A 72,089-nucleotide genomic window follows, 5' to 3' on the forward strand; every position below is an offset into this window, starting at 1 on the left:
AGAGTCAAAAAGGGCGAAACCAATATATTTCTGCATAATTATAAAAGATTCCACATTGTCCAAACTTTTCCCCTTAAATTAAGATTGACAACATTCACCAACCATGCTTCCAAAAGAGTTTATCGCGATTACATCAATAGCCCAAAAGACTCAACTCTATCTAGCCTAGTACCCCAAAGGTGCAAAAGCTAAGCTAGCTTCGAGGAGATCTACCGTCACAGACTTCTAACTCTATCCTTGCGACCTAGTGAGCAACGAGGCAACACTCGACTCGGGGGAAGGTGGTCTCCCTGAGCCAGCAGTGTCCAAACTGGAGGCAGGCTCCTCTCCTCCCTCGATGTCGACATCCTCGTTGGCCTCCATGTCTTGGATCTCCTGGTGGTGCATATCCAGGTGCTGGTTAGCCTCTGCAAGCTACTGCTGGGTGTTGATCAACTGATCCTCGAGAACCTCGATGGTGTTCTCCCTCGTTCCCACTAGTTCCTCAAGATCTTGGATCTCATTTGACAGTTGCTCCACCTGTAAGTCCTTTTCCACCATCTCAGTGGACAAGTCAACCACAAGTTCCTCTCTATTATCCAAGGTAATTTTGGTTGCCTCCAACAATGCCATCAGATGGGACATTGCCTCTCCACGCATCACTTGCAGACAATACAGGGCATTCATGCACCACACCGTTAAGTGAGCAGTCTGACCTGGGTAGATAGCCCAGATGTCCTTGGCATGCTCCACTCGGTCCTTCCACATTGGTTCGTCCTCCTTTTCAGTGGGGAATAAGCCAATGGGGTGAGTGGACAGCTCCAAGGGGTGGAATCCGCAGAAAGTGGTCAATCTGTGAAGAGCGATCGCCTCGATAGTATCCTCAGCCCAGTATCCAAAAAATTCAGAGTCCAGCGAACGCCAGCCTGGCTGCAGGGGATGAGGCTCCAGGGTCATCCTCACCCTACAGCGGGGCACTCGGTGCTTCTCGAACTGCTGCACCGCGTACTGGGGAGGTGTCATGTAACCAGCTCCTTGAAGTACCTCCCATAAAATACGGGGGAAACCCTCTCGTGCAAGCCCGTCAGTGTGGGACTGTGCATTCCCTTCATCCGAGGATCCGTGAGAAGTCATCTGTGTACGGTTAAGCGTAAGTAAAAGAAAAAGAATTATAAAAAGACAAGGGATCACAACTCAGCCTCTCTATGACTATGACAATGGTACTGGATACCTAGTTTGCCATCATTTTGTATTAAAGTTCCTACCCAATTATCCATTAGTTTAATTAAGGATGCATGCATGCTCATCATGAACGACCTCACATCAACTTAGAGGGAATAGGGAAGAACTCACATCCCTTATAGCAGCCGGTAGGGCTTACGATATTAGCCACCAAGATACCCTCTATCTTCCCAAGGCTTCATGTCCTAGGTCTATCTTGATCGTCTTACGATCTATCCAACATTTGTTTCTACCAAGTTTTATTTTGAAAAAAAGGATGGTATTTATAGTTTATTGATTCCTCTGTGGTGGTATGAGCTCCGATACCAGCTGTGGCGGAACTGCCCGAATTATTCCAACTTAAGTGCCTAAGTCCCTCCTTAGAGGCTAGACCACACTTAAATGGGAATAACCCGTCAATCCCTCGGATCTAGTCCGACGAGGCCACTGACAGGATCAAGTACCACAATCTCACTCGATGGTGAGTCACAGAGCAAATACAATAAAGCATAAAACCATACATTAAGGAGTATTAAACTTATTACATGATCATCGGAGTCTTAGCAAAAGTAGTCATCATTGTTCGAAGTGCAGTGGAATAAAACTAACGATAAATAAATAGAGAGATGGGGAAGCCTGTCCCATCACTCCTCATGCTCCTCCTCGGCCGAGGCAAGATCCCACTCAACAGTCCAACCCGGTGGCAAGATGGACGGCCAAGTCACTCCAGCAACCATGTCCTCCAGAGAACCTGTAAAATTATGCCACAAACAAGGCTGAGTATACTAAATACTCAGCTAGACTTCCCCGGTGTGAGGAGTCTACTCCTCTACCTCTAGACATGCAGCTGTTTGGCTGAGGGGTTTGGTTGCCAAAAGCACTAGCTGAGTTTATAAATCAAGTTTTAGCTTTGTCAAGTTTTAGTGTGACTCTCTTAAGACTAAATGTGTACTATCTACTCATTCATGGTATCAAGCACATTTATCAATCAGCATCTTTTGCCACATCATCACATTTCCACTTGTTACTCAATGCAGTACAATGGATCGAGCAGTCTCATTAGCTACGAGAAGCAGACAATTCGAATCGATTTTTTATCCTTGCAAGGTAAACCTAAACACACGACGTGGCGAGGCACTCCATCCCCACACACATCAACCGTCCCCATCGATTACCTGGCAACAGATAAGGGCTCACCGCCTTGGCGTACAATGCCTCACTGACCCCGACTGCCGTCGTGCAGTGACCGCACTTGTACCCACCATAACCGGAATAGGAGACCTCGTCTCAGGTCGCGTGAGGGGATATGTCTGCGGGCAAGTTCAATCAGATACTAGGCTTACCGATTTACCATATTTCTTGGCATATGTTTAGTACATTCAAACGCTTGACACAGGTATCCGCACGTTAATCCTTATTCCCATTTCATCTCGTAGACCACGCATCCCCATTGATCCGTGTCCACAGACCCATTTATCAATATGATATGAAAGTGGGTACAATCAATGTCCTGACCTCGCGCGAGTGCTAGAAAAATCACTCGACTTCTACCGAGATCCTCATTAATAAAGCAGCTACTCGACCTAGCATACTAGTATTCATCTCAATAGGATTCCTGAGATCATGCAACTAGGGTTTCAATCAACTCCTACACTTAAGTGCACAATACAAGCCTACAAACATTAGGTAAAGTAAAATATCATATAGAACAGGTTATGCATAAAACCGGGGCTTGCCTTCCAAAGCTGGGGCAGGCAGATCCTCTAGGGCAGGCTCTGGTGCTGGATCTGGGGCTACCTCCTGAGCAGCTCCTTGCTCCGGCACGAGGACGTACTCTCCGTCAGCGAGGTTGTAATCTATCGAATGCAATGAATAAGAATATGCATGCCATGACTATGCATGATTTAGTAAACATTATGCTAAGTGAAAGAAAACTAAGTTAGTTTAGTAACTTAGGGTTTCTTGGTCATACGTGGCTCTTAGTGGTGTATGCTTATCAATTTAGGTTTGGGTTTTGTTAGGGATAAGCATAGTGGACTGTATTTCCCTTAGATATTTTAGTGGGCAATAAAAGGGGTTTTGCTGGTTGGGTTAGGGTGACATTAATCTCCATTATTAATTTCCCTTTTCTTTTTCTATATATAAATTCTAGTGTGGGTTTGAACTACAACAGTGATTCAACTTTCTCCAAAAAATTCTGTAAAAATTACAGTGGGTTACTAGTTGTCACTATAATCTGTCCTACAAATTTGAGGTGGATAGTGATTCAGATACTACTTGTGCAAAATTAACAAGGATAAGTTTTAAAAGGGCACTTTACACTATAGCTGTGATTTAATTGAGGTTTCTGTACCAAATTGTATTTTTGTCCAAATACCTAGGTGATATTAGGCCTCTGTGTTAAAAATCACAGAAGAAGGCCTACTGGATATTTAGTTGTGGATTTCTAAAGTTTTATGTCAAAAAGGCACTTACTACTATCTTGTTATTTGAGAAATATCAAACAACGGATTTCATATTTTTCCTATGTTCTTAATAACAAAACATTGGGTATCCTAAGGGTCGGGGTGTTTTCTCCTTGGGGTTGTTTTTCTAGGGTTTTTCTAAGTTTTCCTTGTTTTCTTAAAATAAAAGGTATCCCATTTATTTTGTACTAAACAAGGGTATAATAAATTTTTCTAGTGAACTATACTGAATAAGTAAACTAACAAAAATGTGGGTGCTCCCTGGTTCTTTATTTAAATTACTTTTAATATTTTATCTAACTTTTGGCTCAAAATGATTTAAATGGTAAACTCTACCTTAACTTGGTGTACAGAGGGGTTTATTATTTTTGTACATGTTAGGAAGTGATCAAGTTCTTCCTTGATTTTTCTTAACCTCAGTCTAACAGTGTAACTATTTTTCCTTCTATTATTTAGATTTTTTGGCCAAATCAATATTTAAATCCAAACCTTAAATTCTTTTGCAATACTAAGGGGGTTTTGTATTTTTCCTAAGTAGTTCACATTATTTAGAATCAGGCAAAATTTGTTTGACCAAGTTTGGTTGAATAAAACTGAAGTTATGAATTTTACAAGCTCTGTTTGCATTTAAATTAGAAATATTAAAAAGGTTTCCTGGAAAACCAGTTTACACCGAGGACCCTGGGTTCATTCTAAATCAATCCACTCATTTCTACCCCTACGCCACTATTCCCCTGAGTCACTGACAGTTCAAAAACCCCCCTGACTTCTATTTCTTCTTCCCCGAGGTCCCTCCCCCTATGCAAACAGTACCCGCGGGAAAGAAAAGGGCGGCGTGGCTTATCGGCGGTGAGAGAGGTCCGGCGAGGGGCAGGGTTGGGTTCTGGAGGTCCTGGCGGTCACAGCGGTGTACGGCTCGACCGCGGTGGTGGCCGGAATCGGCCGGTCCACGTGGACAGGCGGGTGATCTCGTCGGCGGCGGGTGTTCCGGCTGAACCACGGCGATCTAGTTCAATTAAACGGCATGATGAGCTCCACGGGATGACTTAGAGGCTATGTGCGCAAGGAATCGAAGAATGGGGCAGAGATTTACCCGGTCTACGTTCACCGGCGATCGGGTGAAATCCGGCGATCGTGGACTGACTTCTCCAGCGAAGCAAAGTCCGATTCCTTGCTTGGGGAGCTTCACCGAGGCATGCACGGTCTCTTCCGAGGGTCGGGCATGGCTGGGAAGGGCTCTGTTGGCCGGTCTACGGTGGCAGGGGCTCGGGTGGCCGCGGGCATGCCGTGCGCGAGGCAAACGCCGGTGGTTTCGGGCTCCAGTGAGGTCGAGCGTGCGCAGAGGAGTACGGTCGACGCCTAAGGGGGCTTTATAGGCGCGGGCGCGAGCAGGGGACACGGGCATGGCTCAGCGAGGCGCGGGGCGCGCGGGGTCGGGCGCGGGCGTGCTCTGGCGCGCTCAGAGCGCGTCGAACACGTGGAAGTGTTCTTCTGCCCGTGTTCAACAGCTCGCCGAGATCACTAGCGTGCGAATCTTGGCAAAAATCCGGCGCAGGCCTCTTCCTGGCACCTAGGGCTGTCTCTTATGTGTGAGTCCCCATGGCAGATATGCCCTAGGTAGGGAGATATGCGGACGCCAAATCTGGCTTGTCCCTCTGCCCACCTCGCTACAAAAGCCATGCCAAATCATGTCAAACGTCTAGGGCTCGTTTTCAACTTTTTCCAGTGGGTGCCTTAGGTGGTATGCCACATTTTTGGTATACAACTTAGGTGGTTTTGGTGCCATCTACTAAGTGAACACGGTTGATCTTTAGATTACGTGTAGAATTTGACTTAGAGAGAATTAGAGAGCTCTAGCTCTCTCTCCACTTAAGGAATGGATTTGGGTTTCTTTAAGGGATCTTTTTGCAATGTTTCCTCTCTGTATTTTGTAGATTAATATGTTACTTAAACTTTGGCCAAAGGTTAAATCATGATTTGCACATTTGTTTAACCTTTCCCCCTTCAACCAAGGTTTTAGAAGTTAAGGGCTCAAGAGGGGTCTAGGGTTTAATCCTCTTTTGCCCAAGGTGATAATTGTACAAAGGCTTGGGTAATGCTTTTGGTCATTCACACTCTTGGTTAAAACATGGTCCCCAAGGTTTTTATGCTCTTCTTCTCAAGTTTCTTCCACATGTGATCACAGTCATTAGTGCAAGATGTGCCATGGCCATGGTAACACCTGGGGTGTTACAATTTTTGAGTTTGAAAATCACGTGTATAATGAATGATTAATTTCATATGTATGTGATGATCTATTTTAATTAGTGTATGCTACATTTCACATTTGTGTATCTTAATTTGGTTATGTCTGTTGAGAATTAACTTAAATATTACTAGAGTGAAGGATTAAGGTATAGGTACGTAGGCCACACACTTGTAACAAAAATTCTAGTGAATAATCCTACGGTTATCTTTGCTCATAAACTTTAGATTTTTTTAGTCAAGCTACATGTGTTCATATGTTCATAAGCATATTTCTTATTTACTAGCAAATAATAGAGTTTCTATTAACATTGAAATAATATAGATTGTGACCATGTCCACCATAATCTAAATAGTATAGTTAAAATTGGTTCTCTTAAATATTAAGGTTATGTGATTTTTAAATAATATTGTAACGTCGGCTATAATTTCCTTTTAGAAAGAAGGAAATAAAAATAAACCCCCATACTATCTGGTAGAAATAATTGATTAGCTAATTAAACTAAATCCATAGAGTTTGGTTTAGCGCTATATCGATAGTAATGAATTTGTATAGTACACACTTCCATAGTCAAATTTGCCACATAGATCTCTCCAGTGAATTATGCAAGCAAAATAAATAGTATGTCGTAGCAAATATGATGATCGTTGATGTGCTTTATTTTATATTATAGTTACAAATTAAGTTTTCTTTTTGGAATGTTTTCTTTTACAAGTATAATTTGTAAAACGTATGTTTCATTGTTTGTTGATTGGTGTATGTTTATGTAATGGTGCGTGTTTATTTATTGGTGAATGATCTTTTTTGTATGTACGATATGTGAATCGATATTAGAAGCTGACTGTGTGGTAGAGGATCTGAATCTGTTTGAGAACGACCCGCAGGAAACTTTTGAGCAAGGCAAGTGGATTCTCCCTCTGCATATTATTTTTGTACCCACTCATTGCATATAATAATGTTTACTTTTTGATATACTGCATAATTTGATGGGTTTTACCTAATTAAGGATTTCCTAGATTTACCAACTGTATTCCTTGTTTAACCTGGGAAATTGTTAAGCTTTGCAAATTTATGCTACCGCCCAACTTAATGATCTTAATGTCACTCATGAATTGATATTAATGTTCCAAATTGGCAATTATGACATTAACCCGATGGTTAAAACAATATTACTTCTTTTTAATTGGAACATGGAGTGACCACCCAGGATAACAGTGCAACCACGAGTGCTATCATGGCTCTGGCTTTGGTAATTAGCTTTATATGCTTAGTGCCTGGCAACCTTACCTGAAATATGGGCAAGAGGGGGAGCGGTAGGTGCTGGCAGCCCACGTTAACATGGGCACGTATTCTTGGCTAAGGTACCTCACCCAGGGGGCCACCACCATCGTCTTTAGAAACCTTAGCGGGTTGCTTCGTATTAAGTGTATTTTGTGAAAGCCTCATAATGGATCCTAGCTATTCACCTCGGCAGTGTTTAAGGGTCCGATCAACCCGGGCTAGATGGGATACATGGCTTGTGGGTAAAGTTGTACCACCTCTGCAGAGTGTAAAACTGATATATCAGCCGTGCTCCCGGTTATGAGCGACCTGGACTCCTCACATGATAATTGAACTTGAAGATGGAATTAAATTGAGATCCGATGATCTGCCAATAATTTGCTTAAGTGGTTTCACTTAAGTGTTTTTGTTATATTCATATTCCTTTTGTTTAAATGGGATATTTGGGATTCACACTTATTAGTAAGACATGTGTTGTTAATAAAATGTTGACCAACTAAAATGCTTACTGCTCAACCTTAGCCTCACCTTGTGTTGTTAATATACCTACATTATTTTCCCCCACTTGCTGAGCCCCGACCATAAGTGAGCTCACCCTTGCTAATATTTTAATCAGAGGGTGATGCTGGAGACATTGATGGAGATTTTATCAACGATGAATTCTAAGTCTAACGATGCGTCGGTCATCTTCCTGTGGGAGATTGCCCCTGTTATCTAAATTTCGCTTTACTTTGATGTGATACTTGTTAAAGATACAATGATGTAGATGATGTAATAAAGTATTATACTCTCTCTTTACGCCTTTATTGCATTGTCTTTTGATATATTACACTTGTGACGTCAACATATGTGTGGAAATGCAGGGCCTCCCCGGGCTTGCTACAACATTACTCGCATCCATGTCAGGGTGATGGATGCAGGGGACAGGGGATTCAGGACTCTGTCTGCTCACGAGTTCCCGACACCACTGTCCACCTACGCTGCCTCGGTTAGCGATGCTGCCCGTCGGACCCAGTGGTCGCTCAGCCACACCTACCGGCAGCAGCTGCATAACACGAGGTTCAGGCATCTTCCTCAGCGTCTGTGTGGAGGAAGTCAGACCAGCATCGTCCCAGGTGAAGCTGGTGAGGATCGCCTCAACACCCTAGCTGGTGTAGTGGCCAGTCTCAACACCGACCTGGACAGTGCCACCCTGGATCTCTCTAGGGTGCACTTGGAGCTAGAGAATGCCCACGCCAGGATTACAGCCCTGGAAGCCCAACTACAAGGACTGGATCCGCCCGAAGCTCAGGTCCCCGCCATGGCATTGTCTCCTCCCCGCAAGAGGCTGCGCTATGGAGAGCCTGGATCCGTCACTAGGCTGCTTTAGATGTTTTGAGATATGATGTAATAAGTTATGCTTCGCGTTAGACGATGATACTCTTTTTAAGTTATCCTATTAATAAATACCAACCATGTGATGGTGATTGATTGAAATGTTTGATTTGGATCTTTGTTTGAGTGCAATGGTCTTATGTTATGATGGCCATAAGAACATATAAAAATTTTAAAACATAAGGTATTTCCCCTCTAGAATCTTTTCTACTCCTCACTTTTCTAAGGACTTCACCTCCTAACCAATCAGATGGTGAACGCTCGTCAAGGACCCAACAACAACCAGAACCAGCGTGGTCAACAAGTACCACCACCACCACCGAATCCCAATATGGAGCAGTTCATCGCCCCCCAGATGCAGATTCTGCAAGGAATCACTGCGGTTGTTCAACAAATTCAGCAGAATCAACAACATCAGCAGCAGCAGCAGTATGCACCCCCGGCCAGAGATAAACACCGGGATTTTATGAGTCATCACCCGCCAACATTTTCTCATGCGGTTGATCCTCTGGATGCCGATGACTGGCTCAAGGTCATTGGAAAGAAGCTTGACATCACCCAGTGCAACGACTGGGAGAAGGTCTTGTACGCCTCAGGAAGACTCGAGGGTTCCGCATCCGACTGGTGGGATGCCTTCACAGCGGCACACCCCAACGCGGATACAATAACTTGGCAGGAGTTTCAGGAGAACTTCCACGCTCATCACATCCCCTCAGGAATCATGAAGTTGAAGAAGAAATAATTCCTTTCCCTTACTCAAGGGAATATGTCGATTAGTGAGTATCGTGATCGCTTCACTCAGCTTTCACGCTACGCACCAGAAGAAGTGGACACGGATGAGAAGCGCCAAGAGCGTTTCTTGGAAGGACTAATTGGACCACTGAATTATCAACTTCAGAGCCATACTTTCCCCAATTTCCAGACCCTGTTGAACAAGGCAATCGGCCTTGAAAGCAAAAGAAAGGAATTATCTGACCATAAAAGGAAGTTTCAAGGTGAGTCTAGCAGGAACACCCGCCCGAACAACGCTCAAGGTTCGCAGTTCCGCTCTGGAAATCAAGGCGGAAACAATTATCAAGTGCAACACTCTGGACAGCAAGGCCAGAGAAATAATCAAAATCAGAACCAACAAAGGAGCAACTCTCAGACCAACCAGAGGTCTGGTGGGAGTTCACAGAATCGTCAAGGTGGCGCCAGTAACACGCAGGCCAGAAGCAACGCACCAATCCAACCCAATGACTGTTTCAAGTGCGGTGAGCTAGGCCACTATGCTAACAACTGCCCAAGGCGCAACTAGCAGACACCATAGAAAAGCAATAATCAGAGAAATGATTAGAACACCCCCGCTCGTGGATCTGCTCAGAACAAGACACCGCAGAACCAGAGCAGAGGAAGGGTCAATCACGTCATCGCAGAATCAGTACCTGAGGATGCCGACATAGTGTATGGTATGTTCCTTGTTAACTCCATACCTGCATAAGTTTTATTTGACTCTAGAGCATCACATTCGTTTATAACTGAGTCATTTGTGGAAAAACACAACATACCTAAGTACCCCCTGAAGAAGATGTTACACATTAGTTCAGCGGGAGGTGACATGAAGGCCACACACTCATGCCCCCATGTTAATCTCAAGATTCAAGGAATAAATTTTTTAGTCAACCCAGTGGTCCTAGGATCCAACGGTATTGATGTGATTCTTGGATGCAACTGGTTGAAAAGTTGTGATGGAGTGATACAGTGTGCCAATGGAACAATTATGTTGACAAGTCCTCAAGGTGAAAGAATCCAAGTTAACATAGACAAGTCAACAGATGAAAAAGGGAAGACAGTGATCAATCACTTGGAAGAAAAGCCCTTGGAAAATATCAAAGTAGTGTGTGAATACCCAGACGTATTTCCGGAGGAATTACCAGGTATGCCACCTGACCGTGATATAGTGTTTTCTATTGAATTATTACCCGGAACCGCACCTATCTCGAAAAGACCTTATAGAATGGATGTCAAGGATTTAGTAGAACTGAAGAAACAAATAGAAGAATTACTAGAAAAAGGTTTCATTCGCCCAAGTTCATCCCCTTGGGGAGCCCCAGTGCTATTTGTGAACAAGAAGGATGGTTCAAGGAGAATGTGCGTTGATTATAGAAGTTTGAATGAAGTAACCATCAAGAATAAATACCCATTACCTCGGATTGAAGATTTATTTGATCAGATGAAGGGAGCTAAGATATTCTTGAAGATAGATCTGAGATCGGGATATCATCAGTTAAAGATTCGAGCAGAAGATGTACCGAAGACAGCCTTTACGACAAGATATGGATTATATGAGTTTTTGGTCATGACGTTTGGACTGACTAATGCACCAACATACTTTATGAACTTGATGAATAAAGTATTCATGGAATATCTGGATCAGTTTGTGGTCGTATTCATTGACGACATACTGATATACTCTCTGAATGAAGAAACACATGAAGATCATCTAAGGCTAGTCCTACAAAAGCTTCGTGACAACCAATTGTACGCAAAGTTCTCGAAGTGTGAGTTTTGGTTGAAGAAAGTTGCTTTCCCAGGACATATCGTTACCGATGGTGGAATTAAAGTGGACCCAGGAAAGATAAGTGAGATACTGGATTGGAAGCAACCAAAGGATGCGTCTAAGATTAGAAGTTTTCTTGGATTGGCGGGATACTATAGAAGATTTATTGAAGGTTTTTCCAAGTTAGTGAAACCTCTTACCTCTCTACTGGAGAAAGGTAAAGAGTTCAAGTGGGATGAAGCTTGTCAGAATTGTTTTGAAGAACTCAAGAAAAGGTTAACCACTGCACCAATATTGGTAATGCCAGACATTCACACGGGATTTGATGTGTATTGCGATGCATCACACCTTGGACTTGGATGTGTGCTAATGCAAGAAGGAAAAGTGATAGCTTATGCCTCAAGGCAGTTGAGAAAGCATGAGAAGAATTATCCTACACATGATTTGGAACTAGCTGCCATAGTGCATGCTTTGAAGATTTGGAGGCACTATATGATTGGAAACAAGTGCAAAATCTTCACGGATCACAAAAGCCTGAAATACATATTCACTCAGAAAGAACTCAACCTCAGACATAGAAGATGGCTTGAGTTGATTAAGGACTATGATTTGGAAATACAATATCACCCCGGAAAAGCAAATGTAGTAGCTGATGCTTTGAGCCGTAAGGGTCAAGTGAACAACATCACTACTCATTTGATGTCACAAGAATTGTGCTGGGAAATGGAACAACTTAACCTTGGTATGCTTAATAATGTAGAAGTAACAGTTATGAAAGTTGAATCTACTTTGGAAGAAGAGATTCGTAAAGGACAAGAGTTCGATGAGAAAATTAAGGAAATTAAAACTTTGATTGGGATGGGTAAAGCCCCAGATTTCACGGAAGATGATCAAGGCACAGTATGGTTTAAGAAGAGAATATGTGTACCAGAAATTGAACATTTGCGCCAACTTATTTTGAGAGAAGCTTATGATTCAGCTTACTCTATTCACCCTGGTAGTACAAAGATGTACTAGGATCTTAAGGAAAATTATTGGTGGTATGGATTGAAAAGAGATGTTGATACTCATGTTGCATTATGTGATGTGTGTCAGCGAGTTAAAGCTGAACACCAAAGACCAGCAGGATTACTACAACCTCTCAAGTTACCTGAATGGAAATGGGAAGAAATCGGTATGGATTTCATAGTTGGACTACCCCGTACTCGAGATGGCTATGATTCAATATGGGTCATAGTAGACAGGTTGACAAAGTGGCACACTTTATACCTGTGAAGACAACTTACTCAGGAGCCCAGTTAGCAGAGTTATACATGTCGAGGATTGTTTGTCTGCATGGAATACCGAAGAAGATCGTATCAGATCGAGGAACCCAATTTACCTCGCGCTTTTGGAAAAGACTTCATGAGTCCATGGATACCAAGCTAAATTTTAGTTCAGCTTATCATCTGCAAACGGATGGGCAAACGGAAAGAACAAACCAAGTGTTGGAAGATATGCTAAGAGCTTGCGCTCTAAAGCATGGTAGAAGCTGGGATAAGAGTCTGCCTTATGCAGAATTTTCATATAACAACAGTTATCAGGCAAGTCTAAAAATGGCACCATTTGAAGCACTTTATGGACGAAAGTGTAGAACACCGCTTTATTGGAATCAGACCGGAGAAAGTCAAGTATTTGGTCCCGAAATTCTCCAAGAAGCGGAAAAACAAGTGCAGATTATTAAAGAAAACTTGAAGACATCACAGTCAAGACAGAAAAGCTATGCTGATAATAGAAGAAGAGAGTTGATGTTCGAAGTATGAGACTTCGTATACCTTAAAGTTTCACCGATAAAAGGAATGAAAAGATTTAAGGTTAAAGGAAAATTATCTCCTCGCTATATTGGCCCATTCAAGATTTTGGAAAGAAAAGGTGAAGTAGCCTACCAATTAGAGCTACCCGATAGTTTATCGGATGTGCATGACGTATTTCACGTATCACAACTCAAGAAGTGCTTAAGAGTACCGGAGGAACAGTTACCAATGGAGGAACTGAATGTCAATGATGATTTGACTTATTCAGAGTACCCTGTCAGAATTCTAGAAACATCTCGCAGAATTACACGGAGTAAAGTCAAGGTTTAGTGGAGTCATCATTCGGAAGATGAGGCCACTTGGGAAAGAGAAGATGAACTCAGAGCAGAATTCCCCAAGTTATTCTCGGAAGTTCCTTAATCTCGAGAACAAGATTCTTTTAAGAGGGGTAGGTTTGTAACACCTCAAAACCATCAACAAAAAATAATGCATTTAAATTAGTAGAGAGTATAGTAAAGAAAATTTTGAATCAAGTGTTTGGTGCATTCATTTGTGGAGCATGATTTTTTTTTGTTGCTAATGATTGCTGAAGATTCTATTCATAATATTTATTTATTTTTCCGAAACTCAATTTATTTATAAAATAGACCTTGGTCTAAAAACAAATAATATTAGTATTTTACTATTGGTGAATTTATTATAGTTTTTGTAATATTTAAATATAATTATGTATATGTTTTTTTCTTAAAAAAGAAATTCAAAAAAAACAAAAAAAGAAACGCACGCACGCACTCACTAGACGCATGGCCGCTCGTCCCATAGGCCCTCACGTATCGCAATACTAGCGCTCTCCTCTCTTGTATGGCTGGAAGGTGGACCCCATCCTCCAGACACTGTTCATCTTCTAACTCAGTCGTCACTGCTTCATTCTTTTGGAAAAGAATACAGCAGACGTGTCGCCCGAGCTGCACGCCAGCACACACCTGCACTCGGTCGTTTCCCCTTGCCTCCATCCACTACAGCCGTTGTCGTTGTTCTCCATCAAATCACCATTTATGGGCGTCAGTTTCTATACTTCAATGGATATTGAACGCAGTCGTGAATCCCTCCTTGCTAAGCCTATAAATCCATGCGTGCAATCGTTCCTCTTTCCCCTCCCATACATGCTTCTCTTCCCAGCGCTCGCCTCCTCCTCGCCGTGACTGCACGTGCTTGCGTTCCCGCGTCGTTGCGACGTGTCGGATCCGGCTCACTCCGCACCAGTGACCTGCCATCGCCGGAGGGCTGCCCCGAGCTTTCCCATCGCCGACGAGGTTGCCTGCTCGTCCACGTCGTCTCCCCTCCGCTTTCCTCTGCTTAGCGCTGCCCCGGTTCGCACGTCCCCAGCCGTGATCCCATCTACACAAGTAACAACAAGATGAACGCGATTGAATCTATCCCTTGATACTGCGTAAAAATTATTTAGACAAATTTTTTCAGCTCAAAAGAAGAGAAAATAAGCCCACGTGATTTTATGTACTATCATGACCTAATTTTTGTATCGTTATGAAATTTTAGTTATATATTTTTTAGTTTGAAAATCACGTGTATAATGAACGATTAATTTCATATGTCTGTTGAGAATTAACTTAAATATTACTAGAGTGAAGGATTAAGGGATAGGTACGTAGGCCACACACTTGTAACAAAAATACTAGTGAATAATCCTACGGTTATCTTTGCTCATAAACTTTAGTTTTTTTAGTCAAGCTACATGTGTTCATATGTTCATAAGCATATTTCTTATTTACTAGCAAATAATAGAGTTTCTATTAACATTGAAATAATATAGATTGTGACCATGTCCACCATAATCTAAATAGTATAGTTAAAATTAGATCTCTTAAATTTTAAGGTTATGCGATTTTTAAATAATATTGTAACGTCGGCTATAATTTCCTTTTAGAAAGAAGGAAATAAAAATAAACCCCCATACTATCTGGTAGAAATAATTGATTAGCTAATTAAACTAAATCCATAGAGTTTGGTTTAGCGCTATATCGATATTAATGAATTTGTATAGTACACACTTCCATAGACAAATTTGCCACATAGATCTCTCTAGTGAATTATGCAAGCAAAATAAATAGTATGTCGTAGCAAATATGATGATCATTGATGTGCTTTATTTTATATTATAGTTACAAATTAAGTTTTCTTTTTGGAATGTTTTTCTTTTACAAGTATAATTTGTAAAACGTATGTTTCATTGTTTGTTGATTGGTGTATGTTTATGTAATGGTGCGTGTTTATTTATTGGTGAATGGTCTCTTTTGTATGTACGATATGCGAATTGATATTAGAAGCTGACTGTGTGGTAGAGGATCTGAATCTGTTTGAGGACGACCCGCAGGAAACTTTTGAGCAAGGCAAGTGGATTCTCCCTCTACATATTGTTTTTGTACCCACTCATTGCATATAATAATGTTTATTTTTGATATACTGCATAATTTGATCGGTTTTACCTAATTAAGGATTTCCTAGATTTACCAACTGTATTACTTGTTTAACCTGGGAAATTGTTAAGCTTTGCAAATTTATGCTACCGCCCAACTTAATGATCTTAATGTCACTCATGAATTGGTATTAATGTTCCAAATTGGCAATTATGACATTAACCCGATGGTTAAAACAATATTACTTCTTATTAATTGGAACATGGAGTGACCACCCAGGATAACAGTGCAACCACGAGTGCTATCATGGCTCTGGCTTTGGTAATTAGCTTTATATGCTTAGTGCCTGGCAACCTTACCTGAAATATGGGCAAGAGGGGGAGCGGTAGGTGCTGGCAGCCCACGTTAACATGGGGACGTATTCTTGGCTAAGGTACCTCACCCAGGGGGCCACCACCATCGTCTTTAGAAACCTTAGCGGGTTGCTTCGTATTAAGTGTATTTTGTGAAAGCCTCATAATGGATCCCTAGCCATTCACCTCGGCAGTGTTTAAGGGTCCGATCAACCCGGGCTAGACGGGATACATGGCTTGTGGGTAAAGTTATACCATCTCTGCAGAGTGTAAAACTGATATATCAGCCGTGCTCCCGGTTATGAGCGACCTGGACTCCTCACATGATAATTGAACTTGAATATGGAATTAAATTGAGATCCGATGATCTACCAATAATTTGCTTAAGTGGTTTCACTTAAGTGTTTTTGTTATATTCATATTCCTTTTGTTTAAATGGGATATTTGGGATTCACACTTATTAGTAAGACAGGTGTTGTTAATAAAATGTTGACCAACTAAAATGCTTACTGCTCAACCTTAGTCTCACCTTGTTATACCTGCATTAATTTTCCCCCACTTGCTGAGCCCCGACCATAAGTGAGCTCACCCTTGCTAATATTTTGATTAGAGGGTGATGCTGGAGACATTGATGGAGATTTTATCGACAACGAATTCTAAGTCTAACGATGCGCCGGTCATCTTCCTGTGGGAGATTGCCCCTGTTATCTAAATTTCGCTTTACTTTGATGTGATACTTGTTAAAGATACAATGATGCAGATGATGTAATAAAGTATTATACTCTCTCTTTACGCCTTTATTTCATTGTCTTTTGATATATTACACTTGTGACGTCAACATATGTGTGGAAATGGATCCTGGCACACATATGCTATGCGCTCGGTTCTACCCCTTGGAACCGGGTGTGACAGCCGGGCCGTGGCCTCTCCCTTGCCCTCAGCTTCAAGGATGTTCATCATCCGTGCTAGGGAGGAGGGCGAGCCGAGTTGGTGTCCTGCCTTCCGCATGGGCTGGCGACACGCTTCTTCCTCCGGCATTCGGGGGAGAAGGGCGTCCACCAGCCTTACGGAGGAGGCGAACTGCCACCTGCTGCCTGGTCGGGGTGTGGTTGTTCATCCACCGCACGGGTGACGGTCGCGCCATACGCGGGTCGGCCATGTCCATGGCCCTTCCTGCGCCGCTGGCCGCACCGGGGGTCACACAACACGTTGTACACCGCAGGGGGGGGTGTCCGTGTTCTCGGATGGTCTTGTCCTCCCTCCCGTAGCGAGGACGAGAGTGAGGACCTCCTTGTGCGCGCTGGGGCGGCCGCCATTAGCCGGTGCGGCGGCGGCGTGCAGGTGGCCGTTGTTGTCGGTGCTGAGGTGGTGGCCGCCTGCGAGCCGCTTGGAGTTTGTTATCTCGCAGCCCCTCTGGTGTGGAGGTAGTTCATTCCTACGGGAATGGAGCTGGAGTCCCGTCTGTAATGGTATTTGCCTGAGAGCAAAATGTAACTGCTTCAAGTACTAAGACATCTGCCGCAGGTCAGGAAAATCGCCGAGGGCGCTGCCGACGTCTAAGTCTAGGTAGCATAGTAACCCTAAGTATGTGTGTTTGTTCTCTGTGGCTGCTGAGGCCTAAACATTTGTGTATTTGAGTATAAAGTCGTGCTTCTTTCCTCTTATTTCGAGCATTAGGACTTGTTCGTCGGTAGCAGAATCACTTATCCGAGCGTGAGCTACCTTTCACGGAAGGTGATGAGTGAGATATCCGTATCCTGGAGGCGTAGGAGTCCCTCGGCTCAGTCGGCCTTGCCGTTCAAGGTCTCTCTCGCTTGTTTTAGGATTCCGTTATTGATATAGTCGAAAGGCACGCAAGTCGTTTTGGTATAAAAACTTTTCCGAGGACAATTTTGACGCAGAGGGGGTTCCCTCCTTCTAGACCCGAGGCGACCGCTCGGGTCGGGACCCTTGCGAAGGGCCTGGCCGTGGCCGCCGGGTCTGCCCGGTCCACCCAAGCCATGGCCTCACAGCAGCGTGCCCGGGTCGAAGGTATGTTTTGCCTGCTTTGTGACTTTGTTTTAGCTTCATTCTCCTCCTCGTGTCTGAAGAATATTGTCCAGCTGTCTTCAGGGTTCGAGACGGCTCTTAACGAGTCCGTCAAGAACTACAAGGCGCTTGCCCAGGCGGCCAAGCAGAAGGAGATCGATCGCGTGGCCATGTCCAAGGCCATCTCGGCCTTTTGCCGGACCTTCGGCCTCGGCGACGTCCCCTCGGGTAGCTCCCCCAGAGTCGCCTGCGGTCCTTGGGTGGCCATGTGCGCAGCAGATTGCGTGGGGCACTGCACCACGACGTTAGGTGGGCCTTCGCCGTCCTCGCTTCCCACTACGACGTGGATTTGGAGCGGGTCAGCGAGGGCTACTGCTTACCCGATGAAGAGGAGGCCGCCCTATCCAAGGTCCAAAGGCTTGACGTGGCTGCCGAGGGCCCAGGCACGGTGTTGGCTTCCTTCTTCGAGGTGGAGGTCCTCCCGCCTACGTCACCGTCCGAGGCTGGGCTAGATTCTACTGCGGGCGGGAACGATGCCGAGGGTGCTGCTCCTCCCCCTGCGGACACCTGAGCCTATGGGGAAAAGTTTGTTTTAAGTATGTGAATGTTTCCTGCGGCCGCTGAGGCCTAAACATTTTTAGTGTTAGAGTATAATGATGCGTTTTCTTTCTTCTTGTTTCGAGCGTTTGGACTTGTTCGGTAGCAGAATCACTTATCCGAGCGTGAGTTACTTTTCGTGGAAGGTGATGAGTGAGGTATCCGTATCCCAGAGGCGTAGGAGTCCCTCGGCTCGGTCGGCCTTGCCGTTCAAGGTTTCTCTAGCTTTTTTTTAGGATTCCGTTATTGATATAGTCGAAAGGCACGAGAGTCGTTTTGGTGGAAAATGTTTCTAAGGAAAATTTTGACGCAGAGGGGGTTCCCCCCTTCTAGCCCCCAAGGGAGGTTCGGTTTTTGCTAAGGCAAGGCCGATCCTCCCTTGACGGTTATACTTTTTATTTATATATGTAAAGGGATCGAGATACATGAAAGACCTGGAACACTTTAAGGGTAAAAGCGACGTAGTTGTTCGATGTTCCAAGCGTTGCTGTAGACCTCGCCTTGATCGTTGGCCAGCTTGTATGTGCCGGGCTTCAAAATTTTGGCGATGATGAACGTCCCTTCCCAGGGAGGAGTAAGCTTGTGGCGCCCTCGGGCGTCTTGTCGTAGCCGAAGCACCAAATCTCCCACTTGGAAGCCTCGAGGCCGAATCCTTCGGGCGTGGTAGCATCGCAGAGACAGCTGACACCGCGCCGAGTGTAGTAAGGCTACGTCCCGAGCCTCTTCCAGCTGGTCCAATGAATCTTCTTGGCTGGTCTGGTTGTTTTGGTCGTCGTATGCCTTTGTCCTCGGGGAACCGTATTCTAAGTCCGTCGGTAGGACGACCTCGGCCCCATAGACTAGAAAGAACGGCGAGAAACCCGTGGCGTGGCTCGGCGTCGTCCTCAGACTCCAAACCACCGAGGGTAGTTCTTTTATCCACCGCTTGCCAAACTTGTTGAGGTCGTTATAGATCCTCGGTTTTAGTCCCAGCAAAATCATGCCATTAGCGCGCTCCACCTGCCCGTTTGTCATTGGGTGAGCTACGGCGGCCCAGTCCACATGGATGTGGTGGCCTTCGCAGAAGTCTAGGAACTTTTTCCGAGTGAATTGCGTGCCATTGTCGGTGATGATGGAATTTGGGACCCCAAAGCGATGGATGATGTTTGTAAAGAACACCACCGCCTGCTTAGACCCGATGCTGGTTAAGGGTCAGACTTCGATCCACTTGGAGAATTTGTTGATGGCGACCAGCAGGTGCGTGAAGCCCCCGGGTGCCTTCTGCAAGGGACCGACGAGGTCCAGACCCCACACGACGAACGACTAAGTGCTAGGTTTTGTCTGGAGGGCCTGAGCGGACAGGTGCGTCTGTCTTGCGTAGAATTGACACCCTCTGCAAGAGCGTACAATCCTAATGGCGTCGGCCACTGCGGTAGGCCAGTAGAAACCTTATCGGAAAGCGTTTCCCACGAGGGCTTGAGGTGTTGCATGGTGACCGCAAGCCCCTGAGTGTATTTCCTGTAACAGCTCTTGTCCTTGGGCGATGGATATGCATCGTTGGAGAATGCCTGAGGGGTTGCGGTGGTACAACTCTTTTTCATCACCCAGTCGCTGAGCATCGGCCTTGTCGAGGGGCAGCTCTCATCGGAGGAGATATTCCAGTTACGGGGTCTGCCAGTTTAGGTTTGGTGTGACCCCACCCTGCTCTATCTCGACGCGTAGGGCCTCATCCTCGGCGGCCGAGGGTACCTCAGACTGGACCGAGGCCTCCTCGGGCTCGGGTGCGTCGTTAAGTTTGACGGATGGCTGATATATGTCCCTGGAGAAGACATTCGGGGGAACCGTCGTTCGTCCCAAGGCTATTTTAGCCAGCTCATCCGCGGTCTCGTTGTATCGTCGAGCAACATGGTTGAGTTCCAGCCCATAGAACTTATCTTCCAAGCACCGAACTTCGTCGCAGTAGGCCTCCATCTTCCGATCACGGCAGTGAGAGTTCATCATGACTTGGTCAATAACGAGCTGTGAGTCACCACGAGCGTCGAGGCGCCGAACCCCTAGCTCGACGGCGATACACAATCCATTAACCAAGGCCTCGTACTCGGCCACGTTGTTTGACGCCGAAAAATGGAGGCGTAGTGCGTAGCGCACATGTTTCCCGAGGGGTGAGATGAAGAGCAAGCCAGCACCTACTCCGGTTTTCATAAGCGACCCATCGAAGTACATGGTCCAAAGTTCGGTCTGGATTGGAGCCGTCGGCAATTGGGTGTCGACCCATTCAGCCAGGAAGTCGGCCAAGACATGGGATTTTATGGCCTTCCGAGGAGCGAATGAAAGTGTTTCCCCCATGAGTTCCACTACCCATTTTGCTATCCTACCCTAGGCCTCTCGGCACTGGATGATCTCTCCCAGGGGGGAGGATGACACCACAGTCACCGGGTGAGACTCGAAGTAGTGTCGCAACTTTCGCCGCGTTAGAATTACTGTGTACAGTAGCTTCTGGATTTGCGGATAGCGGATTTTGGTCTCGGATAGCACCTCGCTGATGAAGTAGACCGACCTCTGGATGAGCAGTGCATGCCCCTCTTCTCGTCTCTTGACTACGACCGCAGCACTGACCACCTGAGTGGTTGCGGCTACATAAATCAAGAGGGCTTCTCCCGCAGCGGGGGGCACCAAGATGGGCGCATTAGTAAGAAGTGCCTTTAAGTTTCCAAGGGTTTCTTCGGCCTCGGGAGTCCAAGTGAAGCGCTCGGCCATCCATAAGAGGCGGTACAAGGGCAATCCTTTCTCGCCAAGGCGCAAGATGATGCGGCTCAGAGCCGCAAGGCATCCCATGACCCTTTGTACTCCTTTCAAATCTTTGATGGGTCCCATGTTGGTGATGGCCACGATTTTCTCTGGGTTGGCCTCAATGCCTCGTTCGGAGACGATGAACCCTAGGAGCATGCCCCGGGGGACTCCGAAGACACACTTCTCGGGATTGAGTTTTACGCCCTTCGCTCTTAGGCACCTGAATGTCACTTCAAGGTCAGAGAGGAGGTCGGAGGCTTTCCTTGTTTTGACAACGATGTCATCGATGTAAGCCTCGACCGTTCTGCCGATGTGTTCTCTGAACACATGGTTCATGCACCTTTGGTATGTTGCACCTGCATTCCTCAAGCCAAATGGCATAGTAGTATAACAATACATGCCAAAATGTGTGATGAAAGAAGTTGCGAGCTGGTCGGATTCTTTCATCTTGATTTGGTGATAGCCTGAATAGGCATCAAGGAAAGATAGGGTTTCGCACCCAGCGGTGGAGTCCACAATTTGATCGATGCGGGGCAGAGGGTAGGGAACTTTTGGACATGCTTTGTTTAACCCAGTGTAGTCTACACACATCCTCCATATCCCACCTTTTTTCCTTACAAGTACAGGGTTAGCTAACCATTCTGGATGGAATACCTCTTTGATGAACCCTGCAGCCATTAGCTTGTGGACCTCCTCGCCTATGGCTCTGCGCTTTTCTTCATCAAAACGGCACAGGTGCTGTTTCACGGGTCGGGCACCGGCTCGGATGTCCAGTGAGTGCTCGACGACATCCCTCGGTATGTCTGGCATGTCTGAGGGACTCCACGCAAAAATTTCGGCGTTTGCGCGGAGAAAGTCGACGAGCACTGCTTCCTATTTGGGGTCGAGCTCGGAGCCGATCCTGACTTTCTTGCTGGCGTCGTTGCTGGGGTCGAGAGAGACAGACTTAACCGCCTCAGCTGGTTCGAAGTTGCCGGCGTGCCGCTTCGCGTCGGGCGCCTCTTTGGAGAGGCAATCCAGGTCGGCGATGAGGGCTTCGGACTCAGCGATGGCCTCGGCGTACTCCACACATTCCACGTGGCACTCATAAGCGTGGCGGTATGTGGATCCAACAGTGATGGTTCCCTTGGGGCCTAGCATCTTGAGCTTGAGGTACGTGTAGTTGGGGACGGCCATGAACTTGGCGTAGCACGGTCTTCCTAGCACCGCGTGATAGGTCCCTCGGAACCCGACCACCTCGAAAGTGAGGGTTTTCTTTCGGAAGTTGGAGGGAGTTTCGAAGCATACGGGCAAATCAAGTTGCCCAAGGGGCAGGACACGCTTGCCGAGGACAATCCCGTGAAAGGGTGCTGCACCGGCCCGGATCATGGACAGATCGACCCCTAAGAGCCCTAGGGTCTTAGCGTAGATGATGTTGAGGCTGCTGCCTCCGTCCATGAGGACCTTGGTAAGCCTAGAGTTGCCGATGACAGGGTCGATGACAAGCGGGTACCTTCCTGGGCTCGGTACGCAGTCGGGGTGGTCGCCTTGGTCGAAGGTAATGGGTTTGTCGGACCAGTCTAGGTAGACTGGCGTCGCTACCTTCACCGAGTAGACCTCCCAGCGCTCTTGCTTGCGGTGTCGAGCCGAAGCATTCGCCACTTGCCCGCCGTAGATCATGAAGCAGTTGTGGACCTTCGGGAACTCTTCTTCCTTGTCGCCCCCTTCTTGTTGTTGCCTTGGTCCTTGCCACCTTCTGCCGAGGGCCCAGCCTTATTGAAGTAACGCCGGAGCATGTCGCATTCTTCAAGGGTGTGCTTGATGGGACCCCTGTGATAGGGGCACGACTCGTTGAGCATCTTGTCGAACATGTTGGCCCCTCTGGGAGGTTTCCGAAGATTCTGGTGCACGGCAGCAGTGACGAGATCCGCGTCAACGGCGTCGCGTTTTGCTTGCGCCTTCTTCCTGGTCTTCTTCTTTCTGCCACGCTGGACGAACGCCTCGGGGACGTCTTCCTTCTGTCTTCCCTGAGGCTGCTTGTCCTTCCGAAAGATGGCTTCGACCGCCTCCTGACCAGAGGCGAACCTGGTGGCTATGTCTATCAATTCGCTCGCCTTGGTGGGAGTCTTGCATCCTAGTTTGCTTACCAGGTCCCGGCAAGTGGTGTCGGCGAGGAATGCACCGATGACGTCCGAGTCGGTGATGTTAGGTAAATCAGTGCACTGCTTTGAAAACCATCAGATGTACTCTCGCAGGGATTCCCCTGGCTGCTGGCGGCAGCTCCGGAGATCTTATGAGTTCCCAGGGCACACGTACGTACCTTGGAAATTTCCAGCAAAGGCCTTGACTAGGTCATCCCAGCCGAAGATCTGCGCAGGAGGCAGATGCTCCAACCAGGCCCAGGCAGCGTCGGAGAGGAAAAGGGGGAGGTTGCGGATGATGAGGTTGTCGTCGTCCGTCCCTCCCATTTGGCACGCCAGCCTATAATCCGTGAGCCACAACTCCGGCCTCGTCTCCCCTGAGTACATGGTAATGGTAGTCGGGGCTCGGAACCGGGCCGGGAACGGCGCCCGTCGGATGGCCCGGCTGAAGACCCGCGGACCTGGTGGTTCGGGCGAGGGGCTCCGATCCTCCTCACTGTCGTAGCGTCCCCCGCGCCTAGGGTGGTAGCCTCAGCGCACCTTCTCCTCGAGGCGGGCTCGACGGTCGCGTCGGTGTTGCTCGTCGCCGAGGCGATCCTGGGTGGCAGGTGTCTTGTCTCCTATGCGCTCGGTGTGGATCGAGGCCTCGCACATGCTTCAGGACGACGCTGCGTGATGCTCCGAGGGGCCTCCTCGCCTCCGAGAGGCAGAGCTCTCGGCTCGTCGGACAGCGGCGTTTTCCAGGAGATCCTTGAGTTCGCCCTGGATACGTTGCCCCTCGGTGGTGGATGGCTCCGGCGTTGTTAGAAGTAACATCGCTGCTGCAGCTAGATTCTGGCCGGCCCCGCTGAAGGCCGGGGGCAGCCCTGCCCTGGCATCGCCAATGATACGACGCTGGACGTCCTGGGCCCGATGACGCGCTCCTCCGGTGAGTGCTCGGCCTGCCCACTCCTGCTCGATGTTTTGTCAAAGCTGCACAAGTCGCCCCGTTTCTTCGTCGAGCTTGGCCTGCATCTCGTGGAGTTGCTCGAGCTGTGTGCTCTGACCCCCCGCAGGGACTCAGACCATAGCTAGCTCCCGCGGGATCTCAACGCGAGACGCAGGCACAGGGGCGTCGTCATTTTCTTGCATGCCGAGGTGGTTGTCTTCATCGTGATCCTCCTGATCGATGTGGAAGCACTCGCAAGTTGGGTCGTAACCCTCGTCGTCAAGGCTGTGGTCATCGTCGGAGCAGCCAGAGAGGCAATAGTCACATGCGGACATGAAGTCTCGCATGGCACTGGGATCACGGAGTCCGGAGAAATCCCAACTGAAGTCGGGGTCGTCCTCTTCCTCGGAACCCGCGGGTCCGGAGGTTGAGGTGGCTGTCAACAGGTTCCAAGTTGACCACATATGATACCCTGGAAGGTCAGGATATGCCCTTGCGAATGCGTTCGCCGAAGTGGGGTCGCTTGGTGGATCAAAGCTGAATCTAAAAGGAACAGGATGGGAAACGGATGGTACCTCCTGATTGATGGACGGTGGTGAAGTCGCATCGGGGATGGAATGTGTCGTTATCTCAGGTGCGAGACTAATGTCCGACAAGTCCCTCTTAAGGATGCCGGCGTCATCAGTCCGCTTGGGGTTGGCACGTTGCTGGGAAGCGACACCCGTCGTTGTCTTAGGTGTGAGGACAACACCCGACATGTCCCCCGCAGGGGTGCCGGCGTCATCGGCTCGCTCTGGTCCGACAACCGACGAGGTGCCGCCTCCTTCCTGGCCACGGTTGCTCTGTCTTCTCCTTCTCCGGTGAGGAGGGTGGCGGGGCAAACCCGGGTGTTCCTCTTCTGCCACGGGGGGAAGTTGTCGTCGAGTTCGCCTCCGCCGGGCGAGGTGACGACCGTCGTTGTTGCCGTGCTGCGGGGGGAGGAGTACCATGTCGTAGCTGCCATCGCGGGACATGAACTCGAGACTCCCAAAGCGGAGCACCGTCCCGGGCAGTAGAGGCTGCAGAAAATTGTCCATCTGGAACTCAACGGGAAAGTATTGCCAACACGCAGCAGGCCCCTACCTGGCGCGCCAACTGTCGGCGTCTTGGACCCGCGAGGACCCTCAACTAACTAGTGAATTTGACGCTGCGTGTCCCTGCCCAGATGGGTTGATGCAAGATGAAACACAAGAGGGGGGATGAGGCTTATATTATCTTTCACCGGGGTGCTCGTAGTAGGGGTTACAAGCGTCGCGAGAGAGAGAGGGTTCGGCCTTGGAGTGAGCCGTCTAGGTTAGGCCTCCTTCGCCTCCGCCCTCCCCCCTCCCCTGGGAAGGCCCTGGACATCCCCTTTTATAGATACAAGGAGATGATCCAGCTGTACATATGGGGGTGTAGCTATGTGCTAACGTGGTAGGCGGAGAAGTGCTTGAGCCCTGTAGAAGCATAGCTGACGGTGCGGCCCGGGGTCCTGCAGACGTTTCTTTGCCTTCGTAGGGAGTTGAGAACAATCGACGTCATGGACGCATGGAGGGAACCATCATTACCTGTTGCCGGAGTAATCTAGATGGGACACCGATCTTGTTCCTTCGTAGCCTGAGGCAGCTAGCTAGGGGTAGGGTAATGATGTATCCCTGTGGCGTAGTCGGTCTGAGGCCAAGGTTGGGCGAGGCGGAGACTTCTCCTGAGGCCGAGACTGAGGTCGAGCAAGGCGGAGACCTCCTCCTGAGGCCGAGGCTGAGGCCGAGGCTGAGGCCGAGGCCTGAGGTCGGGCGAGGCGGAGACCTTCTCCCGAGGCCGAGGCTGAGGCCGAGGCCTGAGGTCGGGTGAGGCGGAGCTCCCTGTTGCGCTCGAGGCTGAACTCAGGGGAGGTCGTGACTTACTGTTGTTAGTTTTACCCTGGTGGTTGGCACAGTAGTTGGAACGGGGTGAATAGTGTTGTTTCCCTGTCAGAATGATCAGTAAAGGGGGTGAAGTGACTGCGGTCATTTCGACCTTGCCAACTGAGGCGCGTGTGTCAGGATAAGATGTTAGGTGATCCCCGCATTAAATGTACATGCGATACGGTCGGTGGTAAGGCGATATGGACGAGGTTGCTGTATGACAAAGTTGGCTCGAGCTTGGCCTCAGGCGAGCCGGGGGTGCGCCCACTGCCTGATGGGCCCCTCGGGCGAGGCATGAATCCGTCCAGGACTACTGTTCTTGCCTGAGGCCGGGCTCGGGCGAGACGAGATCGCGTCCCTTAGTAGACAAGGCCCTGACTTGAACCGTGCTTATCAGTCTTTATGGTTTGTTTTGAGGATGTTTTCTAGCCATGCTTAGGAGTATTGGGGGTACCCCTAATTACGGTACCCGACATCTAGTGAAACTATAAATTGGTTTAATTCCAAGTAACCTATGCACTTACCTTATGCAAACTAGTTCTATTTTGCACTTATATATTTGCTTTGGTTTCTTTTGGCATCAATCACCAAAAAGGGGAGATTGAAAGGGAAATAGGGTTAACCTTTTCCCAGTATTAATTTTGGTGGTTGAATGCCCAACACAAATATTGGACTAACTAGTTTGCTCTAGATTATATGTTCTACAGGTGCATAACGGATGAACACAAACCAATCAAAGATTGAAGTTAGGGATCAAATTCAAAGGAGCAAAGAAACCGAGTGTGCTATGGTCTGGCGCACCGGATAGTCCGGTGTGCCACTGGACAGTGTCCGGTGCACCAGGACTGTACTGATTCCAACTAGCCAGTCTCGGGTTTCTTCAGGCGCACTCCGCTATAATTCACCGGACTGTCCGGTGTGCCACCGGACTGTCCGGTGTGACAGCGGAGCAACGGCTACTTCGCGCAACCGTCGACTGCAAAAGCGTGGTGATCAGATGAACAGTGAGCAAAAGTGCGCGCAGAGTCAGAGCCGCGGGTCAGAGGCGCACCGGACACGGAACAGTGTCTGTCTGGTGCGGCACCGGACTGTCCGGTGTGGCACAGGACTGTCCGGTGCCACTAGAGGACAAAGCCTCCAACGGTCAAAAGCTCCAAAATGCTAACATTTGGCTGACGTGGATGGCGCATCAGACAGTGTTTGGTGGCGCACCGGACTGTTCGGTGCGCCCATCGACAGCAGCCTACCCCAACGGTTGTTTGGTGGTTGAGGGCTATAAATACCCCCCAACCACCACCACCACAAGGAATTCAAGATTTCTGAGTATCACATTCATTACAAGAGCTCTATCATTCAGTCCTAGGCACAATTGAAAAGATCAAAGCCTCTCCAAGTCCCCAATTCATCTCAAACACTTAGTGACTTGTGTCAGAGAGATTTTGTGTTCTTTTGAGCTCTTGCCTCTTGGATTGTCTTCTTCCTTTCTCATTTCTTTTCTCAAGTGATTTGTAATCGAAGCAAGAGACACCTAATGTGTGGTGGTCCTTGCGGGGTCTAAGTGACTCGGGAGATTAAGGAAAAGGCTCACTCGGTCTAAGTGACCGTTTGAGAGAGGGGAAGGATTGAAAGAGACCCGGTCTTTGTGACCACCTCAACGGGGAGTAGGTTCTTTAGAACCGAACCTCGGTAAAACAAATCATCGTGTTCATCCGCTTTATTTCTTGATTGATTTGTTTTCCCCTCTCTTTCGGACTCGGATTTAATTCTAACGCTAACCCTGGCTTGTAGTGCGTGCTTAAGTCTATAATTTCAGATTCCGCCTATTCACCCCCCTCTAGGCGAATTTCATACACTTCATACTCAGATTTTTCGAACCCATGTTGTTGCTGGTACTAGAATTGTGCTGTTGTGGATGGTGTTAAGCGCAGGTGGGCACGACCTTCCTATAAGTCTAAGTACTTCTTCTATACTTCTTATTGAGGATTGTCATTGAGCTAGCATATATTTCAAATCTATAAATAGTTCATAACAGTTCAAAATTATTTCTGTGAATTACTTTTGTAATCACTCCGATGATGTACATTATAAACTTGATGTAACTTGTAGAATTTGGTAATAAGATTTCCGCTACAAAAATGTTGGTGTGTGATTTGTGTTTACTTAATTTTGTGATCCTAGTTGTAAGTGGTTTATCTGGGGTCCTTGGGACACTCGGAGGGATCCTGTTAAATTATCTGGTGCACATGCATAGCCGTCTGAGGTCTTTGAGACAAGGGCAGGTGCATGTGGGCTCAATAACTTGGGAGGTTCTGCCACAACTGGTATCAGAGCAAGATTAAGTATAATACAGTCACATACGTATTTTAAAAACAATGTTTTGGTTTTGGAAAACCTATTTTCAACTAAACACATTGTTTGGTTTTGAAAAAATAGATTTGAAAAACTATAATGCTAGTGACATCCTCTGTTAAGCCCTAAATTAAGGACTATTAGGTGGCTTAGTTCAAAACACTAACCCACAACCGGGGGGAATATTGCATACATGTGTATTGTTATTTTTGAGGCCATTCAGTTTTGAATGGATCGACGCTCAAGGTAAGGTGAGATGTGAGAGCATGACCGAACAACCGTCGGTATAGGGGAGAGCATAAAAAGCGCTTGATTATATACATGTTTTACCTATGTATATATGAAGGCTGCGATGTGGAGTATTTACTTTTCTGGGATTCAGTACCCCATGAATGTGTACGGGTATACAGACATGGGAATACTGAGAAGTGTAATATACTTGTAACAAAGCACCTACGCTAATTTAAGAAGGTAAGTTACCATAATGAGCTGCCCTATGGTTAAAGTGTGGCAGCGGTGCCTATGCGTGGCTCGGCGCTTAATGAAGAACTGGCCTCCATATAGAAATATATGGAGTATAAACTATGATAAATTGTCATGTGTGAATTGCATCATTGGGAATTGGGCTGCGATGGAATTTTTTGTAGGTACACTAACCTCGAAAACATATGTGTAGCTGACGACTAGCAAGATACCGAGAGAGTCGTAAGTATGCCTGTAACACCCTAGTAATTCCCAAAGTACTTCTCAGTACTAACTCAAGAACCATAATTTCATGTGAACCAAATTGGGCAAAAGACACCAATCAACATGAGAATAAAAGTTCCACTAAGTATTTTATCTTAAGGATCATGCCTAAATCATATGGTGCATTCAAAAAGGAAAGAACTTGCTAAAACCCTAGAACAACCCTAATTGGGCCATTTAAGTAGAAAGGAAGAAATGGGTAAAAAGACCATGAAAACATGGAATCATGGCTTAGGCCAATTATTAAAGTTGAAATACACTAACTAAACTACAATAATTGTTATAAAAGTTTGGCCAAAATAGCTTATTAAAAACTCCAAAAAGGCCCTCCAAGTGGAAGCTCTCTAGGGAGAATCTGAAATTCTGAATTTCAGCCTTCACCTAGAACTTGAGCGCGTTCACCTTAATCCCTAGCTCAAATCCTTAAGACCCCATTGACAAATTTGTTCTAAACTAACCCCTCTGCAACGTGTGTGAAGATGGCATCGAGATGTGTGCCCTAGACACGTCAAACCTAGGATTTTCTCTCGGAGATCAGCAGTGAGACAAACCCAACTTCATCCCACCATATCTCTTGATCTAATCAGCGAAACCCATAAGCCTCCACACACAAATGACAAAGGAATGTCAGGGGAAGAGATCTCTCAACGGGATCATGGCCATAATCGCGAAGATTGGGAGCCAATCCGCGCTTGAACATAACCTCTCTCTGCGCTGCCTCGTGCTCGACGTCGTGCCCAGGCGCCTAAGAGCTCACTGGCGCTCGCCTGCGCACACCCCGAGCGCGTGTCAGAGCCACCCCTCGACCGTGCTCACCCGCGCCTTTAAGACCACCCCCAGAGACGCCTCACCTCACTCCGCACTCACCGTCGCTAGCCAGACACCACCCTTAACTCCGGCGAGCTCTGCGCCACCGGCCCGAGCCACCCGAGCGCCGGCCACCGTGGCCAGCCATTTCTAGACCTTCAGCCTCAACCGAGCCCTTGGATAGCTTCCCCGATAAGTCATGAAGCTTCTCCAAGCAAGATCATCATCATCGGACTTTGGTCGCCCGCAGCCGCGCGTAGACCGAGCAATCCGGTGAGCCATTCTCAAATTCCTCGCACAGATGTCTTCCTAGACCTCTAGTGGAGCTCACTGACCAATTCAATTGAACTTTACCGCCCTGGTTAGGCTGGAGCCCTCGCCGCTGCTGAGCTCCCCCGCCTGCACACGTGGACCGGCCTACCCCGTTCATCACCGGAGACGATCCGCACATCGGCGTGACCGTCAAGACCTCCCCTACACCCTCGACCACTTCACCGGATCAATCTCACCGTCGGTAAGCCCCTCCGCCCTTTCCTCCGCCGTGGCTACTGTTTCATTAGGGGAAGGACCGCGGGTTTGATTTAGCGGAACCCTAGGGAGTTTTTTGCGTAGTCAGAGACTCAGGTGAATAGTAACCCAAGGACCCGTCTGCAAGGAAACTTAGAACATTCACCAGGGACCCCGATGCAAAACTCGTTTCCTTTAACCATTTCTGTTTATTCTTTTTAAATGATCAGAAAACTTAGGAAATTCATATTTTGAGAGATATTTAACCATATTTAGTCAAACCAATTTTGCTAGATTCCAAATAAAATGAACCATTGAACAAAAATGTTGAACCCTATGGTTTTTGTATTGATTTTTAGAGTTTGGAATTAAATAAGGAAACTGCCTAAACCTTATTTAAATAAAGAAAAATAGAAATACTCCTGTGCTAGACTTAAGAAAATTTGTAGAAATGCAAACCCATCTTAGACACTGTTTAAAAATACTGAGCACCCTAGTATACAAGATTAACTCAAGTTTTGCTATTTAAGACTATATCTGTACAAAACTTAGAAAATTAAGAAAGGCAATAAAAATTAATGAACAGAAGATGAACATATTTTCCTAGTCTACTTAAATAATGAGGAACCTGGGAAAAATACAAAGAACCCTAGTCCAGAACAAATCCAAGGCTAACTAATTATTAGGCACTAATTAATCCAGAAAAGCCACAATTAAAAATATAAAGGCCATTTCAATAAGGGTAAGAAAAATTCAGTAGACTCCTAACTACTAGAACACCCCTACAAAAATAATAAACACCCGAGCCCATCATCATAAGTGGGTTGAACAATTAGAACTTGATTTTTAGCCATGTTCCAATTAAATCATAAGAAAGCCAAAATTTGTGCAAAAATGGGCAAATGAATTTTTACCAAATTATTGATGAAGTAGACCACCAGAGGAAAATGCAAAACCTATTCAAAAACTACAAAATAACACCCATTCCCCCTACCTCATGAAAAAGGCCATTTAATCCAAGAAATTCTATCGTCCTTTCCCTTAAGCAAAAAGTTGCCAAATTCTGGAATGATTGCTCTTGCACAAAGAAGAAGATAGGAAAATTTAGAAATCTGTTGTTTGATATTTTTCAAGTATAGTGGTAGTAGAAAGCACCCCATTGGCCAAAAACTTTAGAAAATCATAATAAATTAACTAATAAATGTTAGTGGCTGAAATTGGTACAAAGTCATGTTATTACACCTAGATGCCAGCAAAAATAAGCCTTAGAGAGTAAACTACTGTTAAAGGAAAGTTGTAGTTCAAAGCACCCCCTCTACCCTAAAAATTGATAATTTTGTACAGAGAGAACCCTTCACTTTCTAAGCCCCAATTTTTGAGACAGAGAATTATACACCAGTAAGGAGCCACTGTAATTTTTGCAGAATTTTTAGAAATTTATAAACTAGCTTGTAGTTCAAACCCACCTTAAGGGCATAAAAGAAAAAGGAAAGGAAGAGATAAATTAGAAAGATTAATGAATCTCACCCCAATAAATGCAGCTAGGAATCTTGTTAAAATATCACTATAACATAAAAAGGAAAATCAGTGGAACACTAAAAATAGTCTAACCATTCAGTAATCAAACTTGACCCTAATTCACTAAGTATACCACAAAAACCTCTAGTAGCAAGATTAAACTCTACCTTTTTATTTAATCATTCCCATAAAATTTTAATTGCTAAAATTGTATATCATGCCATACATATATCTTATTCATTGCATTCATTGGATTGCAACCTCGCTGACGGAGAGTACGTGCTCATTCCCGAGCAAGGAGCTGTCCACGAGGAAGACAAGAAGCCAGCTTCCGAGCTTGCAATGTGCACATAAGTGTAGGAGTTGCTTGAAACCCTTAGTTGCATGAACTCAGGATTCCTTTTTGAGATGGATACTAGTACGCTAGTTCGAGTAGCTACTTGCTAACTAGGATCTCGGTAGAAGTCGAGTGATTTTTCTAGCACTCGCGCGAGATCTAGAATTGAGTGTATTCATCTTGATAACGGGTTCTATGATGGTCTATGGACTTGGATCCAGGGTGGATACCTTGTCCATGAGACGGAAAAAGGAATTAAGGATTAATGTGTGGATACCTGAGTCAAGCGTTTGAATGTACTAAACACATGTCGGGAAATATGATAACCGGTAAACCTAGTACCTGAGTGAAGCCAGGCGCGGACTTTTCTCCTCACTTGTCCTGAGACTGGGTCTCCCATGCTAGATATGGTGGGTACAAGTGCAGTCACTGCACGGCGGCAGCCGGTGTCAGTGGAGCATTGTATGCCAAGGCGGTAAACCCTGGCCGCGAACGGGGAATCGATGGGGACGGTTGACGTGTGTGGGGACGGAGTGCCCCTACATGTCATGTGTTTAGGTTTGCCTTGCAAGGTTGTTAAAACTCGATTCGAATTGTCTGCTTCTCGCAGCTAATTAGACTACTTGACCCCTTGTACTACATTGAGTAAGAAGTGAAATGAGGTTTACCTAAGATAACATGTTGATTGTATTAAATGATTGCTACCATGTATGCTTAGAAGGAGCAAATTTAGCTAAAAGTAATGATACTACAATGGGAAAAGCTAAATTTTATTTTAGACTCAGCTAGTGCTTTTGGCAAACCAAACCCCTCAGCTAAACAGTTGCATGGTCTAGAGGTAGAGGAGTAGATTCCTCACACCGGGTAAGTCTAGCTGAGTATTAGTATACTCAGCCTTGCTTGTGGCATAATGTTTGCAGGTACGCTTCAAGATATGGTTGATGGTGTGACTTGGCCTACCACCCTGCCACCAGGTTGGACGGTCGAGTGGGATGCAGCTCCGGCAGGAGAGGAGCAGGAGGAGTAGTGGGCTAGGCCTTGCCCTATTCCTCATCTTTCGACGATACCGATCATCCGCTGCAACTTATCTTAGAACTTATTTCAGTATACTTGAAAAACTCCGATTTACGTAATAACTCCAGTACTTTAATTTGAGGTTTCCTGTTTTATTGTACTTCCTCTGTGACTCACCTTCGAGTGAGCTTGTGGTATTTGATCCTGGATAAGTGGCTTTGTTAGACTAGATCTAAGGGACTGACGGGTTATTCCGATTTAAGTGTGTTGCGGCACCCTGAGGCGTGACTTGGGCACTTAAACTTGAATAATTCGAGCGGTTCCGCCACAGCTGGTATCAGAGCAAATACCACCATAGAGAAAGCAATAAACCATGAACACCAACTTTCCAAGATCTAAAACTTGCTTAGAAACCAGAATTGGAATCGTCAGGACTAGAACGCTAGACCTAGGACGAAAGGCCTTAGGGATAGTGGGGAGAAATAGGTGACTAATTAAGTAGGCCCTATGGGCCAGTCTTAGGATTTCAAGGATGCCTTAAAAGCACCATTCTGATTTGGAGAGGAGACGTTATTTTCCGCATGCATGCATTATAGTACTAAAAGGATTAGAAATTAAAGGAGTAAAAATTTGATCTAACCAGCTTCCTTTTAACCACCCAGGCTCTTTTATTTTTCTTTCTTCCACCATAATCTTTACATCTGATCCTCTTCCACAGATGACTTCACCCACCCCCACCAATGGAGGAGACACTCGTTTCAGTTTCAATTTCCTTTCTCACGATGGTTTTCCTTCCATCTTGTGGGAAGTGCTCAACTCCGCCGGTTACCCTACGCCCCCTTTGTACATGGTGCAGCTATACGAGGAGCACCGGGTGCCACGTTGCCGAGTCTGGCTGACTCTGGAGGCACATCCCCTTCAGCTGGGTTGGCGTTACCTTGACTCCGAGACTATTGGATTCAGGACAGACGACACCATCGAGGCGGTAGCCATGAAGACCCTGATGACTTTCTGTGGCTACCATCCCCTGGAGATGGTGGTGCACCCCTTGGGACTCTTACCTGCTGAGAAGAGGGATGACCCCATGTGGTGCAACCGTGTAAGCCATGTGAATGACGTATGGGCTATGTATCCCGAATTGGTTGGGAGGATCACTGTTCAGTGCATGAGCGCACTGTACCGCCTATAGGCCCTATAGAGCGACGCTATGGCACATCTTGCTAACCTCGCTCAGACCACCAAGCTCACCCTCGACAGCCGAGAAGACTTCATGGTCGACTTGTCCTTAGAGTTGGTAGAAAAAGACCTGCAGGTGGAGCGGTTGAGCCAGCGCATCACCACCCTAGAGCAGCAGGTGGAGATCCGGGACAACACCATCGATGTTCTGGAAAACCAGCTACATGATGTGCAGCAGGAGCTTGAGGAAGCTAATGACCACCTGGAGATGGAGGCCAATGAGGCCGAAAGCGAGGGAGAAGAGGCTCCTGAGGAGTTAGGACCAGCCCCTGGTACCAATGCAACTGCCTCAGCTATGCCCCCTTCGCCCGTATCTAGTGTCGCTTCCACTACTCAGGGTTGATGGGTCATGTTGACGCTTTAGGAGGATAAAAACCCACGCGAGCTTAGTTGACATCAGATGTTGGACTAGGCTTATAGGTATTGTCCCCTAAAATTGATGTAACCCATGAGAACTTTTGGGATCAGTGAAATGTTTGTAACCATGTTATCCTCGTTCAAATTAATGTTATGTTATGACATTTTCTTTCCGTATGATATAAAGCATATTGTCCAGAATTATGAATTGGGATAACAATGGCAAAATCTCTATTTTCATATGGCATCTAGGCAGCGTCACAGGCAGAACGAGCAAGTTCCCCTGCCACCTCCTCCAGCCTCGACGATGCAGGAACTGATGGCTCAGCAGAATGAAATTCTGTGATAGCTCTTGCAGCGCCAGCCCCACCCTCAGCAGCATGGTGGAGGCCAGCCGCAGCGACCTCCGGCCGCGGTGACCTACCAGGAGTTCCTGAGTATGTAGCCGCCCTTGTTCACCGAGGCAGAGGATCTGTTGGACGCCGACGTGTGGCTACGCGTCGTGGAGTCCAAGTTTCCCCTCCTCACGGGAGATGCCCTGATGACACTAAGGCTCGCTTCGCCGCGCAGCAGCTAAGCGGACCTGCTCGGACATGGTGGGACCATTTCCGCGCCACGCTACCTGCTGGTCATGAAGTTTCTTTGGAGGAATTCAAGACTGCTTTCAGAGGACACCACATTCCAGCTGGAATTCTTGACCACAAGCTGAACGAATTCCTGGCACTCAATCAAGAGACTTGTACTGTGTTGCAGTATGCCCAGGCCTTCAACGACCTGTGCCAGTACGCGGGGTATCATGCTGACTCTGATGAGAAGAAGAGAGACTGCTTCCGCAGAGGTCTCAACACCAAGTTGCGTGAGCGTCTTAACACTGTCCGGGCCGATAGCTTCAATGAGTTGGTCAACTTGGCCATCTCACAGGAAGATTGTATTGTAGTTCACCGGGCAGAGAAGAAGAGGAAGGCACCAATGTCAGGACCCTCAGCTCAACCCTAGAGGTTTAGGATTGTCTCCCACAATCAAAGCAGAGGATTTCAGCAGCAGGCAGACAGATGGGTGATCAAGCCACCTCGGCAGCAGTAGCCAGCACCCAACCGCTTTCCAGCTCCCGCTCAAGGAACAATCAACCTCAGCAGCAGCAGTTCCGCCAGGGAAATGGGAACAAGTGCTTCACTTGTGGCAATGTGGGCCACTATGCCAAGAATTTCCCAAGAAATCAGCAGAGGCAGATGCCAGCACCGAATCAAGACAAGGGAAGAAAGAAGAAGGTGCAAGTTTGGCAAGGGAAGCTCAACTTCACTGCTCTGGAGGAGTTACCTGAGGGAGCCCCCATCATGACTGGTATCTTTTCAGTTTTTAATCAACTGCATTAATTCTGTTCGATTCTGGTGCATCTCATAGTTTCATTAGCCAAAAGTTCAGTGCTAAATGTCAACTGCCTTTCTATCATGCAAAAGGGTCCTTCATGATAGCAACACCTGGGGGTAAAATTGCAACCAACCAATTAAACCGAAATGTGCCTATCTCGCTGGGGAGTAGAATCTTCAAAACCACACTCCTGATGTTGGGATTAGAGGGTATGGACATCATTCTCAGAGTCGACTGGATGACTCAACATCGAGTGGTGTTGGATGTAGCTGCCAGAGCTCTGAAGATTCGTTCTCCTACCTTCGAAGACCTTGTGTTGTATCTACCCAGCTAAGATTCTACTCGATCATGTGCTTTTGCTATGATAGAGTTGCCCTTGAAGAAGATTCCAGTGGTCTGTGAGTATGCAGATGTTTTTCCTGATAAATTGCCAGGAATGCCACCAGACCGGGATATTGAATTCGCCATCTAGTTGCAACAGGGAACAACACCTATTTCCAAGAGGCCTTACCGGATGCCACCCACTGAATTGGCTGAATTGAAGAAGCAATTGCAAGAATTGTTAGACAAGGGTTTCATCCGCCCAAGTACTTCACCTTGGGGATGTCCAGCCCTGTTTGTAAAGAAGGATGGAAGCTTGAGGCTGTGTATAGATTACTGCCCACTCAATGCGATGACTATCAAGAACAAGTATCCTTTGCCTCGCATTGTTGTTCTTTTCGATCAGTTGGTCAGAGCCAAAGTGTTTTCCAAGATAGACCTTCGCTCCGGCTATCATCAGATCAAGATACGAGCAAGTGATATTCCGAAGACTGCTTTCTCAACCAGATATGGGCTGTATGAATATTTGGTGATGTCATTCGGGCTGACTAATGCGCCAGCATACTTCATGTATCTGATGAATTCTGTCTTCATGCCTGAACTGGACAAGTTCATGGTGGTTTTCATCGATGATATCTTGGTGTACTCAAAGAACGAAGAAGAGCATGCGGGTCATTTGCATGTAGTGCTTTAACGTCTGCGAGAGCACTGTCTTTATGCCAAATTGTAAAAATGTGATTTTTGGCTAAAGGAAATCAATTTCTTGGGTCACACTATCTCCCAGGCAGGCATAGCTGTTGATCCGGATAAGGTGCAAGAGGTGATGAAATGGAAGCCGCCAACAACTGTCCAGCAGATTCAAAGTTTTCTGGGATTGGCTAGTTATTATCGAAGGTTCATTCCGGATTTCTCTTGAATTGCGAAGCCCATGACTAAATTATTGAAGAAAGGAACCAAGTTTGTTTGGGGTCAGAAGTGTGAAGATGCTTTCCACACATTGAGGCAACATCTGACCACAGCACCAGTGTTAGCACAACCCGACAACAGCAAGCCATTTGATGTGTACTGTGATGCCTCTGGCACTAGACTGGGTTGTGTTTTGATGCAAGACAACTAGGTCATTGCCTACGCATCCAGGGCACTCAAGCCTCACAAGTAGAATTATCCCACTCATGACTTGGAGTTAGCAGCCATGGTTCTGCATTAAAGATGTGGAGACACTATCTAATGGGAACCCACTGCAACATCTTCACAGATCATAAGAGCCTCAAGTATATCTTTACTCAGGCTGATCTCAACATGAGGCAGAGAAGATGGCTAGAGCCGATCAAGGACTATGACCTAGAGGTACACTACCACCCAGGAAAAGCCAATGTAGTAGTTGATGCCTTGAGTCAGAAATCGCAATGCAACTGTGTTTATGATGGATTCTCGCATCAATACCCTGTGTGATGAGTTGAGCAAAATGAAGATTTAAGTGATTCCTTCTGGTGCTTTGTCTCACATTTCTGTTGAGCCAACTTTGCAAGACCAGATAATCATGGCCCAGCTCAGTGACAAGGGAGTGCAAATCATTAAGGAGAACCTCCATCAGAAGACAGAGAAGTATAAGTGTTTCCGCCAAGATGGGAAGGGTATATTGTGGTTTAAAAGCATATTGGTGGTTCCTATGAGTAAGGATATCAAGAAGAAAATCTTGGATGAGGCCCATCTCTCAAAATTCTCTATGCATCCTAGGAGCACCAAAATGTACCATGATCTGAAGCCCTTGTATTGGTGGACCAGAATGAACATGGAGATAGCCTAATATGTATCAGAATGTGACACATGTCAGAGGATCAAGGCAAGCCACTTGAAATCTGTCGGGGACCATAATTAGGGATACCCCCAAGACTCCTAAACTCGGCTGGTAATCACCATCAGCACAAGTTGCAAAGGCCTAATGGGCGCAATTCAGGTCAAGGCTCCGTCCACTCAAGGGACACGATCTCGCTTCGCCTGAGCCCAGCCTCGGGTAGGAACATTAGACCCAGGCGGATTCATGCCTCGCCCGAGGGCCTCCTCAAGCAACGGGCGCACCCTCGACTCGCCCGAGGCCTAGCTCGGACAGGCTTCACAGTGAAGCAACCTTGGCCAGATCATCTCGCCAACCGACCGTATCGCAGGAGCATTCAATGCAAGGATCGCCTGACACCTTATCCTGACGCGTGTTCCTCAGTCGGCAGGGCCAAAGTGACCGCAGTCACTTCGCCCCTCCACTGACTGACCTGATAGGAAAACAGCGTCGCCTGCCCTGCTCCGACTGCTGTGCCACCCACCAGGGTGAGGCTGACAGCAGCCGAGTCCAGCCTCAGGCGCCATAGGAAGCTCTGCCTCGCCCAACCCCAGAGCTCGGCCCCCGCCTTGGCCTCGGAAGACGGTCTCTGCCTCGCCTGACCCCAGGGCTCGGCCTGAACCTCGACCTCAGAAGACGGTCTCCGCCTCGCCCGACCCCAGGGCTCGGCCTCAACCTCGACCTCGAAAGATGGTCTCCGCCTTGCCCGACCCCAGGGCTCGGCCTCAACCTCGACCTCGGAGGAGTCACCACCTCGCCCGACCTTGGGCTCGAACCGACCACGCTACAGGGGGGTACATCATTACCCTACCCCTAGCTAGCTCAGGCTACAGGGAACAAGACCGGCGTCCCATCTGGCTCGCCCCGGTAAACAAGTAATGATGGCACCCCGCGTGCTCCCATGACGACGGTGGTTCTCAGCCCCCTACGGAAGCAAGGAGACGTCAGCAAGGTCCCGACAGCCCCGACAGCTGTGCTTCTACAGGGCTCAAGCGTTCCTTCGACGGCCACGACATCACATGCACAGGGCACTAACACCTCTCCGACAGCCACGTCGGCATGTACATAGGGCTCTGGTTCCTCTCTGCCGGACACGTTAGCATATTGCTACACCCCCCATTGTACACCTGGACCCTCTCCTTACATCTATAAAAGGAAGGTCCAGGGCCCTCGTACGAGAAGGTGGCTGCGTGGGAGGATGGGCTGACGGACAGGCTCTCTCTCTCTCTCCCTCGCGAACGCTTGTAACCCCCTACTGCAAGCGCATCCACCCTGGGCGCAGGACAACACGAAGCCGCGGTTTTCCCCTCCTTGTGTTCCGTCTCGCGCCGACCCATCTGGGCTGGGGCATGCAACAACAATTTACTCGTCGATCCAGGGACCCCCCGGGGTCGAAACACCGACAGTTGGCGCGCCAGGTAGGGGCCTGCTGCGTGTTGACGAACAACTTCCCATCAAGCTCCAGATGGGTAGTCTCCAGCAACCTCTCCAGCCCGGGACACTGCTCCATTTCGGGAGTCTCGAGTTCATGTCCCTCGACGGCAGCTACGACATGGTACTCCTTCCTCTGCCGTGCGACAACGACAACGACGACCGTCAGCCCGCCCGACGGCGGCGGAATCGACAACGTCTTCCCCCCATGGCAGAAGAGCAGCATCCGGGCCTGTACCGTCACCTTCCCCGCCGCAGGAGGAGGCGGGGCAACCATGGCCAAGCAGGAGGCGGCACCTCGTTGGCTGTCGAGCGAGTCGACGACGCCGGCGCCCCAGCGAGGGACACGTCGGGCGTTGACCTTGCGTCTGAGATGAAGACGAGCGTCGTTTCCCCACAACACGCCAACCCCAAGTAGACGGATGACGCCAGCACGCTCGCGAAGGGCCTGCTGGGCGTTAGCCTTATACCTGAGATAACGGTGTAGTCCGTCCCCGACACGACTTCGTCACCGTCCATCGATCGAGAGGTACCGTCCGTTTTCCACCCTGTGCCTTTTAGATTCAGCTTCGACCCACCAAGCGACCCCGCTTCGGTGGACGCTTTCATAAAGGCATATCCTAACCTTCCAGGGTACCATATGTGGTCAACCTTGGACCGACTGACGGCCGTCTCGACCCACGGGCCCCCGGGCTCCGAGGAAGACGACGAGCCCGACTCTGGTTGGGATTTCTCCGGGCTCGGTAATCCTAGCGCCATGCGAGACTTCATGACCGCATGTGACCACTGCCTCTCCGATTGCTCCGATGATGGCCACAGCCTTGACGACGAGGGCTGTGGCCCAAGTCGCGAATGTTTCCACGTCGATCTAAGGGGTCTCGACGAAGGCAACCACCTTGGTATGCCGGAGGACGATGATCCCCCTAGGCCTGCGCCTCGCATTGACATCCTTCGGGAGCTAGTTGTGGTCCCAGTCCCTGCGAGGGGTCAGGACACACAGCTCGAGCAAATCCGCGAGATGCAGGCCAAGCTCGACGAGGAAGCAGGACAACTTGTGCAGCTCCGGCAAAACATCGGGCAGGAGTGGGTAGGCCGAGCACTAGCTGGAGAAGAGCGTCATCCGGCCCAGGATGTCCAGCACCGCATCACTGACGATGCCAGGGCAAGGCTGCCCCCGGCTTCCAGTGGGGTCGGCCAGAACCTGGCTGCAGCAGCAATACTACTCCGAGCGATGCCGGAGCCATCCACCACCGAGGGGCAGCGTATCCAGGGAGAACTCAAGAATCTCCTAGAGGATGCTGTGGTTCGACGGGCCGAGAGCTTTGCCTCCCGAAGGCAAGGGTACCCCCGGAGCATCGCGCCACGACTTCCCGAATCATGCGGGAAGCCTCGGTCCACACCGGGCGGGCGCGGGACGCAACGCCTGCAGCTCTGGGTCGCCTCGGCAACGAGCACCACCGCCGCGACCGTTGAGCCCACCTCGACGAGAAGGTGCACCGAGGCTACCACCCCAGGCGTAGGAGACGCTACGACAGCGGGGAGGATCGGAGCCCCTCGCCCGAACCACCCGGTACGCAAGCTTTCAGCCGGGCCATACGACGGGCACCGTTCCTGACCCGGTTCCGAGCCCCGACTACCATCACTAAGTGCTCGGGGGAAACAAGGCCGGAACTGTGGCTCGCGAACTACCGGCTGTCCTGCCAGATGGGTGGAACGAATGATGACAACCTCATCATCCGCAACCTCCCCCTGTTCCTCTCCGACGCCGCCCGAGCCTGGCTGGAGCATCTGCCTCCTGCGCAGATCTCCAACTGGGACGACCTGGTCAAAGCATTCACCGGAAACTTCTAGGGCACATACGTGCGCCCTGGGAACTCCTGGGATCTCCGAAGCTGCCGCCAGCAGCCAGGAGAATCCCTGCAGGACTACATCCGGCGATTTTCGAAGCAGCGCACCGAGCTACCCAACATCACCGACTCAGATGTCATCGGCGCGTTCCTCACCGGCACCACTTGCCGCGACCTGGTGAGCAAGCTGGGTCGCAAGACTCCCACCAGGGCGAGCGAGCTGATGGACATCGCCACCAAGTTCGCCTCTGGTCAGGAGGCGGTCGAGGCCATCTTCCGGAAGGACAAGCAGCCTCAGGGATGCCAGCAGGAAGACGTCCCCGAGGCATCCGCTCAACGCGACACGAAGAAGAAGGGCAAGAAGAAGTAGCAAGCGAAACGCGACGCTGCCGACGCAGATCTTGTCGCCGCCGCCGAGCACAGGAACCCTCGGAAGCCTCCTGGAGGGGCCAACCTGTTCGACAAGATGCTCAAGGAGTCGTGCCCCTATCATCAGGGTCCCGTCAAGCACACCCTTGAGGAGTGCATCATGCTTCGGCGCTACTTCCATAGGGCCGGGCCCCCGGCGGAAGGTGGCAAAGGCCATGACAACGACAAGAAGGAGGGCAACAAAGCAGAGGAGTTCCCCGAGGTCCATGACTGCTTCATGATCTACGGTGGGCAAGTGGCAAACGCCTCGGCTCGACACCGCAAGCAGGAGCGCCGGGAGGTCTGCTCGGTGAAGGTGGCGGTGCCAGTCTACCTAGACTGGTCCGACAAGCCCATCACCTTCGACCAAGGCGACCACCCCGACCGCGTGCCGAGCCCAGGGAAGTACCCGCTCGTTGTCGATCCCATCATCGGCAACGTCAGGCTTACTAAGGTCCTCATGGACGGAGGCAGCAGCCTCAACATCATCTACGCCGAGACCCTTGGGCTCTTGCAGATCGATCTGTCCACGATCCGGGCCGGTGCGGCGCCCTTTCACGGGATCATCCCCGGGAAGCGCGTCCAGCCCATTGGGCAACTCGATCTGCCCGTCTGCTTTGGGACTCCCTCCAACTTCCGAAAGGAAACCCTCACGTTCGAGGTGGTCGGGTTCCGAGGAACCTACAACGCAGTGCTGGGGAGACCATGCTACGCCAAGTTCATGGTCGTGCCCAACTACACCTACCTCAAGCTCAAGATGTCGGGCCCCAACGGGGTCATCACCGTCGGATCCACGTACCGACACGCGTACGGATGCGACGTGGAGTGCGTGGAGTACGCTGAGGCCCTCGCTGAATCCGAGGCCCTCATCGCCGACCTGGAGAGCCTCTCCAAGGAGGTTCCAGATGCGAAGCGCCATGCCGGCAACTTCGAGCCAGCAGAGGCGGTTAAGTCCGTCCCTCTCGACCCCAGCAACGACGCCTCCAAGCAAGTCCGGATCGGCTCCGAGCTCGACCCCAAATAGGAAGCAGTGCTCGTCGACTTTCTCCATGCGAATGCCGAGGTTTTTGCGTGGAGTCCCTCGGACATGCCTGGTATACCGAGGGATGTCGCCGAGCACTCGCTGGACATCCAAGCTGGAGTCCGACCCGTGAAGCAGCCTCTGCGCCGATTTGACGAAGAAAAGCGCAGATCCATAGGCGAGGAGATCCACAAGCTGATGGCTGCAGGGTTCATCAAAGAGGTATTCCATCCCAAATGGCTAGCCAACCCTGTGCTTGTGAAAAAGAAAGGTGGGAAATGGAGGATGTGTGTAGACTACACTGGTCTAAACAAAGCATGTCCGAAGGTTCCCTACCCTCTGCCTCGCATCGATCAAATCGTGGATTCCACTGCTGGGTGCGAAACCCTGTCATTCCTCGATGCCTACTCAGGGTATCACCAAATCAGGATGAAAGAGTCCAACCAGCTCTCGACCTCTTTCATCACACCCTTTGGCATGTATTGCTATATTACTATGCCATTTGGTTTGAGGAATGCAAGCGCGACATACCAAACGTGCATGAACCACGTGTTCGGAGAGCACATTGGCTGAACGGTCGAGGCTTACATCGATGACATCGTAGTCAAGACGAGGAAAGCCTCCGACCTCCTCTCTAACCTTGAAACGACATTCAAGTGTCTCAAGGCGAAAGGCGTAAAACTCAATCCCGAGAAGTGTGTCTTCGGAGTCCCCCGAGGCATGCTCCTAGGGTTCATCATCTCCGAGCGGGGCATCGAGGCCAACCCGGAGAAAATCGCGGCCATCACCGACATGGGGCCTATCAAGGACTTGAAAGGAGTACAGAGGGTCATGGGATGCCTTGCGGCTCTGAGCCGCTTCATCTCGCGCCTCGGCGAAAGAGGCCTACCCCTATACCGCCTCTTAAGGAAGACCGAGCGCTTCACTTGGACCCCCGAGGCCGAGGAAGCCCTCGGGAACTTAAAGGCCCTCCTTACAAGCGCGCCCATCTTGGTGCCCCCCACTGCCGGAGAAGCCCTCTTGATCTACGTAGCCGCAACCACTCTGGTGGTCAGCGCCATGATCGTGGTCGAGAGACGAGAAGAAGGGCATGCATTGCTCATCCAGAGGCCGGTCTACTTCATCAGTGAAGTACTGTCCGAGACCAAAATCCGCTACCCGCAAATTTAGAAGCTACTGTATGCGGTAATTCTGACGCGGTGAAAGTTGCGACACTACTTCGAGTCTCATCCGGTGACTGTGGTGTCATCCTTCTCCCTAGGCGAGATCATCCAGTGCCGAGAGGCCTCGGGTAGGATTGCAAAGTGGGCGGTGGAGATCATGGGCGAGACAATCTCGTTCGCTCCTCGAAAGGCCATCAAGTCCCAAGTTTTGGCGGACTTTGTGGCTGAATGGGTCGACACCCAGCTTCCAGCAGCTCTGATCCAACCAGAACTCTGGACCATGTATTTCGACGGGTCGCTGATGAAAACAGGAGCGGGTGCGGGCCTGCTCTTCATCTCACCCCTCGGGAAGCACCTCTGCTACGTGTTGCGCCTCCATTTCCCGGCGTTAAACAACATGGCCGAGTACGAGGCTCTGGTTAACGGGTTGCGCATCGCCATCGAGCTAGGGGTTCAGCGCCTCGACGCTAGCGGTGACTCGCAGCTTGTCATCGACCAAGTCATGAAGAACTCCCACTGCCGTGACCTGAAGATGGAGGCCTACTGCGACGAGGTTCGGCGCCTGGAAGACAAGTTCTACGGGCTCGAGCTCAACCTCATCGCTCGACGGTACAATGAGACTGCGGACAAGCTGGCTAAGACAGCCTCGGACAGACAACGGTTCCCCTGGACGTCTTCTCTCGAGACCTACATCAACCCTTCGTTAAGACCGACGACATGCCCGAGCCCGGGGAGGCCTCGGCCCAGCCCGAGGCACCCTCGGCCGCCGAGGGTGAGGCACTGCGCGTCAAGGAAGAGCGGAATGGGGTCACGCCTAATCGAAACTGGCAGACCCCATACCTTCAATATCTCCACCGAGGAGAGCTACCCCTCGATAGAGCCGAAGCTCGGCGACTGGCGCGGCGCGCCAAGTCGTTAGTCTTGCTAGGTGACGAGAAGGAGCTCTACCACCGCAGCCCCTCAGGCATCCTCCAGCGATGCATATCCATCACCGAAGGTGAGGAGCTATTGCAAGAAATACACTCGGGGGCTTGCGGTCATCACGCAGCACCTCGAGCCCTCGTTGGAAACGCCTTCCGACAAGGTTTTTAGTGGCCAACCGCAGTGGCCGACGCCACTAGGATTGTACGCACCTGCCAAGGGTGTCAATTCTACGCAAGGCAGACACACCTGCCCGCTCAGGCCCTACAAACAATACCCATCACCTGGTCGTTTGATGTGTGGGGTCTAGACCTTGTCGGTCCCTTGCAGAAGGCACCCGGGGGCTTCACGCACCTGCTGGTCGCTATCGACAAATTCTCCAAGTGGATTGAGGTCCGACCCCTAAACAGCATCAGGTCCGAGCAGGCGGTGGTGTTCTTCACCAACATCATCCATCGCTTTGGGGTCCCGAACTCCATCATCACTGACAACGGCACCTAGTTCACTGGCAAGAAGTTCCTTGACTTCTGCGAGGACCACCACATCCGGGTGGACTGGGCCGCCGTAGCTCACCCCATGATGAATGGGCAGGTAGAGCGTGCCAACGGCATGATTCTACAGGGACTTAAGCCGAGGATCTACAACGACCTCAACAAGTTCGGCAAGCGATGGATGAAGGAACTCCCCTCGGTGGTCTGGAGTCTAAGGACGATGCCAAGCCGAGCCACGGGCTTCACGCCGTTTTTTCTAGTCTATGGGGCCGAGGCTATCTTGCCCACAGACTTAGAATACGGTTCCTCGAGGATAAGGGCGTACGACGACCGAAGTAACCAGACCAGCCGATAGGACTCACTGGACCAACTGGAAGAGGCTCGGGACATGGCCTTACTACACTCGGCACGGTATCAGCAGTCTCTGCGACGCTACCACCCCCGAGGGGTTCGGTCCCGAGACCTCCAGGTGGGGGACTTGGTACTTCGGCTACGACAAGACGCCCGAGGGCGCCACAAGCTCACTCCTCCCTGGGAAGGGCCGTTCATCATCGCCAAGATTTTGAAGCCCGGAACATACAAGCTGGCCAACAGTCAAGGCGAGATCTACAACAACGCTTGGAACATCTGACAGCTACGTTGCTTTTACCCTTAAGATGTTTTCAAGTCATTCATATACCTCGTTCTCTTTACATACACAAATAGAGTCTAACCATCAAGGAAGGGTCAGCCTTGCCTCGGCAAAGCCCGACCCTCCCTCGGGGGCTAGAAGGGGGGACCCCCTCTGCGTCAAAATTTTCCTCGAAAAAAGTCTTTCTGCTAGAACATCTTTCACGCTTTTCGACTACTTCGATAGTGGGATCCTGAAAACGACGGAGTACACGTAAGCGGCAAGGCCGATCGAGCCGAGGGACTCCTACGCCTCCGGGATACAGATACCTCACTCATCACCTTCCGCGATAAGTAACACACGCTCGGATAAGCGATTCTGCTGACCGAACAAGTCTTAATGCTCGAAGACTTTTCTGCCAAAACGATTTTTCGTGCCTTCTTGACTATATCGATAATAGAATCGTGCGAACGAGTAAGAGTACACGTAAACGGCGAGGCCGACCGAGCCGAGGGACTCCTACGCCTCCGGGATACGGATACCTCACTCATCACCTTCCGCGATAAGTAACTCTCGCTCGGATAAGCGATTCTGCTACCGACAAACAAGTCCTGATACTCGAAACAAGAGGAAAAGAAACGCAGCTTTATAACACGACAATGATATGTTTGGGCCTCAGCGGCCGCAAAAAACATACGCGTACTACAGACAAACTGTTCCTGCAGGTTCAGACATCAACATGGGGAGCAGCAGCACCTTCGGCGTCGTCTCCACCTTCGGTGGAATCTGGCCCGGCCTCGGACGGCGACACGGGCTAAGGATTTCCACCTCGAAGGAAGATGTCAGCACCGCGCCTGGGTCATTGCCGCCAGGGTCTCCTCCAGGAACCCGGCCCGAGCAGACGGCTTGGCTGGCCGCTTCGTAGCCGCAGCCAGCTGTCCCCCGAGGACATCAGCCTGGCTCATGGCATCGGCAGCCCGACTCCGGGGTTGGTCCCGCCAGTGGACGACCTGGCCAGGTTCCAGCCGTCGCTGCTACGCCTCCTCATCGTGGGAAGTCACCTGCTCCTGGGCCGACGAAGTTTCTTCTCGAGCCGACTCCGCCTCTGTCCATGCTGACACCGCTGCATCCGGCTCCGGCTCATCGCAGAGCGGCCGAGGGTTTCTTTAACTGAGCAAGAGAAGCCTTGGGTGGCAAGGCCGACCAAGCCGAGGGACTCCTACGCCTCTGGGATACGGATACCTCACTCGTCACCTTCCGCACAGGGCAACTCACACTTGGTTAAGCAGTTCAGCTAGCCGACAGGCGAGCCCTGGTGCTCGAAACGAGGAAGAAACACGGTATTGCACTCAAATACCTAGATGTTCAAGCCCCAACAGCCACAATGAACAGACACCGACACTCAAGGTGCCATTACAAACGGAACTCCGGTTCCACTCCTGCGGGTATGAACAACCTCCACATCGGAGGGCCTGCGGGACGACAAACTCCAGTGTGCTCGCCACCGCCCGCTCCATTAGCAGCGACAACGACCTCTGCTCCGGGCGGCCAAACAGCAGCAGCGATGACCTCAGGGCAGACGCTGCTGCGACAAGGCCCTCACTCGTGTCCCCACTCGAGGGGCGAGGACAAGCTATCAAAGCCAAAGAGCCAGAGGTCGGTCCGCGGGTGGCGCTGACGGTCTCGTCGGTGGAGAAGCCTTCTCCTGCTGCCACCACCTCAGCACCGACGACGGCAGCCACCTGCCCACCGGTAGATCCCCACTCAAGTCCTCCCGGACGAGCGAGCACCGACCTCCATGTGGAGGCGTCGTGCCGAAGCGAGGGCAGGATAACCCAAGAACACAAACGCCGCCCTAGCGGCGTGCGACGTCTTGGGCGGTCCTCCGGTGCGCGCGGCGCAACAACCGCCCATACGGTGGGCAGATAGTCACACTCCGCCCAACGGTGGGAGGTGGCACCAGAAGCCGTGCCAGAGCCAGCTGAGCCAGCGAACCAGGCATGCTGGAGCTGACGACGCTTGCGGCCAATCGGCCCCGCATTGTCGAAGTCCGCCCCTCCGCTAGGCCGGTGAGCGCCCTCTCCCCTGAATGCTGAAGGAAGAGGTGGCCCGCCGGCCCGTACGGGAGGTAGAGCTCCGGCTCAGCTCGCCCCCCCGCCCCAGCAAGGATGATGAAGATCCTTGAAGCTGAGGGCGGGGCAGAGTTTGCAGCCCGGCTTGCTTCTCCCCACCATCGAACTGGTGGTCACCATCCTGGGTGACCATTTATGAGCGAATGCAGCCGGGCTGCCTGATGAAAATCCTTGAAGCCGAGCAATGGCTAAAAGGTGCCAACCACCGCGAAGTTGCGCTCCTCCAACAGCAGCAAGACGAAAGCAACGCGGGCGCTCCCCATCCGGGGGCTCGGAAGGTGGAAGGGCGCAATGCATGAGGGGAGTGCGAAGGCGTGGCTACCACCCAGGGGGTCGATCCCTTTTTAAAGGCGACTCTCCCCACTCGCGTCCTCAGGTGTCGCGGACTAAGTCTTCACCAACGCGCTCTAGGGTCCTCCCCATACGACACGGGGGCTGAGACCCACACGTCATGCAAGTTGGCCCGTGACAGAAGAAGCCAAACCGCCGCGCGCGGAGCGTGTAACCGCCCAGCGGTTACAAGCACTCCTCCATCTTCGCCTAAACCAGCGGGTGAAAGGGCGGACCGCCATGCAGGTGGCATGCAACTGCACCATGGAGACGCACCCTCTCGACTTCGACTCATCCAGCATGGAGGCCCAGGCCCACACGTCATGTAACCGGCGCACCGGTTACTACGTGCGAAAAACTGCACCGCCACTTACGCCAATGTCGCGCCTTCTCGACTGCGAAACCAGTGCTGCGACTCGAGGCAACCGTGCGCATGGCCCGACAGTGCCAACCAAGCGCATCGGTCACGGGTCAGTCAGCCGCGGGAGAAGGCGCGATGGTCGATATGGCCAAAAGTGGGCCGGCAGTAATGGCGGCAGCAGGCGGGCGGAAGCAGCAGTCAAATCGTCTACAGGCTCACATCCCCTCCTGAAGCAGCAGGGGAGCCCTCTCCCACGGCGTGAAGATGACGTGACCGTGTTCCGTCCCTCGAACGGCTCACGCAACGGCTGCCCCGCGAACCACCTGTCTCGTCGCATTAACTTCGCGGCAGGGCAGGCGACACCTTTGGCAGGTGAAGCGGGCGACGTTTCACCTCCGCCATGATGACCGCATCAAAAAAGGTGCGCCACATCGTTTAAATTCATATTCTTTTCTCCTTCCCCTTTCTCTCTCTTGCTACAGGGAGCGGGAAAGGGGATACTCCAAAAGGGATCCTTCTTCGCGAAGGAAGTGGGCCCCGAGCCCTCCTACTGATCAGGGGTTCGAAGGCTGGCCCCTCGGAAGGGTTCGACAGCCGCCCCAGAGCACTCGGGCTTCAGGCTCACTTCTGATCAGAGGTTCGAAGGCTGGCCCCTCGGAAGGGTTCGACAGTCGCCTCAGAGCACTCGGGCTCCGCGCCCACTACTGATCAGGGGTTCGAAGGCTGGCCCCCCGAAGGGTTCGACAGCCGCCCCAGAACACGCAGAGCGAGGGATGACTCTGGGTACGTCCGATACATGGCCAAGGCTCGGGCTACGCTCCCGAGGTACCCTAGGACATTTCCGAGACCAGCAGGAGCGATTCTGTAACGGAATCCCATCAGAGGGAGGCATCGAGCTCTCGGACCCTATCAAACAGGACCGAGTCCGGCAAATCACCTACAGGTACTTTTGGAGCGCGCCTCTGGGCCACTAGCCGACCCTTATCGAACGGGGCACGGGCATCCACTCGGATCACCCGTTAGCAACTCGCTGGAGACACCATGTTCGGCGCCCTCCAAGGGCAACATGGCGCTTTCCCCCCCTCCTCCTTGTGGAAAGGCGACGAAGGGGCGTATGATAAAAGCTGAGTCAGTCCTTGACCGTCCTCTCGCTCTATGCAGAGGCTTGGGGGCTGCTCTCGCTAACCCGGCTCCGGCCAAACCGTTGACAGCGTCAACATACCAGCCCGAGAACTCGGAACCGGACCATGCACCCGGGCTACGATCAGATCGCATGAGGGAACAACCAGACCGGCCGAGGCGTCACGAAAGGCATTAAGACCTCAGAGGAGTCAAACCACTCCACTGAGGCCTCGGGGGCTACACCCGGCGGGTGCGCTCGCGCGCACCCATCGGAACAAAATGTAACCGAGAAAGGCTGGTCCCCTTGCAAAAAAGTGCGACAAAGCCTCCAAGCAAGTACCAACACTCCCTTCGAGGCTCGGGGGCTACTGTCGGGGACCATAATTAGGTGTACCCCCAAGACTCCTAAACTCGGCTGGTAATCACCATCAGCACAAGCTGCAAAGGCCTGATGGGCGCAATTCAGGTCAAGGCTCCATCCACTCAAGGGAGACAATCTCGCTTCGCCCGAGCCCAGCTTCGGGCAGGAACAGTAGACCCATGCGGATTCACGCCTCGCCCGAGGGCCTCCTCAAGCAACGGGCGCACCCTCGACTCGCTCGAGGCCCAGCTCGGACAGGCTTCACAGTGAAGCAACCTTGGCCAGATCGTCTCGCCAACCGACCGTATCGCAGGAGCATTCAATGCAAGGATCTCCTAACACCTTATCCTGACGCGCGTTCCTCAGTCGGCAGGGCCGAAGTGACCGCAGTCACTTTGCCCCTCCACTAACTGACCTGACAGGAAAACAACGCTGCCTGCCCTGCTCCGACTGCTGTGCCACCCACCAGGGTGAGGCTGACAGCAGCCGAGTCCAGCCTCAGGCGCCATAGGAAGCTCTGCCTCGCCTGACCCCGGGGCTCGGCCCCCGCCTTGGCCTCGGAAGACGGTCTCCGCCTCGCCCGACCCCAGGGCTCGGCCTCAACATCGACCTCGGAAGACGGTCTCCGCCTCGCCCGACCCAAGGCTCGGCCTCAACCTCGACCTCGGAAGACGGTCTCCGCCTCACCCGACCTTGGGCTCGGACCGACCACGCTACAGGGGTACATCATTACCCTACCCCTAGCTAGCTCAGGCTACGGGGAACAAGACCGGCGTCCCATCTGGCTCGCCACGATAAACAAGTAATGATGGCACCCCGCGTGCTCCCATGACGACGGCGGTTCTCAGCCTCCTACGGATGCAAGGAGACGTCAGCAAGGTCCCGACAGCCCCGACAGCTGTGCTTCTACATGGCTCAAGCGCTCCTCCGACGGCCACGACATCACATGCATAGGGCACTAACACCTCTCCGACAGCCACATCGGCATGTACATAGGGATCTGGTTCCTCTCTGCCAGACACGTTAGCATATTGCTACACCCCCCATTGTACACCTGGACCCTCTCCTTACATCTATAAAAGGAAGGTCCAAGGCCCTCGTACGAGAAGGTGGCTACGCGGGAGGACGGGCTGACGGACAGGCTCTCTCTCTCCCTCGCGAACGCTTGTAACCCCCTACTACAAGCGCATCCACCCTGGGCGCAGGACAACACGAAGCCGCGGTTTTCCCCCCTTGTGTTCTGTCTCGCGCCGACCCATCTGGGCTGGGGCACGCAGCGATAATTTACTCGTCGGTCCAGGGACCCCCCGGGGTCGAAACGCCGACAAAATCAGCTGGTGCCTTGCAACCCCTATCAATACCTTCATGGAAATGAGATGACATCAGCATGGATTTTATTGTGGGTCTGCCCAATACCTCTCGTGATCATGATTCAATTTGGGTCATTGTGGACCGACTGACAAAAGTGGCACATTTTCTTCCAGTGCACACCACCGATAAGGCTCAGAATTATGCAGAGTTGTACATTGACCGAATCGTGTGTTTGCACGGGTTACCCCGGACCATTGTCTCTGACCGAGGAGCCCAATTTGTTGCCAGATTTTGGGAACAACTGCAAGAGTCTTTGGGAACCAAGCTAATAAGAAGTTCAGCCTACCACCCGCAGACTGATGGTCAGACCGAAAGGGTAAATCAAATTCTTGAAGATATGTTAAGGGCTTGTGCGATCGATTGCGGCAAGAACTGGGATAAGTATCTCTCGTTGGCAGAGTTTGCTTATAACAACAGTTATCAATCCAGCCTAAAGATGGCACCCTTTGAAGCCCTATATGGAAGAAGGTGTCGAACACCCCTCAATTGGTCTCAGCCTGGAGAAAGAGAAATTTTCGGACCTAACTTAGTGACTGAAGCCGAAAGGAAAGTCAAGCTAATCAGGAAGAATCTAGAAGCTGCTCAGGCCAGGCAAAAGAGTTACCATGATAAGAGAAGGAAACCTCTCTAGTTTGAAGTGGGAGATTTCGTATATCTGAAGGTATCACCCACCAAAGGAGTGAAGAGGTTTGGGATCAATGGCAAGCTAGCCCCTCGTTACATTGGACCTTATGAAATCATAGAAGCATGTGGACCCGTGGCATACAAATTGAAGTTACCTCCAAAAATGTCTGCCATCCATAATGTATTCCATGTATCCCAATTGAGGAAATGTGTTCGATTGCCGACTAAGATCATAGCAGAACCAGAAATGGAGATAGAGCCAGATCTATCGTACCAAGAGTACCCTTCCAAGGCTCTAGATTGCAAAGAAAGATCAACTCAGGCTAAATCGATCAAGATGTATAAGATCCAATGGAGTAATCACTCAGAGGAAGAAGCTACTTGGGAGACTGAGGAATTTCTATGTTCGAACTTCCCCAATTGTCTACCTAAGGGAATTGGTACGTAACCATGCCCAACCCCTCCCCCTGCCCTTTGAATCTAAACATAAGAATAATGATCTTAACATAAAAGGAGTTAATTGTAAGACTAAAACTAAAAGGACTTCCATATGAAGTTGCAAAGAAGATGGCATTCGCAGAGCAGTTTACAAAAAGGAACCTTGATAAACAAACCAACAAATTCAACCAAACCTTAACCTTCGCTTCACCCCGAGAGGACTTCGACCCGAATCTCAGGACGAGATTCCTTTTAAGGGGAAGGCTGTAACACCCTAGTAATTCCCAAAGTACTTCTCAGTACTAACTCAAGAACCATTATTTCATGTGAACCAAATTGGGCAAAAGACACCAATCAACTTGAGAATAAAAGTTCCACTAAGTCTTTTGTCTTAAGGATCATGCCTAAATCATATGGTGCATTCAAAAAGGAAAGAACTTGCTAAAACCCTAGAAACCCTAATTGGGCCATTTAAGTAGAAAGGAAGAAATGGGTAAAAAGATCATGAAAAACATGGAATCATGGCTTAGGCCAATTATTAAAGTTGAAATACACTAACTAAACTACAATAGTTGTTATAAAAGTTTGGCCAAAATAGTTTATTAAAAACTCCAAAATGGCCCTCCAAGTGGAAGCTCTCTAGGGAGAATCTAAAATTCAGAATTCTGAATTTCAGCCTTCACCTAGAACTTGAGCGCGTTAACCTTAATCCCTAGCTCAAATCCTTAAGCCCCCATTGACAAATTTATTCTAAACCCCTCTGCAACGTGTGTGAAGATGGCATCGAGATGCGTGCCCTAGACACGTCAAACCTAGGATTTTCTCTTGGAGTTCAGCAGTGAGACAAACCCAAGTTCATCCCTCCATATCTCTTGATCCAGTCAGCGAAACCCATAAGCCTCCTCACACAAATGACAAAGGAATGTCAGGGGAAGAGATCTCTCAACGGGATCATGGCCATAATCGCGAAGATTTGGAGCCAATCCGGGCTTGAACATGACCTCTCTCTCTACGCTGTCTCGTGCTCGAGCCATGCCCAGGCGCCAGAGCGCGCTGGCGCTCACCCACGCACACCCCGAGCGCATGTCAGAGCCACCCCTCGACCGTGCAGGCCCACGTCTTTAAGACCACCCCCGGACGTGCCTCACCTCACTCTGCACTCACCCTCGCTGGCCAGACGTCACCCTTAGCTCCAGCGAGCTCTACGCCACCCGCCCGAGCCACCCGAGCGTGGCCACCGTGGCCAGCCATTTCCAGAGACCTTCAGCCTCAACCGAGCCCTTGGATAGCTTCCCCGATAAGCCGTGAAGCTTCTCCAAGCAAGAATCGAGGCCCTGTCTCACCGAAACAACAAGATCATCGTCGTCGGACTTTGGTTGCCCGCAGCCGCGCGTAGACCGAGCAATCCGGTGAGCCATTCTCAAATTCCTCGCACACATGTCTTCCCTGACTTCTAGTGGAGCTCACTGACCAATTCAATTGAACTTTACCGCACTGGTTAGGCCGGAGCCCTCGCCGCCGATGAGCTCCCCCTCATGCGCACGTGGACCGGCTTACTCCGACCATCACCGGAGACGATCCGCACATCGGCGTGACCGTCAAGACCTCCCCTACACCCTCGGCCACTTCACCGAAGCAATCTCACCGCCAGTAAGCCCCTCCGCCCTTTCCTCCGCCATGGCTACTATTTCATTAGGGGAAGGACCACGGGTTTGATTTAGTGGAACCCTAGGGAGTTTTCTACGTAATCAGAGACTCAGGTGAATAGTAACCCAAGGACTCGACTGCAAGGAAACTTAGAACTTTCGCTAGGGACCCCGATGCAAAACCTGTTTTCTTTAACCATTTCTGTTTATTCTTTTTAAATGAGCAGAAAACTTAGGAAATTCATATCTTGAGAGATATTTAACCATATTTAGTCAAACCAATTTTGCTAGATTCCAAATAAAATGAACCATTGAACAAAAATGCTGAACCATATGGTTTCTGTATTGATTTTTAGAGTTTGGAATTAAATAAGGAAACTGCCCAAACCTTATTTAAATAAAGAAAAATAGAAATACTCCTGTGCTAGACTTAAGAAAATTTGTAGAAATGCAAACCCAACTTAGGCACTGTTTAAAAATACTGAGCACCCCAGTATACAAGATTAACTCAAGTTTTGCTATTTAAGACTATATCTGTCCAAAACTTAGAAGATTAAGAAAGGCAATAAAAATTAATGAACAGAGGATGAACATATTTTTCCTAGTCTACTTAAATAATGAGGAACCTAGGAAAAATACAAAGAACCCTAGTCCAGAACGAATCCAAGGCTAACTAATTATATGCACTAAAAAATCTAGAAAAGCCACAATTAAAAATATAATGACCATTTCAATAAGGGTAAGAAAAATTCAGTAGACTCCTAACTACTAGAACACCCCTACAAAAATAATAAACACCGCAACCCATCATCATAAGTGGGTTGAACAATTAGAACTTGATTTTTAGCCATGTTCCAATTAAATCATAAGAAAGCCAAAAATTGTGCAAAAATGGGCAAATGTGTTTTTACCAAATTATTGATGAAGTAGACCACCAGAGGAAAATGAAAAACCTATTCAAAAACTACAAAATAACACCCATTCCCCCTACCTCATGAAAAGGTCATTTAATCCAAGAAATTCTACCACCCTTTCCGTTTAGCAAAAAGTTGCTAAATTTTGGAATGATTGCTCTTGCACAAAGAAGAAGATAGGAAAATTTAGAAATATGTTGTTTGATATTTTTCAAGTATAGTGGTAGTAGAAAGCACCCCATTGGCCAAAAACTTTAGAAAATCATAATAAATTAACTAATAAATGTTAGTGTCTGAAATTTGGTACAAAGTCATGTTATTACACCTAGATGCCAGCAAAAATAAACTTAGAGAGTAAACTGTTGTTAAAGGAGAATTGTAGTTCAAAGCACCCCTCTGCCTTAAAAATTGATAATTTTGTACAGAGAGAACCCTTCACTTTCGAAACTAGCTTGTAGTTCAAACCCACCTTAAGGGCATAAAAGAAAAAGGAAAGGAAGAGATAAATTAGAAAGATTAAGGAATCTCACCCCAATAAATGCAGCTAGGAATCTTGTTAAAATATCACTATAACATAAAAAGGAAAATCAGTGGAACACTATAAATAGTCTAACCATTCAGTAATCAAACTTGACCCTAATTCACTAAGTATACCACAGAAACCTCTAGTAGCAAGATTAAACTCTACCTTTTTATTTAATCATTCCCATACAATTTTAATTGCTAAAATTGCATATCATGCCATACATATATCTTATTCATTGCATTCATTAGATTGCAACCTCGCTAATGGAGAGTACGTGCTCATTCCCGAGCAAGGAGCTGTCCACGAGGAAGACCAGGAGCCAGCTTTCGAGCCTGCCACAGAAGATCTCCCCGCAGCCCAGCAATTGAAGGCAAGCCCCGATTTTATGCATAACCAGTGATATATATGCTACTTTACTTCACTTGATGTTTGTAGGCTTGCAATGTGCACTTAAGTGTAGGAGTTGCTTGAAACCCTTAGTTGCATGAACTCAGGATTCCTTTTTGAGATGGATACTAGTATGCTAGGTCGAGTAGCTGCTTGCTAACTAGGATCTCGGTAGAAGTCGAGTGATTTTTCTAGCACTCGCACGAGATCTGGAATTGAGTGTATTCATCTTGATAACGGGATCTATGATGGTCTATGGACTTGGATCTAGGGTGGATACCTTGTCCATGAGACGGGAAAAGGAATTAAGGATTAATGTGTGGATACCTGAGTCAAGCGTTTGAACGTACTAAACACATGTCGGGAAATATGGTAACCGGTAAACCTAGTACCTGAGTGAAGCCGGGCGCGGACTTTTCTCCTCACTTGTCCTGAGACTGAGTCTCCCATGCTTGCTATGGTGGGTACAAGTGCGGTCACTGCACGACGGCAGCCGAGGGTCAGTGGAGCATTGTATGCCAAGGCGGTGAGCCCTGGCCGTGAACGGGGAATCGATGGGGACAGTTGACGTGTGTGGGGACGGAGTGCCCCTACATGTCGTGTGCTAGACTTAAGAAAATTTGTAGAAATGCAAACCCAACTTAGGCACTGTTTAAAAATACTGAGCACCCCGGTATACAAGATTAACTCAAGTTTTGCTATTTAAGACTATATCTGTCCAAAACTTAGAAGATTAAGAAAGGCAATAAAAATTAATGAACAGAGGATGAACATATTTTTCCTAGTCTACTTAAATAATGAGGAACCTAGGAAAAATACAAAGAACCCTAGTCCAGAACGAATCCAAGGCTAACTAATTATATGCACTAAAAAATCCAGAAAAGCCACAATTAAAAATATAATGACCATTTCAATAAGGGTAAGAAAAATTCAGTAGACTCCTAACTACTAGAACACCCCTACAAAAATAATAAACACCGCAGCCCATCATCATAAGTGGGTATTAGAACTTGATTTTTAGCCATGTTCCAATTAAATCATAAGAAAGCCAAAAATTGTGCAAAAATGGGCAAATGTGTTTTTACCAAATTATTGATGAAGTAGACCACCAGAGGAAAATGAAAAACCTATTCAAAAACTACAAAATAACACCCATTCCCCCTACCTCATGAAAAGGTCATTTATCCAAGAAATTCTACCACCCTTTCCCTTAAGCAAAAAGTTGCTAAATTCTGGAATGATTGCTCTTGCACAAAGAAGAAGATAGGAAAATTTAGAAATATGTTGTTTGATATTTTTCAAGTATAGTGGTAGTAGAAAGCACCCCATTGGCCAAAAACTTTAGAAAATCATAATAAATTAACTAATAAATGTTAGTGTCTGAAATTTGGTAAAAAGTCATGTTATTACACCTAGATGCCAGCAAAAATAAACTTAGAGAGTAAACTGTTGTTAAAGGAGAATTGTAGTTCAAAGCACCCCTCTATCTTAAAAATTGATAATTTTGTACAGAGAGAACCCTTCACTTTCGAAACTAGCTTGTAGTTCAAACCCACCTTAAGGGCATAAAAGAAAAAGGAAAGGAAGAGATAAATTAGAAAGATTAAGGAATCTCACCCCAATAAATGCAGCTAGGAATCTTGTTAAAATATCACTATAACATAAAAAGGAAAATCAGTGGAACACTAAAAATAGTCTAACCATTCAGTAACCAAACTTGACCCTAATTCACTAAGTATACCACAGAAACCTCTAGTAGCAAGATTAAACTCTACCTTTTTATTTAATCATTCCCATACAATTTTAATTGCTAAAATTGCATATCATGCCATACATATATCTTATTCATTGCATTCATTAGATTGCAACCTCGCTGACGGAGAGTACGTGCTCATTCCCGAGCAAGGAGCTGTCCACGAGGAAGACCAGGAGCCAGCTTTCGAGCCTGCCACAGAAGATCTCCCCGCAGCCCAGCAATTGAAGGCAAGCCCCGATTTTATGCATAACCAGTGATATATATGCTACTTTACTTCACTTGATGTTTGTAGGCTTGCAATGTGCACTTAAGTGTAGGAGTTGCTTGAAACCCTTAGTTGCATGAACTCAGGATTCCTTTTTGAGATGGATACTAGTATGCTAGGTCGAGTAGCTTCTTGCTAACTAGGATCTCGGTAGAAGTCGAGTGATTTTTCTAGCACTCGCGCGAGATCTGGAATTGAGTGTATTCATCTTGATAACGGGATCTATGATGGTCTATGGACTTGGATCTAGGGTGGATACCTTGTCCATGAGACGGGAAAAGGAATTAAGGATTAATGTGTGGATACCTGAGTCAAGCGTTTGAACGTACTAAACACATGTCGGGAAATATGGTAACCGGTAAACCTAGTACCTGAGTGAAGCCGGGCGCGGACTTTTCTCCTCACTTGTCCTGAGACTGGGTCTCCCATGCTTGCTATGGTGGGTACAAGTGCGGTCACTGCACGGCAGCAGCCGAGGGTCAGTGGAGCATTGTATGCCAAGGCGGTGAGCCCTGGCCGTGAACGGGGAATCGATGGGGACAGTTGACGTGTGTGGGGACGGAGTGCCCCTACATGTCATGTGTTTAGGTTTGCCTTGCAAGGTTTTAAAAACTCGATTCGAATCGTCTGCTTCTCGCAGCTAATGAGACTGCTTGACCCCTTGTACTACATTGAGTAAGAAGTGAAATGAGGTTTACCTAAGATAACATGTTGATTGTATTAAATGATTGCTACCATGTATGCTTAGAAGGAGCAAATTTAGCTAAAAGTAATGATACTAGAATGGGAAAAGCTAAAATTTATTTTAGACTCAGCTAGTGCTTTTGGCAAACAAAACCCCTCAACCAAACAACTGCATGGTCTAGAGGTAGAGGAGTAGATTCCTCACACCGGGTAAGTCTAGCTGAGTATTAGTATACTCAGCCTTGCTTGTGGCATAATGTTTGCAGGTACGCTTCAGGATATGGTTGATGGTGTGACTTGGCCTATTACCCTTCCACCGGGTTGGACTGTCGAGTGGGATGCAGCTCCGACAGGAGAGGAGCAGGAGTATGGGCTAGGCCTTGCCCTATTCCTCATCTTTCGACGATACCGATCATCCGCTGCAACTTATCTTATGAACTTATTTCAGTGTACTTGAAAAACTCCGATTTATGTAATAACTCCAGTACTTTAATTTGAGGTTTCCTGTTTTATTGTACTTCCTCTATGACTCACCTTCGAGTGAGCTTGTGGTAATTGATCCTGAATAAATGGCTTTGTCAGACTAGATCTGAGGGACTGGCGGGTTATTTCGATTTAAGTGTGTTGCGGCCCCCTGAGGCGTGACTTGGGCACTTAAACTGGAATAATTCGAGCGGTTCTGCCATAATGCCACCGAGATAGAATGCTATTGCCACATTAGATTTGCAAAACTTGTGAGGACGCATAGGACGAGCATGCATCTTGATTGTTGCATCGTGTTTGTTACATGTACGCGAAAATGCTTCTCTCATCTTTATTCTAGTAGCCAGTGATTGTAGATAATGTGGTGTAATGTTGTATTATGAACTTCAACGAAATAGTTGTCCTCTGTTCTTTAGGTAATCTGTTTAGGTGTTATATGTGTTTGCTCTTGTGCTTAATATGCCGATAGAATGTTTGTGACCTATTTGCCTAAATCCCAAAACTAGGCCATATTCTTATTTAGTGAACCATGACCCAAAGTTGATTTTTCCGTTATCCCTCCATGACTAAACTCATGCAAATTGATGTTTGGATAATTTCTTTATCCAACGCAAGATGTGCATGGGCTTGAAGCTAGGATCTCGAGTCCGTGTTCTTGCTATTTAATCCATGACGTTTTGGTTGTTATGTTTCCATCCTATATCATGCCCTTGTTCGATTGGCATAAGCTGATGCCCCTTATCCAGTTTTTCTGTTTTTTAAGGATTGCCATGTTGCTTTATCAACCCAACCTAGGAAAGTTATGCCTGATCATTTTTCTTAGTTTGATACCTTTGGTTTCCTCATATCTATCGAGGGCATACCAACTTAATCTTATACTTGTTTTCCCTCTGTATCTAATCAGATACTAATCCTTGACCTTGTAATCTCTATGATGGGCATAGAAATATGCTTGGGGCTGAATTAACAGTCTCCCATCGTAATCCTTCCATTAAGTTAGGTTAAGGCCATGTCTTGTTCATTTCATTGGGCCATGATCTATTTGACTCTCTACTTGTAATTATTTTGACAGGTAGAGTCTCTTGTATATTGTCACCCTTTCTCAATCCAGTAGTGTCTTGTGAGATTTCTTATTGGTTATGTCTGGTAATGGTGTTATGACTAAAACCAATGGTGACGCGTCGAAACCGAGGGCCTCCTGTGAATGTACACACATGGTTGTGCTGCTCGGCACGCGCTGGTATCACAGTTAGTAGTTGTAATCCATTATGAGACTATATCAATATGTTATCTGGGCACAATCTAGTTTTGCCATGTGGGATTCATTATTCGTGCCAGTTTAAGTAATGGTGTCATGATTAAGGACTTATGGTGCCGTAACAAACTGAGAGCCCCTTGTGAATGTACACACAAGGTTATGCTGCTTGGTGCATGCTGGTATCAAGATCTGTAGTCATGACCCATTATGGAACTACACCGATGTGTGATCTTCCGTGGACTCCTCCCTGGAAGCAAATTTTGTGTTGTTTGCTCAAACAATCAAACAACCTATGCCATCATTGTTGGATCAAAAAGGAGTTTGTTCATTCGCTCTCTTATTTAATCCATGTATTCCCTAACCAAGTCAGTTCATCTCGCATGAAGAAACGGATGAACAACTGGACCAAATGGATTTCTACCCAAATGCATGATCTCTTGTTAACAAAGGTGAGCTCTCAACCCTTGGCTTGCCGATGGGTACTAAGAGGACCTACTCAATGCCAAAAGTAGTTCAACAAGTTGGTTTTTACTAACTTGTAACTCCTTTGTGAACAAAGATTGAGTTTAGAGATCGTTTTATCGAGTTGTCTAAACTCACTTTAGTTCGACCCATCCTAAGAAAGTACTTACAAAAATCAAGTTAAATCGACTGATAACCAACTAATCATCGCTGTAGTCATGCCTCGATAGCCTCACATGTGCTTTTCCAGCATGAGTGATCAAATCGAGTCATGCTTAGTGCTCGATAAAGTGGATTGATTGTGAAGTCAACATTTGTTGATCATCTTCACTAATGCGTTCCTCGAATTTTTATCATCTTCCTCGAACTTGAATTCTTCAAGTGACCACTTGTTGGTAAATCTCATTTTGTCTGTTTTACCCAAGATGGTGCATCTGATTCTGCTTGGGTAAAATCGCGTATTTGCCGCTCGCTCAACAGACTCAGATAGTACAATGTCATCAGAAAAAGCAAACTGCACACATGGAACCTTAGGTGTTCTTCTAGCAGACATTGTCTCTACTGATGGACATCTCTAAATTAGCTTACGGTGATACATGCTATATCCACTAGAGAAACCACATCCTGAGACACTCGCCTTTGCTTGGAACTGCCTTAGTTATCACTGATATGGACAGGTTTACATGCTTCTCTACTCTTAGAAGTCTTTCGTTCCGAATCTCGGGACAATATTCTTTTAAGGGGGGAGGGCCGTAACACCCCAGGTGTTACTGTACGCTTAACGGTGAATATGGACGACTGCCCAAAATATTTCACGAAGCTCGGACTTTAGTGACCTTCAAAAATGACAAGTTCGGTGCTGTTTAGATTGGTTATGAGCGTGAATACGACTTCGGAAAAATAGCTCAAGTTTGGTGTCGTATTCATTTCCATAATCTAAACAGTTAAAAAGCTTTGATGAACTTTTGGATTACCTAATCTCGTTTGCTGGCGAATTTTGAAATGTTCGGATCACGCGCGTAAGTGAATATGAAAATGAGAAAACTTCTGATTTTATGTAAAATTTGGAGCCCAGCGCTGTCCGAACAAAACAATGCGCCAACTCGTTAATTAAATTATTCTTCTTCTGAGCATGTTATTCTCAACATCAAATCAAATGATCAATATCGTGTTAAATCCAACTGAACCCAATTGGAATCAACTGTAGTCCAAAAATATTTAAGCCGAACTCGTTTTAATCTGGTCTGTTTACATTGTGCCCAGAATAGTCACGAAAATTATCCAAATGAGGTTTAGCCAGAACCGTCTAAACTGTTATTCCTCTTATTTTTTCGTTTCGTGATTCGTAAAATGAAATGTGTAGCCGTATAGCGCGTCGACCTTTATTCATCGCTAAAAATCCTAATTCAAAATATATGTGATTTTCTGTAAAAAAAGGGAAAATATATCCAGCTGTTCTCTCTCCCTGATTTTTCTCACCGCCGCCGCTTCCCTCTGATTTTTTTGTCAGCCAGCGTTATCTCCTACGCGACGTGGAGATTTTTTATCTCCTCACATCGCTATCTCTCTCTCCCTGATATTTTCTCTGCGCGCTTATCCTCTTCTTCGTGCACATGCGACCTTATCTTCTCTGGAGCTTCATCTCCCTCGCGCCTAGCCTCCCCAGCGCCCTGCCAAGCTCCTGCTCCCTTTCCATGGCCGCAGTCTAGCTCGGAGCTCCCTCTGCTCATCTCCCTCGCGCCCAGCTCGGCCTGCGCGCTCCGGCAACGCCGTCCTCCAGCTCGGCCGCCCTCCTGCTGCTCGCCATGGTCGTGGCGTCCTTGCTCACATCAACCAGCTTGGACTGCACGCTCTGGCATCCGCTGGCCGAGCAGCTCCCTCACGCCGCGCCCCTGGTCAAGCTCGTCCCCATGGCGGCTTTCCCATGGCGTCCCTTGGCCTCCAGCTTCTGCTCGCGCTAGCTCGCCGGTGACGGCAAGGCCGACCATCCCTGCTACCCAGCGCCGACCGCTCACTTTCCATGGCCGGCGCTCGCCCTTAACGCCGGCGCTCGGACCACGCCCTCGCTGCCGGTGCTCGCCGACCGCGGCCGTCCTGCTCCCTGCTCCAACCAAGCTCGCCCAGGTCTTCCACTTCACCAGCAGCAGGAGCTGCTTCTCCCTCAAGCTCGCCCTCACCTCCATTAATCTACTTGCGTTCACACTCCTCTCATCCACCGGCTTCCGTGGAGCACACGGTAGAATCTCCAATGTCTAGATCTGTGTAGGGTGGCGTGTTTGGGGAGTGGTGGGGGTGCTCCCTGTCCAATTGGATGGTGACCAGGGGAGACTCGTTGTCTGTTAGCCGGCGCCGCCATGACCTTGATTGGGATGCCATCCGTGTGGGATTTGGTGCAGAAGGGCTAGCAGAGGAGAGAGAAGAAATCCTAGGGGGTTGAATGAAATAGTGACATTTTTTCATTTAAATTTCAGTTATAGTACGAAACTTTCAAGTACCTTATAAATTCAAAGAAAAATTGTAAAAACGAAAACTCACTTTTGTTAGCTTCGGCATAATACGTAGCATGTGAGAAAAATGGTAAGGATTAAATATATGGAATGATTTACTGCAGTTTAATTATATTAGTGTTTTCTGTAATTTAATAATATATTTAAATCTATTAATGCGAAATTTCTAAAAAAATTAGACACGAGTTGATTGTATATCTGGAGGTTGTAGAAAAAGTTTCGTGCAGAAATGAGGTTGCTAGGTGAGGTTTTACTAATTTGCTTTGTTTATGCTAGAACAGGGTAAGAATATGTTTAGTATTCAATCGACTTGTCAACATGTTCTGTTAGTGTTGTTGTGTTAATTTTTCTTATATGGTAAAGTGATGCTTTGTGTTAATAGAAATCGTGTTCTGTGTTTATTGATTAGTTAAATGATTTAGAAGATTGTTGGTGCCACCGAACTTATTAGAAAGTGAGTAATATCGTTAGGTTCGTTTCATTTAAAATTTGAAAACTACTTAGTGATCAGTACTCATTAGTGTTTTAAGTCTTTAAGATTTAAATTATGATCTGGTAAAATTCTATGACCCTTGATAATACTCTACCCGCTGGATCATAGAATAATGTGATGTTCATGTAATTTGAGTGCTACGCAAATTAGTCCGAACAAGTGGATTAGAAAGTAGTTAATACGTTTCTATCCTTATTCCAAATTTAGATGTCTAAGACTAATGGGTCCAGGTTTTGTTAGTCTTCTGGCGTTGGACCGTAGCTAAGGAAAATATAGCGCATCTATATAGTTTATAGATTCTTGATGTTTGAGTTAAATCCGGTTAAGGTAGAGAAACATGCATGTTGTACTTAGAGAAATATCAATATTTAACATTACCTAAGTATTATAGTGTCTCGCCACTAAGTGTTTAATTCTTGTTAATATAGCTATATTTAGTTTTGTGTTATTCCTGCTCATATTTATTCATGTGCATTATGCATATCATTTAGGTACGTTAATTGATCACGTGATGCGGAAGACGACCCAAGTCGACCCCAGGATAATGAGAGATTGGACATCTCCGCAAGACGACGTCGTCAATCGGACGAACCTTAAGATGGACAGACTGAACGAGTGCCAAGGCAAAGGATGGTCGTCAAGTGATCATCGTCTAACACGCACTAACGTAGTGTTTATTCCAGGCAAGCCCCAGTGCATTTGCCATCTCCTTGCTGTTTTAAAATCTTTTTCACCTTATATGATGCATTAGATGATAGGAGTTATGTGCTAAACAATTGATGCATTTCCTTCCTTGGAAAATTGATTACCCTTCCTTGATACACTTTTATGAAAAGAATTTATGATGCTTAGCCTTGCTCTAGAAAACAAATTGTTTTGTTTTAAAACAAAAGTGATGCTTCACAGTGGATGGGAATTTTTACAAAGAAAAGACTGAGGATGGTGGATCCATCACGGCTGTGATGGGTTCAACATCTGAAATGTACCTCTGCCAGGTACCAAACTTTGAGTTTTAAATAATAAAGCTGAGACCGGGTGGGTGACTTGCACGAGAAGGAAGTCTCGGTGTAGTGTCTCCGTCTGAGTCGATTAAGAACCGTGTCGATGTAGGCTTGCCGATTGAGGACCTTTTAACTGGCCATATGCCTCGTCATGGGTAAGCTTTAACTCGGGCAGACCAATACCAGAAAGGCCAACACGCAATGGGAGTGGAGAGATGGCGAGAGTAGAGTGTACCCTCCGTGGTAAGAGGTTGGACGGTGGTGTATCTGTGCTCTCGGTTGGCGTGAACCCGGTCTGGTCTTGAGAAACCCGGTGGCGAGTTGACATATGCAAGGGTTAAGTGCTACATATATCGTGTGGTTGGAGATCTCCAGCTGGGTATTAATCGATTCGGATCGTCGTTACTTTTCGGACATGAAGACTTGGTCACTGCCCTACACGTAGGAATCCAGTGAACTGAAGGAATGATAAAAAGACGGCTAGTATAGGCCATGTGCTTGAACTAGGATAGAAAGAACTCTAGATGCAGTTAACTTTACTTAACTTCACAAGTAAAAATGGATTTTTAAAGATCCACTCATAGTAAGCTTTTCTGCAAAAGAGTCTTTGAATCTTGTTAAACCATACCTTGATTCCCTAAAGCCAGCATATCCTTGAGAGTCCTTTTCTTTAGACGGGTAAGTCTTGTGAAAGTACACTTCATACTCAGGGTTTTTGAACCCATGTTGTTCCAGGTACTAGAATTGTGTTGCTGTGGATGGTGTTAAGCGCCGGTGGGCACGGCCTTCCTATAAGTCAAAGTACTTCTTCTATACTTCTTATTGAGGATTGTCATTGAGCTAGCATATATTTCAAAACTATAAATAATTTATAAAAGTTCAAAATTATTTCTTTGAATCACTTTTGTAATCACTCTAATGATGTACATTGTAAACTTGATGTAACTTGTAGAATTTGGTAATAAGATTTCCGTTGCAAAAATGTTGGTGTGTGATTTGTGTTTACTTAATCTTGCGATCCTGGTTGTAAGTGGTTTATCCGGGGTCCTTGGGATACTCAAACAGATCCTGTTAAGTTATCCGGTGCACATGCATAGCCGTCTGAGGTCTTTGAGATAAGGGCAGGTGCATGTGGGCCCAATAACTTGGGAGGTTCTACCACGTAGATATCTTCCTTGATCTACACTCTATAAATCTTGTATAGAGATTGAGGTGTTTTGGGCACTGGTTAGGGAGTTATGGACCCATTAAAATTGGTTTGTCAGTGGCTTAGAAATCAATGGAAACTTGTGAAAACTGAGTGTCAAAACATGTCAAACGAAATCGGATGAATGCCATCTTTTAATATGTTGTGCCTCTATTAGTTATTAACATCTTTTATATTTTGTGAAACTTGAGTTGTTCAACAAAAATTTGGGAACGCGAGACGTCAACCCGAACGACACTGATTCTAGACTTAGAAGGATTTCAAATCCTGAAATCAGATTTTTATTCCGTCTTGAGGGCACTGTTTGGGATACATATAAATTGAATAAAGGGTAGGTGTATATAAAATTTGTTGTATAACATAGGTTCTACAACTTTTATTAAAGGTCAAACCTTATATCTTGGTTGGAAATTAAAATTCCACTTTGGTCAATGTATTATCATTATAAGCTCAAAACTGAAGTTTTTGGCCGAAGGAGGCATTTTCTTGACATTTTCTCAACACGAACCATTAATAACTTTTGTTGTAGAGTTCATATAGAGTTGTTTGAGCAAGATGACAAGGTTTGTTTGAATTTAAAAATTTGCATTTGTTGACACGAGCAGTTTCAAGCACGCCTAGTATTTATCTTCTCATGCGAGCAGTTGGTTCAACTTCGAGAAATATTTAGAATACACTTTATTGGGGGCCTTCGTCTTCCGAAGGTCCTAAAAAACATGATTTAACAATGTTTCCGGAGTTGTAATATATGAACAGGTATCTTCAAACTCGGATCGGAACCACAGTGGGAGAAGCACGAACAATACGAAGATTGATGCAGCGCCGAAGCTACGCGCGAGGGAGCTTCGGCATAACAGCATGAAAGGGAACCGACTTAAAGGGGAAAAGGCTATTTAGACCTCGATGAATTATTTTATAGTCATTAGCAAATGTAAAGGGCATGGATGTAATTTCACAAGGGCTGCGTTCCATGCCTATAAATAGATGAACAATACCCCTGTACTGTTCACGCTGACTTGCATTTGCTCGTGCATCACACTTGTACTTTTACCTTCTATCAAGCCGAAGGTACATTTGTAATTTGATATCATTTATATTTTCTATGATAATAAAATAGAAATGAGCTGATAATGTTACATAATTATTCATGTTACCTCTTATGTTCCATATGATTCTCCTTTTATTATCGTACACTGCAATCATGAAGGTATGTCCTTCATGACCTTCGTCTGAAGATTATTATATCTTAAGGGAAATAATGTCTCGGAGGATGAAGGGCATTAACGTTTAATATTTTTTGTGTTGCCTTATTCTTAACTCATAGCATTTGAGAACAAGTCTCCAACATTGGCGCCCACCTCCGGTGAATCCTTTTCGACCACCTTCGGCAAGCACTAACCTTCGTCATGCCACCGAAGAAAGCTCCAGCGACAGGGGCTGCCGCTCTGCAGCCACTGGACCCAAACCAGGAGACCCTTTCTCTTCGGGAGGCCCGAAGCCAGAAGAGGAAGGCCAGTAGTCCAACACTCCAAGAGGAGGAGTTGGACCAAGAAATCAGAAACATGGAGATGCTTCATCAACAAGTACAAAGGAAGAAGGAGAAGATGGCCCGACTAGCCGATCTTCAAAGGCAAATTGACGAAGCCACTGAAGAAGTACGTCATCTTGCCCAAGACGAACAAGAGCGAAGGCCCCAACATAGGGAGCTTCACCAAGAAGGCTTCTTCAATGAGGATGGATGGTATGATGATTTTAATCATGATACCTTTACCTTTGACGATGCTTCTCTCTTGGTAGCAGAACTGTAGGCTATCCCATGGCCTCCATCATACAAGCCACCTCAGCTCCCCATGTATGATGGACATTCAGATCCAAAGCAGTTTTTGATGAGTTATGAAGCGACTATATCTTCGTACGGAGGCAATGCAGCTGTCATGGTTAAGTCCTTCGTCATGGCAGTTAAGAATGTGGCCCAAACGTGGTATTCTTCTCTTCGGCCAGGAGCTATTACTTCATGGCAGAAGTTTAAGGATATGCTGGTGACAAGTTTCCAGGGCTTTCAGACGAAGCCAGTCACAGCTCTGGCTCTGTTTCAATGCACGCAAGATCATGAGGAGTATCTCCAAGCATACGTTCGAAGGTTCTTGCGCCTGAGAGCACAAGCGCCTACAGTGACCAATGAAATTGTCATTGAGGCCATGATTAAGGGGCTTCGTCTAGGACCTACTGCCCAATATTTCGCTAGAAAGCCTCCACAGACTCTGGAGAAGCTGCTTCAAAAGATGGATGAATAAATCTGGGCTGACAATGACTTTCGCCAAAGAAGGGAGGAAGCCTACAAGTTCTCTGAGATGACCAGGGGCTTCGGAGGAAGAATTCACCCAAGGCATGTCTGGTCAATTCACTCAACCCAGAGTGATGACAGAAGAAGTCAACAACAGAGGCCACAGTATTCCTCGCAAGCTTCGGGGCAGCAACAAAGCTCTTTCCGACCGCCAGCCCCAAGAGGTAGAGGCGCCAGGGGCTTCGGTGGAAGGTTTGGGGATCAGCCTAGAAAAATTTATTGCTTATTCTGCGGTGAGGACAAGTGTGACACCCAGTGTCACCTAGGGTTTCTCTCAAGTGCTAACCCAAGAACCATCATCTTATGTGAATCAAAATTGAGCATGAACATCAAGTTGATTTAAGGATAAAGAACCCACTAAGCTTATACTTAAAAGTATCATGATCAAAACAAATGGGTTTTTCAAAAAGGCAAAAGGTGCAACCCCAACAAAAACCCTAATTGAACCCTATAAACAAAATTCAAGAAAATGGGGAAAAGAGTATGAAAAACTTAGAATCATGGCTTGGGCCAATTATAAACATTGAAGTATATTTAATAAGCAACAATAAAGATTGAGGAAGCTTGGCCAAAGCAATTTAAATAAAACTCTAAACAATCCTCTCATGTGGGATTTCATTAAGGAATTCTGAAATTCAGAATTCTGAATTTCAGACCTTGAGCCAAGATCAAGCGTGTTCACCTTGATCCCTAATTCAAATCCTAATGGCCCCATTGACAAAAACGTGCATAACTAACCTCTCTGTCTTGTGCCAGAAGATGGCATTGGGACGCGTGCCTTAGACACGTCAAACCAGAGATCTTCTCCCTGTGTGCGACAGTGAGACAAACAGGATTTCTCCCCTCTCTATCTCTTAATCCAGTCAGCAAAACCTGCTAGCCTCCACACACAAACGACAAAGGGACCTGAGAGGAAGAGATCTCTCAATGGGATCATGGCCATAATCACAAAGATTTGGGGCCAATCCGCGCTTGTACTCGACCTCTCTCTGCGCTGCCTCGTGCTCGACGCTGTGCCAGACGCCAGAGCGCGCACTGGCGTTCACCGCGCACGCCCCGAGCGCTTGTCAGAGCCCCGCCCTCGGTCGTGCTCGCCCGCGCCTATAAAGCCTCCCCGGGCGCGCCTCACTTCACCCCGCACTCACCACCGCCGGCCAGACACCCCTCCTTAGCTCCAGCGAGCTCCTTTCCGCCCGCCATTGCCGCCAGAGCTTCGACCACCGTGGCCAGCCAACTCCAGTCACCCCCAAGTCGCGCCAGCGCTTCGGTTAGCTCCGCCATAGGCCCGTGAAGCTTACCAAGCCCTTGGACCTGGCAGAACTTCACCGGAAGGCGAAGATCACCCTCACCGAACTTCGGCCGCCCGCCTGCACGCGTGGACTGGACACTCCGGTGAGCCATTCTTCAATTCCTCGCGCACACACCTTCCTTGATCCCTGGTGAAGCTCTCTGACCCGTTTGATTGGTCAATTTCGCCCTGGATAGGCCGGACTCCTCGCCACCGACGAGCTCCCCCTCCTGCGCACGCGGACCGGCCAACTCCGACCATCCCCGACGGCGACCCGCACATCGTCGTGACCCTTAGGACCTCCCCTACACCCTCGGCCACCTCACCGGAGCAATCTCGCTGCCTGTAAGCCCCTCCGCTCTTTCTTCCGCCACGGGTACTGTTTAATTTGGGGGAAGGACCTCGGGTTAGGATTAGAAGAACCCAGGGGGTTTTCTGCGATGTCAGCGACTCATTTGAATAGTAGCCCAGGGACTAGTCTATAAGAAAAACTTAAAACAACCGTCAGGGACCCCGTTGCAAAGTAGTTTTCCATTTAATCAATTCTGTTTAACCTTTTTAATAAACAGAGAACTTAGAAAATTCATAAATTGATGAATTCTTAAGCAAAAGCGGTCAAACTAATTTTGCTAGATCCTGAATAATATGAACTATCATTTAAAAATAATGAACCCTACGCTTTCTGTTCAAATTTTTAGAGTTTAAAATTAAAAACAAAAACTGACCAAACCCTGTTTAATTAAGGAAAATTAGTTATGCTTCTGTGCTGAACCTAAGAAAATTTGTAGATGTTCAAACCCCATTTAAGCACTGTTTAAAAATAGTAAGAACCCCAGTATTGAAAAAATTAGTGTAGATATCCATTAAAAGCCATTTCTGCCCAAACCTTAGGAAAATCAGAAAGGCATTAGAAATTAATGAACAGTGAGTGAAATTATTTTTCCTAGTTTGCTTAAGTAACAGAGAACCTAGGAAAAATAAAGGGACCTCTAGTCTAGATCAGTTTTAAAGTGAAATGTCTTATTTAGCATTATTCCAACTAGAAATCAATTATTAGAATTACAAAACTAGACCCAAAATTGATAATAAAAATCCAGTGGACTTGTAACTACCAAAACCCTACTGTAAAAATAATAAACACCCCAGCCCATCATTTTAAGTAAGGTAAATAAATATAATATGATAATAAGTTATATTCCAAATAAATCATGAATAACCCATAATAATGCAATAATGGGCAAACAAAATTTTGCTAGGTCAATAATGAGAAAGGCCACTAGAAAAAAGTGCAAACCCATTAGAAGGATGCAAAATAATACCTATTGCTAATATTTTATAAGAAAGGCCATTTAATCCAATTAATGCATACTACCCCTTCCCTTAAGCAAAAAGATGCCAAACTTCAGAATGATTGCTCTTGCGCAAAATAGAAGCTAGGAAAAATCAGAAATATGTTGTTTGATATTTTTCAAACATAGTGGTAGTAGAAAGCACCCCTTTGGCTAGAAACTTGGAAAAATCATGATAAAATAACTAATAAGAATTAATGGCTAAAATTTTGTGCCAAGTCATGTTATAACATCTAAATGCCAGCAAAAATAAGTCTTAGAGAATTACCTACTGTTAAATGGTAGTTGTAGTTCAAACCATCCCTTCTGCCCTAATATTTGGTAATTTTGTCCAGAAAAAACTATTCACTTTCTGATCCCCAAATTTTGAGACAGAGAACTCCAGTAATAAGCCACTGTAATTTTTACAGAATTTTTAGAAATTTATTAAGGCAACTTGTAGTT

This window comes from Zea mays, chromosome 3 (genome assembly GCF_902167145.1).
Source record: "Zea mays cultivar B73 chromosome 3, Zm-B73-REFERENCE-NAM-5.0, whole genome shotgun sequence".
NCBI lineage: Eukaryota > Viridiplantae > Streptophyta > Magnoliopsida > Poales > Poaceae > Zea > Zea mays.